Source organism: Acipenser ruthenus, chromosome 5 (genome assembly GCF_902713425.1).
Source record: "Acipenser ruthenus chromosome 5, fAciRut3.2 maternal haplotype, whole genome shotgun sequence".
NCBI classification, from domain to species: Eukaryota; Metazoa; Chordata; class Actinopteri; order Acipenseriformes; family Acipenseridae; genus Acipenser; species Acipenser ruthenus.
The window spans coordinates 41,050,056-41,105,071 of record NC_081193.1 but is presented as its reverse complement, the minus strand read 5'-3'; the positions used below and the strand labels follow the sequence as shown (position 1 = coordinate 41,105,071).

General features: G+C 36.5%; 1 protein-coding gene across 1 annotated transcript; it reads left to right on the top strand.

The window, feature by feature from the left end:
* Nucleotides 1–8,699: 8,699 nt before the first annotated feature.
* Nucleotides 8,700–54,783, top strand: LOC117402508 (vacuolar protein sorting-associated protein VTA1 homolog). The gene is made up of 8 exons (XM_034003725.3): nt 8,700–8,984; nt 24,996–25,090; nt 36,997–37,124; nt 38,202–38,277; nt 40,808–40,919; nt 45,672–45,839; nt 49,109–49,189; nt 54,038–54,783. The coding sequence occupies exons 1-8, from the start codon at nt 8,888–8,890 to the stop codon at nt 54,181–54,183; spliced, it is 903 nt and encodes a 300-aa protein (XP_033859616.1). The 5' UTR covers nt 8,700–8,887; the 3' UTR covers nt 54,184–54,783.
* Nucleotides 54,784–55,016: the final 233 nt, after the last annotated feature.

Sequence of the window (55,016 nt, the reverse complement as noted above, 5' to 3'; positions counted from 1 at the left end):
GAGTTTAAAAGGAGAGCAGGCAGTCTGCTTGGGGCTGCTGAGGAGAAGGAGGCAGACGAGGTGCTCTGCTTCCCAGCAGTCAGAGAGTACGAGCAAGAAAAGTTGAAAAGTAAGTGCGGTACTAAACTGTTGTTTTGTTTTGTTTGTTTTATTAAAAGTGCGCGTAAGCGCTGAACCGCCTATTTCTGTGTCTGGGTCAATTTTTAAAGGGGCAACGAACCCGAGAAGGTGAAGTCTTTCACAATATATATATATATATATATATATATATATATATATATATATATATATATATATACAGTACTCTGCAAAAGTTTTAGGCAGGTGTGAAAAAATGCTGTAAAGTAAGAATGCTTTCAAAAATAGACATGTTAATAGATTATATTTATCAATTAACTAAATGCAAAGTGAGTGAACAGAAGAAAAATCTAAATCAAATCCATATTTGGTGTGGCCACCCTTTGCCTTCAAAACAGCATCAATTCTTCTAGGTACACTTGCACAAAGTCAGGGATTTTGTAGGCTTATAGTCAGGTGTATGATTAAACAATTATACCAAACAGGTGCAAATGATCATCAATTCAATATGTAGGTTGAAACACAATCATTAACTGAAACAGAAACAGCTGTGTAGGAGGAATAAAACTGGGTGAGGAACAGCCAAAATCAGCTAACAAGGTGAGGTTGCTGAAGACAGTTTACTGTCAAAAGTCATACACCATGGCAAGACTGAGCACAGCAACAAGACACAAGGTAGTTATACTGCATCAGCAAGGTCTCTCCCAGGCAGAAATTTCAAGGCAGACAGGGGTTTCCAGATGTGCTGTCCAAGCTCTTTTGAAGAAGCACAAAGAAACGGGCAACGTTGAGGACCGTAGACGCAGTGGTTGGCCAAGGAAACTTACTGCAGCAGATGAAAGACACATCATGCTTACTTCCCTTCGCAATCGGAAGATGTCCAGCAGTGCCATCAGCTCGGAATTGGCAGAAAACAGTGGGACCCTGGTACACCCATCTACTGTCCGGAGAAGTCTGGTCAGAAGTGGCCTTCATGGAAGACTTGCGGCCAAAAAGCCATACCTCCGACGTGGAAACAAGGACAAGCGACTCAACTATGCACGAAAACACAGGAACTGGGGTGCAGAAAAATGGCAGCAGGTGCTCTGGACTGATGAGTCAAAATTTGAAATATTTGGCTGTAACAGAAGGTAGTTTGTTCGCCGAAGGGCTGGAGAGCGGTACACGAATGAGTGTCTGCAGGCAACAGTGAAGCATGGTGGAGGTTCCTTGCAAGTTTGGGGCTGCATTTCTGCAAATGGAGTTGGGGATTTGGTCAGAATTAATGGTCTCCTCAATGCTGAGAAGTACAGGCAGACACTTATCCATCATGCAATACCATCAGGGAGGCATCTGATTGGCCCCAAATTTATTCTGCAGCATGACAACGACCCCAAACATACAGCGAAAGTCATTAAGAACTATCTTCAGCGTAAAGAAGAACAAGGAGTCCTGGAAGTGATGATATGGCCTCCACAGAGCCCTGATCTCAGCATCATCGAGTCTGTCTGGGATTACATGAAGAGAGAGAAGCAACTGAGGCTGCCTAAATCCACAGAAGAACTGTGGTTAGTTCTCCAAGATGTTTGGGCCAACCTACCTGCCGAGTTCCTTCAAAAACTGTGTGCAAGTGTACCTAGAAGAATTGATGCTGTTTTGAAGGCAAAGGGTGGTCACACCAAATATTGATTTGATGTAGATTTTTCTTCTGTTCACTCACTTTGCATTTTGTTAATTGATAAATATAAACTATTAACATGTCTATTTTTGAAAGCATTCTTACTTTACAGCATTTTTTCACACCTGCCTAAAACTTTTGCACAGTACTGTATATATATATATATATATATATATATATATATATATATATATATATATATATTACACACACACACACACACAGTTGTAGTCAAAAGTTTACATACCCCAATGGAAATCTGTAATTTCTAGAAATTTCTCGAAAACAAATAATTCTAGGAAAAATCTTTTGTAACAAAAGTTTTACAAGAAACAATGATTTATTTCAGCTTTTTCTTTGCAAAACTCCAAAAATGCTAATTCAAAAGTATTCATACCCTGGTGTGGCGGAGTGTCCCGCCCCTATTTATTATTATTTGTATTTTTGTTTGCGGCGCGGGTAAAAGCGCCGCGTCTTTTATTGTTATATTTAAAAATCCTGTGAGGATGCATGGCTGATCAGCTACTGATTATTTAACTAGCTGACAGTCATGCATACTTACCAAACGCGTGCAGACTCTGGCCGAGGGATAATAAGATATTTACCAACTAGTTAATCCCTCGGCCAGAGTATATAAACCTGCAGCTCTCTGCACTTGTTGTTGGGTGTACAGAGGAGAGTACGGGGAGCGGAGAGAGCGAGTCACATTTGAAAAAAACAATTGCTAAAACGTGCTGGATTCTCCAGCACGACACTTACTTGTTTGTTTGTTGATTCGTTTGGCCCTCGTGCCCTTTTGTTTTGTGTTTTGTGTTTTGTTTAAATATTTTGTTTGTTACTAAATACGCTGAGTGCTATGTTAAAACTTCATGCTGATTTGAACTTGGCTCTCGCCAAAATAAGCACCAACTAAGACGTAGCTTTACAGTAAACTAATGTGATCCATCTGCATCTCCATCCATTTGTGTTTCTTCTGCCTGGTGTTGATAGCTGAAGTGTAATTCTGGCTCCACGAATCAGCTTATTTTGCCTCCCCAGCGCATCAGCATGACAACCGTCTGGATTGAGCTAAGTAGGGTACATGTCTGGGGTCTTCAAGTGGGCACCTTCCATCCTCAGTGTTTTGTCGACTAGAGGGCTTCTCAGCATCACACCCCTCCATCCCCACTCAACTGAGCCCAGCTTACTTACCCGTACATCAGCGTTGCTTTCTTTCTATTGTGCTTGAGATCCCCAGCCAGAATCTTTCTGTCTCAACCACAGCCAGTTGCTGCTCCTTTCTGCTGCTTCAGGTAAGTTCTTCACTGTGCAACGCAACTGTTGACCACTGAACCCGACATCTGAGAAACAGGGTTGTAGAGTGTGCCACAAATCTTCGACAACCCACCTCCACTGGGTAAACCTGGACTCTCCATCCTCGCTGTTCCGCTTCAGAGGCTAGTTGAGCATACCAGTTTCTTCCTCTCATTCGCCTCATCTACAGCATCCTCCCATGGCACTGTTAACTCTACCAGGTGAACAAGGAGTGCTGATCCAGACCACAAGACAATGTCTGGTCGAAGGTTAGTGGTGGCAATCTCAAGTGGAAAAATAAGCCGTTGACCAACATCTGCCAGCATTTACCAGTCTCTAGCAGCTTCCAGTTGTCCTGGGTGAGGCTTGGTTCAACCTGGGGTTCACAGGTAAAAAAATGGTTGTGAAATAATTCACAATTAGTCTTCTTTAAGACAGTTGCTTTGAAAGCTCTATAGTGGCTGAAAATAAGGTAAACAAGCCTTTTTTCCGCATGCCGGGTCTGTATGTGCTAAAAGCGACAAAGGGAAATTGTAAGCGACTGCCTGCATGGGCAAGCCCAATTCCGCTAGTTTTAAGCAGAACTGGCAACCCTGCTTGCATCACGGCCCAGTCTTCTTTCCCGTTACTAACCATAGCAACTGGAAAGAAGATCACTGATTGGCTACAGAGGATGACAAGCCATATTGTTTCCTTTTCTGTTTCAGTTTATTTTCAAGCATTATTTTGCAACGAAATTACATATACAAAATTGAAACATTGTAGTCAAATTAAAAGTTTCAGCAACTATAAAAAGTTGTGTTTTGTGTTAAAAGTTGCGGTTTCCACCACACATTCACGCGATTTTTAGTCATTTAAATTTCTACCTTTTTTTTTTTTTTTTTGGAAGACGCTGTTGACACCAGGTGTCAATAGGCAAAAATGCTATTGACACCTGTTTCAAAAGACAAGCATACACAAATCTTGACAATAGCCATTTTAATTTTTAAATGCATTGCTTTTTGAAGGTGTGTGTACATCTGGTGCAAAGTCTTCTGCATTATACACCAAATAAAATGTTTTGTTATGATTTCCATTACACGAGAGTAGATGTTAAAACTTCATGCTGATTTGAACTCGGCTCTCGCCAAGATAAGCACCAACTAAGACGTAGCTTTACAGTAAACTAATGTGATCCATATGCATCTCCATCCATTTACGTTTCCTTCCATATGATGATGTAGATATCCTTCTGTCTGGTGTTAATGGCTGAAGTGTAATGCTGGCTCCAGGGATCAGCTTATTTTGCCTCCCTGGCGCATCAGCACACACAACGGCTGCGATGCTGGCTCCGGGGATCAACCAAAGTGCGGCCTCCCCAGCGCATCAGCATGACAACCGTCTGGATTGAGCTAAGTAGGGTACATCTCTGGGGTTTTCAAGTGGGCACCTTCCATCCTCAGTGTTTCGTCGACTAGCCCACGACACCTCAAGAGGGCTCGACGGTGATTCTGGCGTCCCAGAATCACCCCCCTCCGTCCCCCACTCAACTCAGCCCAGCTTACTTACCTGTCCCCAGCCAGAATCTTTCCGTCTCAACCACAGCCAGTTGCTGCTCCTCTCTGCTGCTTCAGATAAGTTCTTCACTGTACGACGCAACTCTTGGCCACTGAATCCGACGTCTCTGAGAAACCGGGTTGTAGAGTGTGCCACAAATCCTCGACAACCCACTTCCACTGGGTAAACCCGAACTCTCCATCCTCGCTGTTCCGCTTCAGTGGCTAGTTGAGCATACCGCAGTTTCTTCCTCTCATACGCCTCATCTACAGCGTCCTCCCATGGCACTGTTAACTCTACTAGGTGAACAAGGCGTGCTGATCTAGACCACAAGACAATATCTGGTCGAAGGTTAGTGGTGGCAATCTCAGGTGGAAAAATAAGCCGTTGACCAACATCTGCCAGCATATTCCAGTCTCTAGCAGCTTCCAGTTGTCCTGGGCGAGGATTGGTTTTAACACCTTTTCTTGGTGGTTGCTCTCCTGGGCGGAGGAATGTTGTCTTTTGTGTGTAATGTTTTGATGGAACAGGTGGCAACTTATTGGTCATGTTACGCTTGTCTTCCAATGCTAAGGCCAAACATCGCAGCACCTGGTCATGGCGCCAAGTAAACCGTCCTTGGCTAAGAGCCACCTTACATCCTGTCAAAATGTGCCTTAATGTTGCAGGTGATGAACACAAAGGACATGAGGGATCCTCTCCAACCCAGAGGTTTAGGTTCTGTGGTGATGGGAGAACATCATATGTTGACCTGATGAGGAAACTGATCCTGCTCTGTTCCATTGACCATAGGTCTTGCCAGCCAATCTTGCGTTGTTCCACACTCTCCCATCTCATCCATTCTCCCTGTTTGGCCTGGGAAATGGCCTTTATACACCTCATCCTCTCCTCCTGCTTTTGCACCTCGTTGACTACCAGCTTCCTTCTTTGAGCTGGGGCCGCCTTGTGCCATGTAGGAGGAGTTGAACTGAAACCAAGACCCCCTCTTCCATGCTGAACTTGTCCCATGATATCACCAATTCGAAGGGCAGCCTTTGCATCTTCCACAGCTTTCTTTGCCGCCCACTTTCTTCCAGTTTTCAACACAGGTGCTGCCTCCCTTACGCATTTATCGCGTGACTCTACTAATGTCATTTCCAATCTGACCTTGGCGCACTTAAACTCCTCGGTTAGAGCAGAGACTGGTAGCTGCAGTATTCCTTTACCATAAAGTGACATAGTTGGATATGTAATTTTTTAATATTTTTTAAACCATTTTGGTTTTGTTATTCAACTGCTATCTTTAGATGTTTACTACACTTGTACTTCATCAGATTCATTCAATCCTCTATGTCAATGTATAATATGTATATATACCTACCTATCTATCTATCAGAGGTATTGGCACCCTTCATTTTCTGATCGAGTTTATTTTTAACTGAATCATTTTTTTTCAGAAAATGCTGCTGCTAAATGTAATCCAGCAACATACCAAAAAGATAAGAACCCACTGCGGGCCATGGTCAGTGCATTTAATAAGTTATTAGCTTATTAGGAGTTGACTGATCAAATTTCAGATTTTTCCATAAAATTGCTTTTGTTAACTTTGTGCCGATTTTCATCCAAATCTGACACGTATGGTGACATTGGCTGGTTGAATGGACACAGAATGTCCCAGAAGGAAAGAAAAAAAAAAAAAAAAACTGTTCTGGCTTGAAGCCTAATTATGGACCACATTTTGGACAGCAGAATACATCTGAAGCAACTTCAAGTCCTACGCAGAAATAATGAATCCAGGATTTACATTTATCGCAACAAATCCATAACGTCTTTTCTCGTTTCCTGTTCTTTGGAAGGCTGCAGTATGACAAATTGCACACAGTCTCCCAGTTAATTCTGCAAGAACTGATCAGAAGGTCTTGAATGTACTTTCTGTAGGCAGGTACATATTGTTGCACAATATCAGAAGGTGCAGCTCCATTTAGCAAGGCCTCAGCATTCTAAGGGGGTGGGATACAAAACAAAGCACAATAAATAAGATATGGTTGGTGTTGCAAGTTTCTCTTATTGTTGTACTGGACATGGGGGAAATTTGTATTTTTGTTTTCTTTGATGGAGCCAGTCTTAAGTAAATTACTCATTGTTAAGTAATTGTCTTCCACTAGTGGATATGTCATGTTTGCTATCTTTATAATATAGTCTCATTACTAAGCTTTTATAATTATTTCTGGCAATTTAGATTATAATTCAAAGTAACCCAATTGGAGATTGTAAGAAAGCAGGAACTTGCCATCAGAATAAACGTGCCACAGCTATTTCCATCCTCTTGCATGCTGACATCTATTCAGTCTGCTGTCCACTCTTCAAGACTCTCACATGTGACCTGACTGCCATGCCTCAAACATCCTACCAAAAGAAAAGGTTACATTTCACTTAACTAATAATTGGATTCAATCTTTACATATCTTTTTACCCTGTGCCAATCTAAATTTCAGTCAAACTAGACTTACAGTGCATTACAATGCTGTAAAACCATTAAATACCTCCAATGTAACAGGCACTACTCTCTCCTTGATGAATTTGACTATTTCTTTGTAGGCTTTCTTTTTAAGATTTATTTCTGTCAGGGTATATGTATACACACACACATATATATATATATATATATATATATATATATATATATATATATATAAATTATATTTTGGGTCAGCTGCTAAGGAATTCCAGAGGTTTCAGGTAAGTTCGTCATTTTTTCTTTATTTGTTTTCTTTTCCACAGTGCAACAGAAACAGCGGCAGTTTAAAACAAACAGAACATAACAAAATAAAATGACTCGCTGCTCAAAACAAAAGGAAAGGCGATACAATGTAACATTTCACTACATTTAAATAAATGAATAACCAAACATTATGCATCATCATCATCTTCATGTTTCATGATAAAAACTAGACTAGGTGTTTTTATTAAGGTACTAAAAAAAAAAAAAAAAATCAGCTTCTTGATTGGCACAATGCCTACCTTACTGATATTATTATTATTTATTTCTTAGCAGATGCCCTTATCCAGGGCGACTTACAATTATTACAAGATATCACATTATTTTTACATACAATTACCCATTTATACAATTGGGTTTTTACAGGAGCAATCTAGGTAAAGTACCTTGCTCAAGAGTACAGCAGCAGTGTCCCCCACCTGGGATTGAACCCACAACCCTCTGGTCAAGAGTCCAGAGCCCTAACCACTACTCCACACTGCTGCCTTCTTGTTGTTGTAGACTGCATATTAAAAATATGTTTTAGTACAAGATTAATTGTATTTGTATTTACTGCTCTTTCCTTAGAGAAGAAAGAGAACAAATGTATTTTCATAGGGTATTCAGTTTCAGAAAGGTTCACTTTGTATACAGAAATTACTGGCATAATTAGGAATTGTGTGTTCACCTTTTTCAGTCTGTGTTAATAACTTGACATTATTCGCTGTGTACTGTTTAGTATTGTAATGACTAGAACCTCCAGTTTTTCGCGGTCATGTTGTTTACCTATGTGCCTTTTGAAACGATGTCAGCCTATGTGGTTTCTTAATTACTCGCATAAAAGATATTGTCGTCAAATTCAGAGCTTAAACAAGTTTAATAAACGTAACACGTATTATAATACATTAATTAAACGGATTGTTGGGGCACAATAACCTTGTTAATAACACTTGGATGTCGTTGGTTGCTCTGTTATCTGTACATCACCATCAACAAATAGGATTGAACGCATATTGAACTCGACTAAGGATAGCTTTCACGGGTCTTATTAAGAAACTATGTCGGCTGAAAACCTTTTAAAAGGTAAGTAAAGTAGGTAAACAAAAAAAATGACCGCGGAAAATTGAAAGCTCTGGAAAAACATACCAGCCTGGCAAAAAGAAGGTGTTTAATTCAGCGGGAGCTGCCGGTTAGAGGCGGGGCTACAGGATGACGCTAAATTCTTTTAGTGGATTGCAACTTTTCAAGGCTGATCCCTTCATAAAAAAGGGGACGTGTGTTTATAAAACATAATAATTATTATAATTATGTATTGCCAAAATCCCGCTGAAGGTTTCAAGCAGCTATATGTATGGAATTCGTAAGAAGAACGATGCTGATTCTAACTTCGCCTGCTGTCCGGAAGCTCAGTCTTGCTCACTAAGTCCGCCTCACCAACAGATGTCGACATCTGCTGTTACGTTCTAAGTGAAATTGTTCAGGAAGCGGAAGAAGCTCTGCAATATTGTTTGGGGAGTTGTTCATACAGTTAGTGTACATTTTTTTATTTAGTTGTACAGTGTTTAATCGGGGTTTCATAAGAGAGGATGGCAGAAGCCCTTCCACCTCAGTTAAGACAAATCCAACATCATTTACGGACTGGGCAGGAACATGAGAAACGGGACCCCGTTGTGGCATATTACTGTGAGTCTAAATTTCTATTTCGACATCCATTACAGACAATGACCCTATCTCACACAACAGCGTGAAACTATCTGCACCCAGTTGGATGTGTTAGTTTACACAACACACAAGACAGTACACGATTAATACCTTGACATCAAGGTAAATGTTTAATACATACGTGGGATATATCGGTTGTTGTGGGATACCAAACCGTATCGTGTGTGTATGTGTGTATATATATCCTCTCACACACACACACACACACCCTACGTTTAAACTCAGTAGCTCCTAAAGTTTGGAAAATCATACTTTATCCACAACTAGATAAGAAGAAACAAAATGTCATCACAGACTGGGTAATTTCTGGTGCTGGTGGTACAAAAATAATTCAGTCAGGTGAGGTGACACAAAGCTACTCCCTGATACTGCCCTGGATGTTTTGAGCCAGACGCGAATATTGTAAGAACTGTGATTTTTTGGGGTAATTTTTCTCCTGTTACATCAATTGAAAGCACTGTACTGTACTGTACTGTACTGTAGCCCACAACCAAGATCTTAATACATTAATGCAGAGAGACAGCCAAATTTGCTGCTGCCAGTAGCTGCACAAAACAAGTTCTTAATAGCTACCCATTTCTCGTTAACTAAACGAAACGACAATTATATATATATATATATATATATATATATATATATATATATATATATATATATATATATATATATATAATCATAATCTGCTGGTTGTAGAATACTGGTAGCAAGTAACCAAAAATGCTGCTGCCTGATTCTACATTTATAACCATTCTGTATTTAAAATGTCACTCCTATTGGCTTTTTAAAAACTATTTTTAAAACTATTTAATAAGTATTATTTTGTTTTTTCAAATATAATACTGTGGTACAAATAACCCCTTTTTAAATTTACATCATGTTATTGCAAATCTAATGCATCTACCAGCATATTGTTTTGTCAGCATTTATTACAAGTCTAGGCTAATTGGAATAACATTATCCACTGTGCCCACTGGCTGTAAAAATACAGGATAATTCTTGTTTTATGAATATTATTTATTGCTATTTTTAGACCATTTCATGCTGTTAATAAGTCATTTAACCTTTCTTACAGAAATCAAATATTTTTTACAGTAAGTACTGTGCTGAGCCCGGGTTATACACCCATCACAAATAATGGAGCCTGGCTGTTCAATGTCCTATAGGTTTGGTTCAGATTTCTCTTTAGTGAAGGCATACTAGCCTGAAAGCAGGAGTACATAATTAATACACGGATTGCATAGGTGCATGTCAGTGTTTCATAATGATGAAAGTGCTTGGGCAAATCCAGTCTGTCTAGTAGGTGTCACTTGACACACCATACTGCATGATACTGGCTTTTTATCTGCCAAGTTGAATTAGTACCTCATTACATGTATTATTAATTTTAAAGTCTTGGTAACTTTCCTTTCATCCAACATTAAACACTCAATCATAAGTCCTGCAGTAATAAAAACTTGACATACAGGTGGACATGTTTATAGGGATATGAGGTCTGCATTACATCCAGGCAACCATGCATTGTATCTAGTGGATCTAGACCAGCGTATTGTCGATTAAACACGTGTCTTCCCAGCAGTCGTGCATACTTTGGTGGCATGGATGTCCTTCAGTTTTGCCATAATATTGTTTCTCCCATGAACTCAAAAACATGCTCAGTCTGTTATCTTGTTTTCCGTGAGGGTTCTGCCAGACTAAAGTCCTTTGATTAATGTAATGATGGCAAGCTGTTCTGTTTTGTACTTAATCAGCACTGAAATTGAACACCAGCATGGTGTTTTGAATCTTTGATTGTTTCTACGGTCACTCACTAGAGGTGTTTTATCTGGTATTGCCACTGGAATTGTCTTCAAACAGGTCATCACGATGGCTTCTTAGGCTAGCAGCATTAGTACTGTTGTGTGAACAGTCATGGTGCCATTATTGGCATATTGTAGGACCAGGATGAAACTATGCAAATATTTTTATTTGAGTATCATGTATTATGTTTAGCATTGCCCAATCATACACTGTATTTATTTAAGGATGTGAGCAACAGTAGTTGTCACCAAATAACAGTGCACATATTGCAGAGACTGAACATGACATGCATTGATTTAACCAGTAGTGGTTTAATGATGCAGAGGCCCCCCCATCACTGGTAGAGATGTTGCTTAAACGTTTTAACTGTAGGATTACTTATACATAGTGGGTATCTTTGGAACCAATCAGAAAAAAAATATGAGAACAGACATTGTATATGTCGACAGTCTCCTCGGGGAATTTTATGCCAGTTCTGTAAGGAATAACGATGGAGAGCAGTACATCATATCAAGCTATAAGTCTGCTATCTGGTAGCAATAACTTTTCTGAATGACCCATTATTTTGCAGAAAAGTGAATTCAGTGAACTTCAGCATTTAACAATGCTAATAATGTATTCATAGCAATAATGAAGAGCTAAGACAAAGTGGGAAATACAAAACAACTTGCTATCCCCCAATAACACCCTCAGTACAGCAGTCAATACAAGTAATTCAGAGCAAACTTGTACAGTAATATTTTTATTCATGTCACTTGACTTGAATTTCATGAATGCCAAATAAATGTAAACACATGTTGAACTATTACATTTCATCTTATAACTACGAACTCCCGCAATGAGGTACAGTCGCATGCAGGGCGTGCTATACATCCCATAATAGTACTACATGTGGCTGCCTGAAACAGCAATTTGATTGGTGAAACACAAGGGGTATTTTGCTGTTCACATTGCTGAAGGGGTGTTTGCTAGTTTCCTGCGTCTGTATAGGTGCCAGCACACACTGATGCAGGAAGCGTCAGCGGTCTTACAAAATATTTATGACTTTCATTATACAATACATTGTTAAAATATATTTATGAAGTACTTGGCCTACATACCACTGAGTAGACTGGTAGTACTTGTCCGTCAGCATTTTTTACTATCCTGGGCAAACGGATAAGCCTTAAAATCAAGCCCTGAATTGCATACCAGTTTGATCCATTCTTGGTTTTACTATGAGTTTAATAAGACACACCTGATCTTGTTACCTGTACATAGTAAAACTTGGAATGAGGGAGACTGTTATGCAATAGGAGTCTTATTTCCATGTCCTGCCTGTACACATACTGCTTTGTATTGGGAAGATACCAAGTAGTATGATATCTGCACTCTATTTGACAAGTGTTTTTTTTTTTTTTTTTTTGGCAATGGTAGCAGTAGTATTTAGGAAATATTCTAAGTGTTTACAAATTGTAATGTTTAAACGTCTAAACTCACTATTAACATCCCTGCTGGTATAGAGACACTAGGGTCAATTGCAACATTGCACGTACTGTAAACTGGTTTAAAATAAGTTTTAACTTCTTTTAAACTTCTTTAATTTTTTTTTTTAATCATTGATTTTAGCGTCTGTTTTGGTGTTTTTTTTTAATTTTTAATTACGACTGAACTATTGATTTAAAAAAAATCAATACCTTAACTAGTGCTGGGACGAACACAGGATTTTCATGTTCGGATATTCACTCATAATTTAAATATTCGTTTTTCAAAAAGTAATAAAAGCCATTATATTGCTCTGAACGCAGACAGGGACAGCTTAGCAGCAGTTGCAGGGGGTGTGGCTGTGGCCCCTGTGTGTGTGCCTTTATTTTACAGCAAGCCCTTACAATATGTGACACGTTAAAGTAGAAAAATATCCCAGGAGTGAAGAATACATTGTGTAGGCCTTACTTTACCCCAGTGAATTAACTATAAAACAAAGGATGCCAAATAGCAGGTCGAGTTAAATGTTTTGTTTATTCCCGATATGAATAGTATATAAAGATGACAATGCATTTTATTTGATTTTTTTCATTCCTTGGCATTGCCGTTTCTTCACAGTAAACAGTGGCCATCAACACGTTTTCATAGAGTAATAACACAAGGTTTACTTGTGCCTTTTTGTAGCTGAACAAGCAAGTGAAAACTGAAATTTAACTTTAAACGCTTCAAATAAAACAAACGTGGAAATGGCCTTGTAAAGTGAAGGGGAAAAAAAACTCATTGTTTTGGTTCTCATTCATTCCACATAACAGAAAGTCGCAAATATATATATATATATATATATATATATATATATATACACAAAATAATTTACCATTGTGATGGAATGTAGTGTACAACCAACTGAACATACTTGTCCGGTTAACTTGTTTTGAATGGAGTATCGCCCCCCCCAAAGACACAAGGTACTGACCACAAGGGGTCAGTATTGGCATTGGTTTAAAGCAGGGGTCTCCAGTCCTGGTCCTGGAGAGCTGGTGTGCCTGGTTTTTGTTCTAACTGTACCATAAATTATTTAATTGGATCAATTAAGCTTCTAATAAGCACTTTAGGGTACAGTTGGAACAAAAACCAGGAGGGACACTGGCCCTCCAGTACCAGGATTGGAGACCCCTGGTTTAAAGGATGTTAATCATATGGTAGTAGGCTAATGTACAGTATATCCAATCAGTATCAAACACTTTTTATATCATTGCTAGACAGAAAATGTTATGGATTGCAAATTGTATATTATAATGATATGTTAAAATCAACATGTAATTGATGTCTAATTATCCATTCAGTGATGCAAAAAACTTTTTTTTTTTTACATGAGAATACAAAATAAAATTGATTTTAAGGCACCTGGGGTCATAAGAAATAGATTTAGACAAATGTTTAAACTAGAAGTCTTAATCACTGTCTTTACATTTTACTGTGTGTGCACTTGAATGCCTAAACTGAAAATACTCACCATTTAAGAATTTAAAGTTGCGGACTTACCGAACAGTGTCTCGATGTGTTGTTGTTGTTGAAAGATGCTGAGCTCCAGTTGAGCTGACAGGCTGATGCAGCAGTATTGGATACTGGGTTTGTTGCTTTCGCAGTTACAAAGTATTGGTGGATATTAAAATGAATTTGGACCAGTTGTCATATTTAGCATTTGTTGACCAATACTGTGTGAACTGAGGTTTCATTACGGCAAAATGAAAACTTGGCCAGATTGATTTTTAAATTTGATTCAACGTTGGTGCTGTGACGTAGCAGCAGGCATCTACCGTCTGATAGAAACCTGCTACAGGTGGAAGCTGATTGGCTGATGGTACTGCAAAAAGTATTGTAACATGCAGTATCAAATGGCATTACAGATGATGTGTTTTAGTCAATTCCTATTATGTTGATTGTGCCATAGAAAGTACAAGCTTCCAATTTTGTCTCCACTGCACTTCCAATGTGGAAAGGTAAAAAAAAAACATCTAAATACTTAAATATACATTGTTTAAAGAAAGAAAAACACAAGCGATTCAGATACTGTGTTAGATGTTTGATTATTCATAACCTAGGTACGTAAAGGGCCCTATCTTAAGGATCTAAAAGTAATAAATAATTTAATGTTTTTTTGTTGTTTTTTTTTTAAACGGTGAATTGGCAATCAGTGTATGTTAATATACAGTAAGCAATTCACTTTTCTTTTATTCAGAACTTGTCCTTTAGTTAAGACCTTTTTTTAATTATTCAATGTGATGCAAATAAATGTGAATTAACCCTCTGCACCTGTAGTAATAGAATAAGTAGTTCAAGCATACTTTTATATCTCTTTGTGGAGTTAAAAAATTCATATCATGGCTAAAATGTTTCCTTCATAAATCAAACTTTAGCAGTCTTACCCAAAATTGTAAATGTATGAAAAAGCCACTATTTGACCTTGTATTTTCCCTCTCAAGCCTGGACTGAATCCAGTCTAAAAATTAAACTTTTGCTACATAATGGCATCCTTGTATTTAGGAAGGCAGGCTGAAATTCCTGAATACAGTATTCTGCTCTCATTACAGATGTCAGCGGGTCCATGTTAATGAAGGGGCCATCCTGATGTGTATCATGTACGCAAAAGGGGTTTAAATGTAAAAAGTGTTGAGCGGTTGTTTACAACAAAATGTCACTAAATCAGTAATGGTCAAGCAGGCCTGCAGCTCTGATTTAAATACACAATACTTGCGTTGGTTTCCCTGCAGCTCTTTGTTATTAAACCTTAATGTTATTAAACTTAGAGCCTAAAAAAAGGGACATGCGGTCTAAGTATTTGGCTGTAAAGAACATTGAAGTCCAGGTACTGTACAATTTCTGAAGGACCAGATACACCCCAATACCCTAACACTGTAGGTTTCGGAGTATAACGTTCACCCAGTTATGTATTGATGACAATGATGAAGAAGGGTGCGTGGAATGCATCGAGGTGTCATTATTATTATTATTATTATTATTATTATTACTTATTTCTTAGCAGACGCCCTTATCCAGGGCGACTTACAATCGTAAGCAAATACATTTGCTTACGATCTTATCTATGGTTTGTGCAACAAACATGGCAGCGTATTCAGATGCCACATGCATAGTTTTGTACCCGCGTGTATGTTGCCAGAGCACAGCAGAGATGAAAGTAGGTGGAGACGTCATTAAAACTTGTATGATATTGAAATAAAACCTTGTATTTAATCAGTGAGACCGTATAAGGATTACTGTAACCAATGACATGAAGTAAACAAATGTATTTTTGCTAATACCATAGGGATTGTAATTTGTTCTGTTGCTGAGATTAAGGTTCATCCATTTTGTTCCAAACTATAGGTATTTAAATTAACCCGTGTTCATATCTGCATTTCTTAGAGCTGTCAAAGTGGAAAATAATTCATATTACTGTACACAGAATGTAAAAGGAACTTCATTCTAGTGCAGAGTGGGTGAACCATTGCTTTCAGAAATATTCTGTTGGAGATGTTAAGATTCTTGGTATCTGTTAAATGACCTTGAGAGAAGTTGTGTTTTATATGGTAGCAATGAATGATTCGCGCAAAATATTGTGACATCCAGTAATTAAATGCAAGCTATTAGTTTACAATATTTTTATGCATCCCCTGAAAGGAGTTTTTTGCCCTTTTTAAAATATATCTCTGGTATTTTACTTGGTTTGAAATGCGATAACAAAATTAACAGTATACAGCTCCATTTAACCAGATTTCTATTTTTCATGAAATACTAAATAAAAAATAAAAAATTCACGTTCAACCAAAAGTCACATTTAATGTTACTGGTACCTGAAGCCATGCAGGGAGAGAGATGACAAAGGTAGGGAGGCGTTGCATTCAAGTTGCATTCAATTTAAATCTAGCCTTACTATTAATTTCAAATATATAAGCTAAATATTTTTCTAACATATTTTACTGAACAAAATCTAAAAATCAAAGTGATTCATAGTGTGTTGCAGACTTACAACACAATCTGCTTTTTCTTGCGCTGAGGCAGAGTTAGTGGCCTTTTATACACTGCTTGTTGCTAGGTGAAGTATGCCAAGGAATGTAGTGTTAGGAACCGATACCAGGGTCACTAATAGTGTGCATTGTTTATAGAAGCGTCTAATACCACAAACTCATTTCAGGAATGACAAAAAATGTGTGGACTGCATCGGAGCGCGTTCCACACCGGTGTGTGGCTAAATCAGAAAATTACAGTACAGATTAAGCAAGTGTCAGTTCCAAAGCATTTCGACGTGTTTCTTCTTCCCATGGCCATTTACAGTATCCAGATTCTGTAGCATTTGTATCGTTCTTAACAAAGACTGCACCTCATCTGTCCCAAACGCATTGTGCTGGTAGCCAAAATGGTTTTCCTTAATTGTAGTTGATTGCGACAGTTACTTTCATGATTATGTAGTCTGAATGGTTTTAGTGTTGCTTTGCTTTGAAAGAGGAAAATCTGAAACCGAGAAGCAGCAGTATTATTGCCAAGACCACATTACAAAAGCCATCATTGTAGAAGGATACTCTCTGGTCTCCTGTTGATGGGGTAAAATCAAGTGCAGAAAGAAAAAGAAAAAAAGTACCACTGTTTGGCAGTTCATCATAAAATGATGTTATGCATATTCTTGCGGTTAATCCACATTTAGAACAATTACTTATTACGTCAAGTTTAAAAAAAATAAAATAAAAAGTGATCCACTTTTTTTCTGAAGAATAAAAGGGTGTGGTGATAGTAAATCAGGTAATTTTATCTGGTATCCTGGGAAAACTTTTAATCCACTGATCAAAAACTATTTCAAGTGTTTTGATAAACTGTCTGAAATACACTGTTTGTTTTGGCAAAAGTCCTAAGTTTCTGGAAAGCTTTCCCAAAAAAGCCATTACCCCCTGCATTTAAGTATAAACTTATGTAGTTTGGAATCTCAACACAATATGTCAGTTATAAGTGGTACACTTCTGACACTGTCCTGGTTGACCTGTTTTTAGGTATATGGAATGTAACTATAAATATGTGTGACATTAGGATTAACATTTGTAAGTGCTTAAGGGAAGATGTTGTATTGTAGAACCCAGAAATGTATATTGTAGGTCCCAGAAATGTGTATTAACCATAGCAACGGTAACCTTGATACCTTAGTGATGTGTTCAATGTGAAATTCCAGTTTCCACCTCATTTTCCCTAAAGATATGTTTTCATAAGCAAGAACATGTGTGCTTGTTTACTGTAAATACCCCACAAAACACACACCTTTTATTTTTTTTTCAAGCGTACAGGAGATTGATCAAATCAGCAAGAATTTGAAATTATCTGCAGTGTATATATATGAGGGGTGCACTGAAAGATTTCCTTGGCCGATACCAATAACAACAGATAGTGCTGGTAAGCTATTGTAAACTACTAGAACATGACATAGGACTTAAAACTGTTTTATAATTATAAATGTTAAATGAACAGAAATTGTTTACTTGTATTTATGACGAAAACGAACAGGTATTTTTTACCTGTTGCATTTACTTCAGAAAATGAATACAAAGAATAACGTAGTATTATATTGTGTGCTTGACAGCAATTTATACATTTGTTTTACAACAGTCACACAATAACATTTGCATTTGTACTAGTAAAAACACTTCTGTAGAAAGATATATAATGTGACATTAACTTTGAAAGCCACTTGCTGTCAAACATTGCGTAAATAACTTCTACCTATACAGTACAGTAGAAAAGAAAAATGTAGCCTCACGCAATGTCAACTACAAAAACTTTTGTTAAATTCTTATTGTAAGCATACACTGCTAAAAAAAAAAAAAAAAAATGACATTGCAAAATTCAATCAAATTTGAATTTGTTACTTAACAAAAGATGGCACACTAATCAATTTCTGCTTCAAAATGCCACCGAATACAACCGCAACCAATGCAGATTAAGCAAGATAAACAAAAATGACAAAAGGCAATTTTGAAGTACATTGTGTAATAATAATAATAACAACAACAACAACTTAAACCATCAATCATGGGGTTTCTATGCAGGGCTATTTACACGTGAAATGTCGATGCATTTAAAGTATAAAGTAGGACAGTCAGACAAACAAAAATGCTACTCAACAGATATATCGTTCTCCAAAAAAGCAGATGCATTGATTCATCAATGTTATGATAGGGTAACAAAAAAACCAGTAATACATGTGGAGCTGTGGATTATTGTGTAACATTGCAAGTAACACTTTAAAAAACTATTCTGCATATTACATTGATTACATCAGTTTATGCATCTACAGTAGTAATTAAATATATTTATTTGTATTTTTTTTTTTACCTCCTTTGCATTGATTTGTACCTGTTGGGGGTCAAAGCAAAATCCAAAAAGTTTTTTTAAATCCATAACCAGTCAGAGTAACAACCAATCAAGAGAATAAAAACAAATTTTAAAAAAGTTTAGTAACAAGAGTGTTGTCCATTGCTTATATTTGAATTGTGTTAAGGAACATGATAGTGCCCACATTTTGTTTTAATTAAGCAGTGACTGGCAATTGCTCACACTACGGATCCACAGCGAAGCCACCAGACCTATAGTGCCGGAGGACAACCCAGATTTTGAATGGCTCCACTGCAGACCCACAGGCGCCCTATCAGCCACAGGGGTCGCTGGTGCGCGGTGAACCGTGGATTCCCCTGCCACCCTAAGCACTCCCTACCCTGGCGGCGATTGGCCAATTGTGCGCTGCCCCCCTGGGAACTCCCGGTCATGGTCAGCTGTGGCATAGCCTGGATTCGAACCTGCGCTCTCCAGGCTGTATTCCATATTCCATAGTCCAATAATCCTATTTTAGCCTGTGAGAGGGATGGCTTTGTGGTGATGTCAGGCCAGCAGCAGGAAGAAAAGCAAACAAGCAAGTACTGCGGAGCAAAGGTGCTGCGGCGCCGTTTATTTAAACAAAAAGAAAATATTTTAACAAAAAAAATCACTTTGCTCATAGAGCGAAAGTAAAAGTTCAAACAAAACAAATCACGAACACAAAACAAAATAGCCAATGCAGGTCAGGCTGGGCAAATGCTGTCACTGATCCTGTATGATTTTTATGATTTTTTTAAAACGTACTTTCTCCTCTCGCTCTCCCGTACTCTCCTCTGTACACCCACGCCGAGTGCAGCGAGCTGCAGGCTTTCATGCAGGTGACTATCTCCCGATTAGCAATAAATTAAACAATTAATTAATAGTAAGATGGCCACCTTCTGCAGAAGGTTTTTAATTGTGGATGGGGCTTCCCATCCACACTACCAAACAAAAGCTATGGCTTCTCGCCATCGTATTTAATAAAACAATAACAAAATGCATGGCTTTCGCCCTCATTTAAAAATACACAAATACAATAAATAAATCCTAATACAAAATAAGAAACTGCACAGGGGCGGAGGGGGAACCCGTTCTGAAAATAAACAAATACATTTGTTTTTAAGTAACAAAACTAAACTAAACAAATACATTTATGGCAGGGCTTTGCCCTGCCCCCTTTTCATGTGCAGGACTTCTTGGTTCTTTTTTTTTGCGTCTTTTTGATGATGTCGGACAGGGTCCGACATTGGACTGGATAGGAATAATTGCAATGTCGGACCAGGTCCGACATAGGACCGCAAAGGGTTAAATGCAAGTTATTTAATCATCAGTAAAATCTGGAAAAAAAAAAAAAAAAACAGAACAAATATGTTACTCTGCCGTTTTTTATGGAAATCAGAAGAAAAAAACACATACATAAAGCAAAGAAAGTTCACTTACTTTTTAAAAACTGAACAGCACTGACTTTTTTAAATATACATAAAACGTAACAATTCTTAAACTAAATTAAATACAGTTGTGGCCAAAACATATGATTCTATTTAATCACATTAGTAATAATAACATTTGCCTAGCAGAATAAGATTTTAGTGGTGCACTGGGATTAACATTATAATTAGTACATTTTACAAAAACAGTGTTTTACAAATGTGTACTAGGCTTGGAGCATTTTTGTACAGATGTACAGGGTATTTTTAGAAACATTTCTTCACCAAAATGTTGTAATTTTAAAACGTATCCATCAAGACAGCACGTAGAAATAGTTTGGAAACAGTGACAGGCAACCCTGAATGGCTGATTAACTAGCTGCAACATAGGGAGAACAAGCAAGGTCTTAATTGTTTTTTCTCTGACCTTTCACATAGGGGTAACTGAACAAAGCTTTGCTTTGAACTTGCGACCAAATCGAAATCTTACCTTGTTTCGTTCTTCAGCCACTGTTTGTCTATCTGTGGTTGTTGTCACGCTATTTGTATACTTCTCACTATACAAATAACGTGTATGCGCTACTCTAGTGAAAATTCTGCAAGAGCACATTCCGTGATTTTTTTTCTGTGATCGGGTAAACCTGAAGTGACTAGTTATATATTGGTAGAGGTGGTAAAAATCCAAACGTACAACTTTTCTCTTTCAAAATAGATAGCTATTTTATTTAGCAAATAGAGTGAACGTGTGGGGCTGATCTTAACCCCAGGAGAACCCCCTCAACACCTGCCAATGGGGCACCGGTTGGTTGGTTTGTTTTTATGATAAATAACGTTTTGTTCACAGTGTTCTGTGGCACAAATCCGTAGCAAGAAGGTCTTTACATATGCATAAAGTGAAGTTTTGTGGAGATTCACCAAACAAACAAAAATATTATGAAATTCCTACTATTCTATACGTTGTAAAACAAAGACAGCAATCTGTTTGTATTCTATGTAACACATCCCAACATTACCAAGCTCATAGTTTTGAAGACTGAGCCATATCTGTTCACCGGACTGTTTTAAAAGGAAAAACTAAATGAGTCTTGCATCTTGCCGTGGTACACAACCTTGTTCTGTGTATAATTATTCATAAGTAAATTAAGTCAGAGACAGCACAAACACTCACCCATGATCTGATGCGTCAGTCTTGAATAGTGTTTATGGTAAAGTAAAAAAATAGATTTGCAGAACGACATTGGTAGTAATACAAGGTAAGTGGTGACCTGCGCATAATAACATGGATTATAATTATTATAATAATGAAGACGGAGATTATGTATGCATAATAATAATAATAATAATAATAATAATAATAATAATAATAATAATAATAATGTTGCACTTTAAAATATTTAACGTTAATAAACAAAAAGGATCAAAGAAGGAATTTGTAAAGAAACACAATTGAGATTGCACTAAATTGTATATATATAAATGTATAACAATAAAAAAATTTTTACTGGGCTTCAAATCGGACTACTACTACTAATGATACAGGATAGGACAAGGCCAGACAGTCCTACTGTGCTTTCAGGACGATTCAGTAGGATGGACTGGTCTGCAGTATCAAAGGCTGCATTTTTCAAAGTGGCCTGGTGTCAGTCTACAGCAAATTTACACATAGGCATAGGCACATCCAGCAGCTTAAAAGTTTATAGTGTTTACAATAGCTGTATTTTGTGGTCACATGACCAAAACCACAAAAACTTGGTACCAATGAAAAGTTCAGTCTGACCAAAAAAAACCCAATTTGTAGATGCATGACTGTCTTAATAATAATAGTACTGTATTACTTTGAATAAGTGCCACACTTGAATAAGCACCACCCTCAGATATCAGATTTGTAATAGACGCCGCCCTTGAATAAATGTCGTTCTCAGTAATGAAAAATGTAGATTAGCTCCTCTTCAATATCGGGATGAGCATGGCGACGCCTGCCACCACATAGCCTTTTCTTTTTACCCTGTGAAAATGTCAGCTCTTCTTGTAGCTGAGGTACTTACTTTCTCCATTCCCTGATGCGACGCTCATCATCTCCCAAGTTCGATTGCCTTTCTCATCTGCGAGCTCAACAGCTTTGTTTAAAGCTTTGATCGCTGTCCTGATCAAGTTTTATCCTCAGGAATAAACTTCAATATAGGGATCCCTCAAATACCGTAAAAACCTCAATAAAAAAATGTCCCCTTTCAAAAACCGTAGTGCTTTCTAATTACCGCCACCCTTGAATAAGCACTGCAGCTGTTTTTAGCTATTTAAAATAAACTCTGTGGCATTAATTCATAGTAGTACGGTAATAATATATATATATATATTTTAAATGCATCTACTGTACTATATTTCATTGTGACACCAGCTGATGGAACACTGTATTTCATTAGTAATCTGTAAATACTTCTGTGTATTTGTTATCCTTCGTTACAGAAGTTTCTAATTTAGGTAATGATGTTACAGGACATCTAGTGTCATGCCACTTGTGAATTCAGTCTAAGAAAAATACTGTATGGTGAGGATGTCTCATTACAGAAAATGTCCTGTGGGAATTTCTCCCAACTTTCCTTTTAACAATGACTTAAATATAAGTGAGCAGTGGGTGGTAATGAGTGACACTGTGCTCATTAAAGTAGGGAACTCTTGGAACGGCATCTTCCCTGCGGAACTTTTCATTGTGTTTGTACAGTGCGATAACGTCTTGTTTTGTTTAGTTGAATGACAGATTAATAATTGACCCAGAGTGGTTTTTTTTTTTTTTTTTTTTTTTTTTTTTTTGTGCAGCAATGAATGCTAATTCTAGGGCTACTGTAAAATAGTCTCAGACCTGTTTGATTAAAGGTGTCTGCAATTACTGTAGATTTATGTTCAAACATTTTTTTTATATACAGTTAAGTTTATTAGGAATTGCTTATTAATGGAGCAAATACACGTGTTTGGATACAAGTAATGAAAGAAAACAGAAAATAATAATTGATAGTACTGCAAGTTTGATATAGTCTGTTTTTAAAACTACAGTAATGTACATTAAGCGCACACCCGTTAATTAGCCTACTGTGTGTTCGGGACATTTCAATTTGATGATACTAAACAGTGGTTGAGTTGTCAGTGATATTAAGCAACAGGGTTGATTTTTTTCTTGTTTGTTTATGTATGTAAAGTATTTGTTGCATTTTTTTTGCTAAGAAATATATGTAGTTAGTTACCTGGGAGATTAAGCCATTTGAGATAAAGGCACCTTTCACAAGAGGGTCCTGGACAAGGTGGCAGAAGCCCTTTACCCCCACCCCCCAAACAAAACCTGGCATTTCTGGCATAAAATTGAATTTCCAGCACAAATTCTTACTTTCGTCAGACTCTTTCTTTTATGCAGCTGCAGTTTTTTTTTTAATATCACCACCGCTTTCTCTGATGTCGCCATCCTGTTTCTGTCCCCTGGTTGCTGCTACATCTCTGTGTAGTTTTGCTACCTCTTTACACTTCTCGGCAACCGTAGATATCAATATCTTCTGTAACAAAAAAAATAAAATAAATAATAATAATAAAAATCTTTCAGGTTGGTAAGCATTCTTGATTATGTAGAGAGATTTAGTATACTCTCTGGTAATTTGTGCGCTTTGAAGTCATGGTATTCAGTAATCGAATCCATGTTAATGAAATGCTGCAACCTCACTACTCTCATGCTACTCCTCTGCTTCACACCCTCCACTGGCTACCGATCTGCTCACATTCAATTCAAGACCCTTGTTTTTGCATACTGCTCTCTTCACCGACTGGTCATGCCTTCCCTTCGCTCTCCATCCTCTCGTGCCTGCTCCTTCTCTTCCCTAGACCCTCTGTGGTGGAACCAGCTACCGGTGAACTTCAGGACTGCTCTCCCTCTTACTGCCTTCCGCCACCTCCTCAAGACCCACATATTTAGACTGCCCTTGTACAGTAGATCTCTTGATCTAGCCTGCCTTCTATGCACTGGACTTGCCTGACCTAAGCACCATGTTACTGGACACTCGGCAGATGCACTATGCTTGACCTATTGCACTGCTTTCATCATCGTCGATACAAATTGTCTTAATCATAAGTTGTTATCTCATATTGTTGTAACACCTGTAAGTCGCCTTGGATAAAGGTGTCTGCCAAATATAATAAGAATTCTTCCAATCTACCTCCCTCTCTCCCTTCCTTCCTTCCTTCCTTCCTATCTTCCTTCCTTCCTTCATATTGTAATCTAAGATTTAACACCTTCACGTAATGTAAAAAAAACAAAAAACAATTCGGTTTGATTTTCTTTTTAAATGTATTTTCTGCTGGAATACAAAGTTTTTCTTAAAAAAAAAAAAAACAAGATATGTACATCAGAAAAAAAAAGAAAATAATTTTAGTGTACATTTTGCATTCAAAATACAAGACGTTATATAAGTTAAGTATTGAGAAGTCTATCATATACTATAAGTATTTAAAACATATTTTTGGTTTTTGAGTGTATTTATGCTTGGTAAAAATGCGTGTCGATCAGCTTGTGAGGGGGAAGAAAGGTTGCTACAAATGAATAATATTTTAAATTATGGATTTACTTTACACTCTGTAATGGCTATTTATGCTGAAAAGAAAATTTGTCAGGGCATCTGTTAAACTGGTGGGGAAAGTAACAAAAACACACAGTACAGACATTGTAAGACTACTAGGACTAATGTACGTGCTTCCTTACCAATGAAAACCAACCCCCACCCCAAACCCCCCTAAGTTTTTTTTTTCTGTGTTAATGTTCTGTGTTTCTTTGAAGAGTACTGTATTTAAAAATGTTTTGCACCAAATGCAGTAACATAAAGTTTAATTTCTACATTTACTGTTCTATTTCAATTTGTAGGTCGTCTCTACGCCATGCAGACAGGAATGAAATTGGACAGTAAAACCCCTGAGTGCCGCAAGTTTCTCGTGAAATTAATGGATCAGTTGGAGACGGTAGGGCTGTGTTATGAAACTCATCCTTTGCTAAATGAAGTATATGAATTGTGTGCAATGTGGGCAGTTAGCCTAAACCAGGGGAAGGTAATTGCCTGCTGTGATGATTTTATGAGTTATTTAATGGAAGCTGAATTTATACTCCAAATGTGAAATGCTTTATAATTTTGTTTTGAGAACTAACTATTTTTTTATTTTTATTTTTTTTAAACAAGTGAAAACCCAAACGTAAAAGGTATAGGTGTTTCATTTAATGCACTGTAGAAAATAATCTCTCCATGAATACTACATTTTTAACATTTTGGCAATGACTAGCTTTCTGTACGCAGTAGTTGCTGTGTGTGCTGTAAAAGTCCTGACATTTGGTTATTTTAGGAGGTGGGGACGTATCAATCTCAATCCTGGGGCATGGTACTATTTTATAAACGCCTCATTTTCAACAGTGGAAACCTTGAATGATGTTACATTTTGTATTTTATTTTATTTTTTATTTTCCATTGATTTACAATTCGGTACTGCACAAAGAGTAATATATGTATTCATACTTTGAACATCTACACTATTTTTTGCACCTTTAATAGCACTGTTTTCTGTGCATGAAGGAGTATTTGTTTTCATCCCTGTGACCTGTACAGTACTGAACTGTACAGCAGCAAAATGTCAGGGATCAACATCTGGTTAAATGACAACAACACAAACATATTGCAAACAGCAGGAGGTGTTTGTAAAACCCAAGTTCAGTTAATCAAGGTTTCGTCTTGAATGTGTAAAAAACACATTATTTATTTTTACGTTTTCCCTGTTATTATTTTGTGTTTTTCCATGTATCAATAAAAAATGCCTTGTTGTCATCTACTTCCAAGACTCTGTTGAAAGCAGTTTGAAACAGGAACAGTAAGTTTCCATTGGCAGGGGACCAAGAACAAACCAGTTTTATTTGGTCAGTTCATCAAGCTTAAATGGTGGAAGTTGCTTAATGTGTTGAATGTAAAAATAAACATTAGAGGCAGGCACTGCCACTTCTACAACTGCTAATAACTCCTTAAAGCATTTCAGCTTGCAACTTCATATTTTCAGTGTCATGGAAATCCTCGATCAAAATCAAACAGTACCATTCACTTTGACCTGACCTGTGATGGCTGCCATATTGGGATTTGTAACTTTTTTTAGATTTCCAGATGATTAATACCTAATGCTTTGAGATACTGGCTTTTTATACTTTGATATTCTGTATACAGTTATATATTAGAAAACATTTGAGGTATTAACTTCATATTTGCATATGTCTTGGTGACAATGTGATTGACATTGACCTCTGACCTAATATGGGTGTTTGTTCTGTATAGAGACGGTACACTTTGAATTATTGTGTTAATGGTTGCTACACAGATTATTTTTCTTATTTTTTTTTTTTTTAACTTTCATTACCTGTGTTGTCCCTAAAAAAATAAAAAAAATGTAAATATGGTCTTCATAGCTGACACGTTGTTGGTATGATTCTCTCAGTAAAGTTAAATTACAGATGGAGTCCAATGAAAATTAACTGTAAATTTTGTTGGTAGGCGAATGGATTCTGTACAATTACAGATTAATTACCCATGACTAATTTCATTGCTGGTAAGAAACTAAGGTCCTTGGTACTATAATATAGTTGCACATTTAATATTGATTCCTTTGTATAATCAATGGTGATTCCAAGTTTTGTTTTTGGTTGATTTATCAAACTTTTTAATTAGTCCATAACTGAGATCTGCCAAACATGATTTAATTGTTCTCTTGAAGCGGGTGTTCTTACTTTATCTGTCTATTTTTATTTTATTTGTATGTAGAATTTGCATATAGTAGTTATTTTTCTTTTCTTAATGTTACACCTCTTTGAGCAGATAAAGGATTGCAAGACAGCAAGCAGAGCCTATAGGAAAATTAACTTTTAAAGAAAATAACATAATGTCCTGTCCTCTGGGTTTCTTTAGAACATGGTATAATTTATAATTAGAGGACAATGAACCATAAAATGACAATAGATACAGCATATGACTGGCTTTACACATCCCACATAAAATAAATAAATAAATAAATAACCTGCCGACCTTTCTTACATGGCTTTTTTTTATTTAACAGTGTATCACTCTGCATTTATTTATTTATGTCTGCATATACAGTATAGGGTGGTTATACCATTTATTTTGCATTGCTAGATACTTTATATATAAAAAAAATCATGCAGATGTCAAACTTCTTGGACAACAACATATTCTCACATAATCCTATGCAATGTTGGAAAAAAGCATACTTTCTGTAAACGATGCAGGACTGATTTTAACATGGGAGCAAGAATGATGTTTGCGGTAAGCACAAGTGTTAATTAATAACATTAATAACATGTTTCATTTTCAAATGAAAAATGGAGATCAAGAAAGTTACAAATGCAGAGACCTTTATATGTTGTGACTAGTTAAGCAAATCTGCAGTGGACATGTTCCCAGACTCTCACATTGCAAAGTATTCTGCAGAAAAGTCTAACAGTCACTCAAATAGTGAAAGGCATTTCTATTATAATTTCAGCATCAACATTGCTTTGGAAATTCAGATTGACTGATAACATGATGTTTATATAAAGCAATAGTGTAAAGACAGTTGACAATGAAATGTTCCTTAGTGATCCGCCACATATGTGCAGTGTAATGAATAAAGATGCAATACCACGTTGTTGTGTATTTTAGGTTTTTTTAATGTTTTTTTTATGATGGACTTATTGAATATAGAGGTTTTTTTCTTGTTTTAAAGTAGGTGCCATAGTTCACCCTTTAGATTTGTTGTGTGATGAAAGTCAACTGTGTATGTATGTTTTGCTGCCGTGCAAAGTCAACTAGAGTGGACCTGTTTACAAAGTATGGCTGCTGCCAAATCAGCCACCTGACCAAAAGAGAATTTCATTGTGAAGCATGTCATGTTTGTTTTTCTGTTTTGATAGTTTTCCTTTTTAAAAGCAATTAGAAGGAGCACCATATCACAGTCTATCGTTCTAGTAAGTAATAAAGTGGAATAGTTTTATGCCTTTGTCTTATGTAGGTATTCACTTCACTTCAGGCCACTAAGATTTCAGTTTACAAAAGCTCCCTTATTTTGAAAACATTGACAGGTATGCACATAAATGCACTTGAAATTTGCAATCCATGTAGTTTGGTCACATTGCAGCCCGTGGTACCACAGTAGCCTTGCTATGCGGGCCTCTGCTCTGTAAACTTTGGGCACCCCTAGTGTTGAGTATTCAAGATTTTCCAGTTAAAAATCACTCTCAATTAATCATATCTCATTTATTTCCTTTCCTAATTATTATTATTATTATTTATTTCTTAGCAGACGCCCTTATCCAGGGCAACTTACAATTGTTACAAGATATCACATTATACAGATATCACATTATTTTTTTTTTTTTTTTTACATACAACTACCCATTTATACAATTGGGTTTTTACTGGAGCAATCTAGGTAAAGTACCTTGCTCAAGGGTACAACAGCAGTGTCCCCCACTGGGGATTGAACCCACAACCCTCTGGTCAAGAGTCCAGAGCCCTAACCACTACTCCACACTGCTGTGTTAATAATCTAACACGGTATGATTTTAAAATAAGACAACAGGCTTCTTCAAAACGTTGTTACCATAAATAGACACACATTAAGATGCTCTTGCAAATTCGCATTTTTGCATCATCAACTTACAAAACTGGATAATAACTCCTTGTAGAGTGCAGATAGGGCCATGGTTACTATGGAACACATATTGACCTCTCCTATAGGTCAAATGTAAAACTGGCTTATAACTCCTGAGAGAGTGCACATAGGGTCATGGTTACTATGTAATAATGGCATTCTGCACTATTTGCTAAAGTGTTTGTGACTGGTACTGGCAGCCGTAAAGTTGCTGGCAACTCATTATTATTATTATTATTATTATTATTATTATTATTATTATTATTATTATTATTATTATTATTATTATATATTTTTTTTTTAAAGATGAGCACTTTATATCATGATTGCTGTGCAGGCATACTTTGTGATAGAAAGCGGGTCATGATATAAACCGTGTTTGCATATGACAGCACATTACGAGTGTGAAAAAAAAGAAGAAAACTAACAGTGAATTAAATAGCAGTGTTTTAATACTGTGCATATAGTTTACTACAGGACAAATACATTTTGTAACATTAACTGGAACGAAACAGTTTGTGTCATTATCTAAAACAGGCATGAATTGCCGACTGATGAGAGCTATCTATTAGCTCTTGGTGTTTTTTTTTTTTTGTTTTTTTTTTTGTGCATTTGTATAAGACCGACTTAACATTTTGTGACATTGGTGTTTTGTAACTAAACTGTATCCCGTTAAGACCGCCCACGCAGCATTTGTCAGGCTGCACAAAATGTCAGTTTATATCAGCCGACATGATAATTGGTTGTTACTTGCATTAGACATTTAATTATATCCTGTGGTTACTTAGTAAAGCCCGGCAATGCAGCATTTGACAGGCTGCACAAAATGTGACAAGCGGATTTATGAGATGATATTAAGAGAGGTAATTTCTCAAAGAACTTATGGTGCATGGTGAGTGGTTTCATGATAATAAACAGGTTATGATATTAAGCGAGGTGATATAAAATGGGTTAATCTGTATTTAATGTAACAAATCCTCTCTTTCGTACACATTTGCACGCTAGAAGTCCTCACCACTCACGGCAGTGCTTCACTCACGCAAGATATTTTTAGGCAAAAAAAGGAAGTAGGAAGCACTTGCACAGTGCTTTATTTTTTAAACTTAAAACTACAGTATATAAAACAAGTACAGAATTATTATTATTTTTAAATTGACTTTTTGACGCACCATAATAGAAACTAAATTCAGATTTTTGTATGGTGGAGGTTTGCTGCAGCGGTTTTTCATGATACCCATACTATAGTCCTAATTTTGTATGCTGTATAATATTTGATGGTACTCCATTATTCTTGAATAAAATCATCAGAAAGGACTGTGATATTCCTTAGTTTTTTGTATACGCTTATTTTTACTTGGTAGGTACTCTACATACGGAAACTTTTAGTTTTTATAGTGAAGCTATTGATCTCCATTCTATGTTTTTCTTACATATTCAATTACAAGGAAAACTTGTTTTTATTTTAACTGGCTTGTCCCTACTGTACTTTCAACATTTGTTGTAATACCAGCCAAAAAAACTAAAAAAATACAGCTGTCTGGTTTTATTGCACTAAGATCCTGCTGTTCAGTTCAAAGTGCAAACTTGACCCTTTAGAGTTAAGGGATTCTGGCAGTACATAATGCTACCCCATCAGGTAGGATTCACAAGATTTTAACTGTGCAAAGTACAGAGTTACACCCAACCAGCTTTATAGTTATGTTCTGTTTGAAGTAAAGCAAGAAACAATACTGTCCGTATGGAATGCTTTCTGTTACAGGAGAGAGAATATACAGACATCCAGGAACCAATTAGGAATGGCTCGGGATTATCTAAATACCTTAGCCAAGGTTTTACTGTAGTCCCAGCAACATTAATAAAATGACACAGTAACACGATCAAGTACCTTGTGTATACATTGACAAAACTGACAAAAGATATAACAAGGTTAAAATGGTCTGTGCCAATTTCTCTCCCCTGTCACCCCTAAAATCAGAAAGTATCTAGAACACTACCCGCAGGCAAAAAAGCTTACTGTTCATTACTCTGATCATTCGGTAAAAGAGTACTCACCACCTCACCTCTGCTCCACCTGTGACAGTTGCACCATTATGTCTTGAAAAATGCAAGTGTTTACTTTGTATTTGTATCAATATTGTCTGTTGTGCCAGCTACAGTGTTGTTTTTATTTTTTTTATAAAACATCACATCTTTATGTTCTAACTGTGCTTATTTTGATCTAGTTTTGAGTTTTATGTAAATTTCATTTTTTTCGTGGCTTTTGCTTTTTATATACTGTATGAAGTTTACTTTCCAAAATTCGTAGGCTTTTTTTTCTGTCGCAATATTAACTTGACAGTACTTGCACACTTCAATTGTGCCTTCTTTCCTTTACTATCCTCCACAACTAAATGCTTATGGTCATGGGCATATTCTTCTGTGGTTTCTGTGTGTTTAGGCATTTTTTACATTTCGCCACAATTTGCAGTTCTGTTTTAAATTCTAGGAGCGTGTAAATACAATCGAACTGTAATATAGCTTTAAATCTCGCGAGCAAGAACAACCCTCCACTTAAAGTAATTGTAATGTTGTTTTAAATCTCACACGCGTGGTACAATCCTCCAATAGAAATGTAGGAATTTTCCGCCACTCAGTAGTATTCAGAACGAATCACTGTGAGATACAAGTCAGGAAGGAGGGACGTTGCCGAACTGCACTGGGGAGGTTTTTTCTGTTTTTGTAGGTTACTGTTTGTGATTTTTTTTATTATTAATTTAATTAATTAATTGATTTAATTAAATTAATTAAATTAATTAAATAAACTTTATTTATTTATTTATTTATTTATTTTCACAGGGAAAGGGGTCAAATCAGCGAATTGAGTAACCATACAGTGTTACAGGGGGGGGGGGGGTTGGCTCTTGATTTATATATATATATATATATATATATATATATATATATATATATATATATATATATATATATATATATATATAATGTTCTGCCAACTTTATAAGTCTACCAGGCATTGACATAAATAAACAGTTAAAAGCCTTCATTTAGGTACTGTAAATTTGCCAGGTTGTATCTGTGCCCATTTCATGAAGCATATAGTTGTGAGCCCCCAGTGTACAGATGATTAAATTGGGGTTTCAAAATGTTCCCACCATGTATTTCCAGTAATGAATCATTGTTTGTTTTGATTGGAAATAAAAAGTGCTGTTTAACAGGCAGCTGATAAATGGTTTAATTCGGGATAGGATTTGATCTAAATAAGTTCTTTGTACCCTTGTGTGCTAAAGTCATGCATAAAGTAATGCATACTGAGGATAATATACCCTTTGCCTAATATCCTCTTCACCTAATATCCCCTTCGCCTAATGCAAAATTAAATTAAATTAAATTGAAAAGTACATGTACAGTACATTGGTTACAACATTTAAAGAATAATTTATTTCCTCAATGTGATATTAATAATGTTCTCAGCAATATCAATTTGATTCTTGGTTTTACACTGTAGTTTTAGGGAAGAGTAGTTAAAACGTTCTTAATGTAGCCAAATATATCTGTATTTGTTGCTCTCTCAAACCCTCTTTCCAGCCATTTATAGAGCGAGTTTATCATTTATTCTGTGAAAGTGCTGTCGTAAATATATCTAGTGTGCTCCAAAAGTAAGATTCAGAGATGTGCAAGAGCAGTTTTGAAACTTTTTTAAATAAATCCCCATCAAGGTAACTTGTTGTTTGTTTATTTTTATTTTCAGTCATATGCCCAGTTTTGTCACAGCAATTGCTACTGTCCAACAAGTATTTGCGTGAAAAACTTACCAGCACCAGTGCAAAATAAATACATTAATACAAACATTAGTAGGCTTGCTACTTTTCGATATTAATTGGTAAAGCTTGTTAAACATCAAATTCCCAAAAAAATGAGTTCGACTGAAATAAATTTATATACGATAAACGTCAGTAAAACCTCTCGCTAGTTTTTATTTTCTTACAAAAAATAATAACTTAAGTCCTCTCGAGTTTCTGTAGTTTTTATACTTGCTGTCTGTCCCGTCTCCGTTCCGCTCTGAAGGGCTGGGGGTCACTGTCAGTCATCTCAGTGGTCCGTTAGTACTGTAGTTTCACCCTGTTCTGACAGATCTCATTGACTGAAGCAGTGCTAGAATGCTTTCATTTGTTTAATTGACTGTCAATCATCAAGACCTGCACCGACTGTGCACTTTCATTTGCCAGCTACAGCACCTGTCATTCAAAGCGCCTACTTTGAAATTTAGCGGGTTAAGGTGTACGTAAGCTTTTGCTTTTAGGTATACGGTGACAGTTACTGGTTTGATTTGAAAATAGGGCGCAAGAGGAAAACAATGAATATTGTGCAGAATACCCTGCCCGACGGCTGAAGTCTCCGCGGCAGGATGAAGCTGGCCCGTCTGCCTTGCCTTCCAATGATTTCTATGCAAGTTAGTTCTGTTCAGCTATCTAATGTTTTGTGCTGTGCATATTATTTTTACTCCAATTTATGCTATAAAAGTCTGTTTAATACACTTTTATATGCTGTGTTTTCTACGGTTTATTTGAGGCAATGTTTTAAATTTCTGTAGGATCTTTATCTTTACAAGGTATACAATAGCTGCTGTGACCAAATGTTGTTTCAGTTAGAATGTTGGTAACCATGGTTTTGTTGCATGTTGAATATGATAAAGGGGTTTTGCTAAATGAGACGTTTTTCAACGGCATAAAGATTGATTTCACCCATTCTCTGCTTGAATTGAAAAATAGATTTAAAAAAAACCCAGTCAATTCTTTGAAAAATAAACATCGATATTAATTATCGATTTGGCAAAAAAATAAAAATCAAATAGTAGCAAGCCTACACATTAGTATTGGAGTGTTTTTTTTTTTGTTGTTGTTGTTTATTTTTTTACTTGGTGTTATTGATGCTACCTTTTGTCAGAACATGTTAAAAAGTTGGATGGAAAAAGGGTTTAATAAAGACTAAAGTCCAGTCACAGTGCCGGATGTATTTATGTTGGTCTCTTGGTCATGTTTGTTTGTTTGTTTGTTTGTTTGTTTGTGGGCACCATGGAGGAAAAACTAACCCTTTCGTTCCAGTAATAAAGCAGCTGCCACCACAGTGTCAAAGCCGTCTTATTTTTATTTGTTATAACCTCCCCCCCCCCTTACCAAGTCTGATGTATTCAACTACTGTATTCCCGAGAGAAATTTAATGAACGTATGCATTTATGCTGGCTCAATCCAATGATGGCAGGTGCTGATTAACTAAGTGGTTTTATATTTAAGATATTTCCTAATTCTCTAGCTGAAAAGGTTTAGTCATTAGAAAAGTGTGAGGAATGTGTCTGATCCCCCGCTTGTAACATCTCGATATATTAATCTGTGCAACTTTTTGAATAGTCCAAAGTTTTTGCATTCATTTGTTACTGCTAAACACAAATACTGCAGTGTGTCCTGTATTGGTTTTCTACATTTCATTAAACAGGAAACAGTGGTTCTATTCAGGAGCTTCCAATACACCTGTTGAAATGTAACCAGTATTATTTGCTTAACTGATTTTACAAGGAAACCTGATGCGTTCTGGTAGACTGTAACATCTTTGAAAGAGTCCTTTTCTTATACTGTTATTTTACTGAAGCACCTTTATGGAATCCAGCCATTTTAAGCCATTAGACAGAATATGTGATCCCCATTAAAGTGTTAAGAGTTAGAAGTCCCTTATGAGAAGTGACACGTCTAGATGGACTGTACTGGAGGAGACCAAACATTGCACAAAAAAAAAATTCTCTAGCCTACAGTAAAAGTATATTACGCTGCTCTCTACCACCTCCTAAACCAAAATGATGAATGCTTTCTAAATGCATGCACATGTTGAATAGGCAAATATTCTTCAAAGAGAAGTCCATAAACATATGCACCCTCACAGATCCGAGTGGAGTAATTTAGTTCAGCATCTGTTGGCTGTTTGCCTTCATGTGGTGACCATACAGCTTACAGTATGTCTTGCTTAACCTTTAGACTGCCACACAAAGAGAATGCTATATAAACACACAAGATCAAATTGTTAATATAATCTAGGGGTAAACACCCTGTTACAGTGATATCATACATGTAGGATAAATATCGTACATGTATTTCGTACAGGAAATCGGAAAGCTGTAGCAACTGAGGAGTTTCAGTGCGGTTGTTATCAGATAAAAAAAGCACCGCTGTCAAATCCCGATTTTTATGACAAGACCTATTGACAAAGACATTGAAAATGGAGTGTCACACTTGTTAAATAATCAAATAAATTGGAACAAGAAAGATAACTCTGTGATAATAGGGTTTTGCATTTTGCCTACTGATATTTAAAACTAGAAATATCACAGTCAGCATTATTTTATTATTTTGTTTTTCTTTAATTTGCTCTTGGGTACTTTCTTAATGTCATATATATATATATATATTGCTGTCACATTTTCTGGATAAAAACCCCACTGTTGAAGGATCATTGGTCAGGCTTTGAATCTGAAGGAAAATGAAGACCAAAGAGCATTCTACAGAAGTTAGAGATAAAGTAATACAAATGCATAGATTAGGGAAAGGGTACAAAATAATATCCAAGTGTTTGGATATCCCAGTGAGCACAGTTGGATCAATAATCAGGAAGTGGAAGCTGCATCACACCACCCAGACACTGCCAAGAAAAGGCCATCCCTCAAAACTCAGCGCTCAGACAAGAAGGAGACTTGTGAGAGAAGCCACAGAGAGGCCAACAATCACTTTGAAGGAGCTACAGAGTTCAGTGGCTGGGAGTGGAGTAATGGTGCACCAGTCAACCATATCAAGAGCTCTGCATAACACTGGCCTGTATGGGAAGGTGGCAAGAAATAAGCCGTTACTCAAAAAGTACCATCTGAAAGCACGTCTGGAGTTTGCCATAAAGCATGAGAGTGACCCAGCTGCGATGTGGGAAAAGGTTTTGTGGTCAGATGAGACCAAGATGGAGCTTTTTGGCCAAAACTCAAAGCGCTATGTGTGGCGCAAACCTAACACTGCCCATGCCTCAAGACACACCATCCCTACAGTGAAGTATGGTGGTGGCAGCATCATGCTGTGGGGATGCTTCTCATCAGCAGGGACTGGGCATCTTGTTAAAATTGAAGGAAGAATGGATGGAGCAAAATACAGGGAAATACTGCAAGAGAACCTGCTTCAGTCCGCTAAAAAACTGAAGCTTGGGAGGAAATTCACCTTTCAGCAGGACAGTGATCCCAAGCACAAGGCCAAAGCAACAGTGGATTGGCTCAAGAACGAAAAGGTGAATGTCCTACAGTGGCACGGTCAAAGTCCTGATCTCAATCCCATTGAGAATCTGTGGCACTATTTGAAAATTGCGGTCCACAAGCGTCGTCCAACCAACCTGAACAACCTGGAGAAAATCTGCCAAGAAGAATGGGCCAAAATCACTCTGACACTGTGTGCAAAGCTGGTACATACTTACCCCAAAAGACTTAAAGCTGTTATTGCAGCGAAAGGTGGCTCTACCAAATATTAATGTGTGGTGGTTGAATACTTATGCAAGCAAGATATTTCAGTTTTTTATTTTTCTTAAATATTTCCCAACATAAAACCAGTGTCACCTTTACAATAATTGATTTTGAGTTTCAGTGTTTTAAAATAAAATATCAAACGGAACGAAATTTCAATGTACCATTTGTAATTCAGTAATATGAGAGAATTGGTCAGGGGTCTGAATACTTTTGCAAGGCACTGTATAATATATATATATATATATATATATATATATATATATATATATATATATATATATATATATATATATATATATAATTAATTAATTACCAAAAAAACCAAAAAACTGTTAAAATAGTTCTGATTTAAGATTGAAGCCACAAAAGTCACGAAATTCCATACCACTCATTACAGCTGCATCCATATTAGGCTTTTAGACTAGATATTGAGATGTGATTGGTACGGTAGCATTCAATGATAAGGGGAGCAGTGGAAATGGCAGAGGTAACATAATTCATTTTAAAACCTAGCAGCAACACCTTTTAACAAGGAAAAGGTCCACCAAACAATGATAAGGGGGATCAGTGAGAGTCCATTTTCAGTTAGCCTACATATTCACCTTGTTTCCTACAGTTTGTTTTCTAATTATTTCCCTCCTGATTTTTGTTTCAGATGAAGAAAGAGTTGGGTGACAATGAGTCGATTTCTCAGGAGCTGGTTGGCCATGCTCACATTGAAAATTATGCTTTAAAAATGTTCCTCTACGCAGATAATGAAGATCGCTCAGGACGGTTTCACAAGTAAGATTACAACATTTATAAAACAAATACCTGCTAGCACAGAACCTGGTTTGAATAGGAGTTATGTGTCACATTTTTGTTTTTTTCTTTGTAAATTCTTCCCTGCTGAAACAGTTTATGACCTTTAAACCCCGAACTAGTGCAGTTTATTTTCAAAAACTTTTCCTGATGGCTTCCAACCTATTTACAAATCAACAGTATTAAAAATGAGATTGCAATTTTTTTTTTTTTTTTTTAATATCTTGGTTTTTTAGCTCTGTTCGGAGTCCCTGTGTAGTTTTGTAGTTTGTATCTAGATTTTTGTAAAGATACAGCTCTGTATGAGAGGAGGCTGCTGCTTTTGTGAATTGTGCTTACACTATAGATAAAAAGCTGAATACAAACGGGAACACAGAGGACCTGTGTCAAACTGGGGAAATTAAATGGGGTCCCCTGAGGGGTCAGTGTTCAGACTCTTGTTCTTAATCTATGTAAATAGCCTGAAGGACAAAATATGAGCTTGTTAAATTTGCTGACCCTGCAATACTGAGGATAGTAATTGACACATACAATGTAAAGGAAAAAAAGAAGACAATTCAAAGAGATTTGGCTCTGCTATGACATAATGGCAAAGAAATGTAATATCAGCAAATATACCAAGAGAAGTAAAAATAAATAAATAAATATGATTTGAGTTAACTTTTTACACAACTTTTTGACATACTATTCCGAAAGTATCACCACCTGGTCCCAATTATGCATTTATATACGGAAGGCTATTGGGGTTTTAAGGCAATAAAGGTTCATAAATGTCAGCATTGTATTTTTAAGGCATGCAAAACTATAGCCACTTACAGTAGTTTTCAGTCTTGCAATGTTTCCTTGTAAATATCAGGATGTGGCTCAGTTATTTATTTATTTGAAACCTTTGGTTGTACGTGAAAGACACTAAGAATGTATTACATTGTATTTTAATGTATTGTCATCGTCAGCAGTTAAAACATCTTCCACTTTAAGACACAAAGTAATTTATTGTAAACTAATGGATTTTGTACTTTTACTGTCTTGTTCTATTTAATTATTACATTTTCCATTTAGGAACATGATTAAGTCATTCTACACGGCAAGTCTCCTGTTAGATGTCCTGTCTGTGTTTGGAGAGCTCTCTGAAGAGGTAAGCGGGGTCATAACGATTTGCAAGTGCATGTTTCATGCCACCACTATTCTGAAGGTCTAAACGTTTTTTTAAATCAATCCAACAAGTCATTCCCAAGCTACATGAATGTAACATAAAAATAGTGTTTGCACAGTGAGCTCAAACCCATAATGAATTAAGTACATGGTAAGTGTGTAATGTGCCACCCATAAACAATAAACAGAAGTTACAGATAACTAATGATTATATTTTGCATTAACCTGACCACAGAGCAATTATTTTACTATTTGATCCGAGTGTATTTCAAGGGATTTTGGACTAGTTCTGTTTCAAAATGATAGCATACCCCTGTTTTGCATCAAGTTTAGAATAGAACGTAATGTAAAACTTTTTATTAAAACAACCTGCAGCTATGATTGTGCAGAAAGATGATACACAACATCTTGCAGTTTGATTAGGTACACAAAAAGCTGTGGTCTATGCTTTTTCTAACTAGGGTTCAAAGGGCTTTGGACACCTTGTTTTGTTTTGAACCCATGCTTAGTAAATTTACAGCAAAAGAAAGAATAAAGAAACCTAAATGCAGTTGTCATGTCTTTTTTCAATGAAAAATTATTACTGAGTACTTTTATATTGAAACTTTTGGAATGGTGTAGAGTCTTGACAAGTGTTCTCTAAAGGCCAAGCTTCAGGGAAATGTATTAGAAGTTTATCTTGCTGATCGGAGAAGTACCGGGTCCAATACAGGTCAGAATGGAGAGGGGAGTTAAGATGGAGAGATATCACTGTGTTTACTTGACTTGTGCAGTTGTCAATTCTTTCTGTATTCCTTGCAAAGTAAAATGATCAAATATTCATCGATCAATCTTTCATTGCTTTTGGTTAAAATCTGATTTAAAACAATGTTGTGAGACGTGTGCAGACTGTGACGTACACACCATATGGCCTTTTTATAACAATTAAAAGTAGTCTATTACAACCAAAGCTTGCTAAGGGTGTTTAAAAAAAGAAACACAAGGCGGATATCACAACAGTAAAAGAACTAAAAACATTTCTTTAAAAAAATGTGTAAGAAAACCTATATTTTTTAGTACACCGGTGTCCCCTGTAACGAAGTAACAAATTCTAAATGGTTTAAGCTTTTTTGTATTGCTTATTTATCAAATTCCACATCTATCTACATTATCTTATTTGTAAAAAAAGGAGTATTGTATGTCTTTTAATATTTTAGAATGCAGATATAAAGCAACATATTAATTTAGTTTAGTTTCAGTTCATGTTTGAGGGGTTCAGTTCATGTTTGGGGGGGGAGGGGGGGGGTATAAATTACTTAAAAACACTGCTAGTAAAATATACTTTTCAGGAGCTCCAGTATCCATATTTAAAAGAATACATTTGTTTCTTTTATATGTTCTTGTAAGGCAAGAGGTGACCAGTGTCAGAACACAAACAATGTTCCATTGAGCACCTCTCTGGAGGGAGAAGCATTTTCTTGCTGTACAAAGCTCATTTGGGTTTTAACACTGTGCCTTCATACTGTAACACTAGTGTAGCACAATGAGCCCATAGAATCTTCCCCGATTACATTGATATTTAAAAGACCTTCATGATGAATGACTGGAAATTAGATTGGTTGCAGAAAGAGAACTTTCAGCACTTGGCTTTCAAGAGTTTCATTTTTTTTTCTCAATCAGAAATTAGTTGGTTTATAATTAAAACACTCTGCCAGAAATGATACAAGCTTTCAGCAAGCATTAATTTTGATTCCTATGAGGACTGTACAGTAAAGGTAGCATTCCTCAAACCTTTACTCGTAATCCCTCATACCGTTGAACACTGTGGATTGTGTAACACTGGCTTTTTTCTCATGCTCTAAAACTCCTCAGCTGTGGGTGTAACAGCATTAGGAAAACATACCTGATTATATTTCCTATTCAGAGACGCCTTGAATCTAAATTTGTAAAGAACTGAGCTTTAGAATTGATGTGAGTTCACATACAGTACTAAACGTTACACGGAAATCTAAAAATGCTGTCATAGTATTTTTAGAGGTGGTAATGGCATGTTTATCTCTGGGGTCACAAGTTTGAACTAAATGTACTTAAATTTGTATAATTTTAAAACTGTTCACTATCCGTTGTACAAAAGACAACTAAGGCAAAGGCAACAGGATACAGTTTTTGATGAGTGTTTCATAGTTCATTATTATTGTGAAATGTAAGACAAGCCTTTTTCTTTTTTTTTTTTTTTTTTTTTTAAACATATAATTACTTAAACATAAACTATATTGTTTAAAGACCATGGACCAGTTATGTTATAGTGTGTATTTGTAATATGTTAATACATCCTTTAAACCTTTATTTGTTAAATAAAGCATTATTAAGCCAGTCATCATGTGTTATAGATGGTTTCATGTCACTACCATCATATTCTAAAATAAACATGAAAGTTTATAACAGACACACATTCACTTATTTAACGACTGAATTTAATTTAGTGTGATGGTTAAGCACATTACCTAACATGATATTTTTCTTCTCCTATTCAGAACTTCCAGCACAGGAAGTATGCTAAATGGAAGGCAACATACATCCACAACTGTCTGAAGAATGGAGAGGTGCCGCAGTCAGGGCCAATTGGAATGGAAGGGGAAGAATATGGTGAGAGCTGGTATTTGGAATAAGTGGTACAAACAAACCATGGCTTCCGTTATCAAAATACATTTTGTTGTGAATTTCTCAAGTGGCATTGAAACCTGTTTCCTTGCTGGATAACCTTGTACATTCCTGGTAGATTAGAGGCTTTCCCATCCATACACGCATATTTTAATATTTTGAGGGTGGTTTAAGAAAACCTGGTCCCATTTCCATAACCATTACCATGAATGAATATAAGAAATATCTGTTGGGTGTACTCTTTTCGAATTGACCTTGGACAGGACACTCCTCAAGGCCAAATCTCTGTTGCTTTTTTAGGTCTACATCAGCACCAAGCTATTATAACAAATAACTTGAGTTATCTTTCCAGGGGAGTAGGAAATTATTTGGGATTAAAAACTTTACACAAAGACTTATTTTTATAATGTAGTTTTAACTACTGTCATTTTACACGCAGAACAGCTGGGCATTTATTCTGCTATACACCCATTTTTTGGGCCATTTTCCATTACATATTACAAAGAAAAAACAAAACAAAACTATGGCTTGAATTCAAAATTACATCATAACATGTCGTTATCCCAAGTGATATTTCAGATTCCCGGGGATATTTGCAAATAGTCTTTCCCTTAGTACCTCACCATCAGGACCTGATTTACAGTATATTACAACCTTATCTTGCATGTAATCCTGTGTTTTATTGTTATGTCTGCTGTATCAATACAGCTATATTATTATTATTATTATTATTATTATTATTATTATTATTATTATTATTATTATTATTATTATTATTATTTATTTTAACAGCGATGGTATATGATATTTTATCTTAGCATGATCCAGCTATTGTAAAAATATATATTTTTAGGCTACCAGATATTGTTTATCGCTCAGTTATAGAGTAATATATTAAGATGTTTTACGCATAAAAGATTGAATATTAGATAAAGGGGCATTCAGAACAGAATAGGAGCTGACACCCTGGGATCCCTCAAGAAGCTGGTTGATGAGATTCTGGGATCAATAAGCTACTAACAACCAAACGAGCAAGATGGGCCGAATGGCCTCCCCTCGTTTGTAAACTTTCTTATGTGTACTGTACTTGTAGCCAAGTGTTTCTGAAATAAACTTTTTTTTTTAGATCCACCAGTAACATGATTTAGTTGATCACCATGACCTATGTCCACTGTATGCACAGGTAAAAATGTTTAACATACAGACAGGCGGATGTGCAATGGGGGGGGTCCTGCAAGTCGCCAATGATTTGCAGGGCCAACTAAAACGGATTTGGTGTTGAGACACTGGAGAACCAAAAAGAACATGTAGAAGTGTTCTTCGTTGGCCTTTGGCTTGTTTGATTAAGAAGCTGTTATTTAAATAATACATCTGTCTTTTGTTTTTAAACATTAAATCCCTACTCCCTACATACAAAATCAGCCTACTCCTAAAGATGCTGTAGAAAAGCTGTGTCATAATTCCTGCTTTGTTCATGCCAGTAATAAAAGTGCCATTGTTTCAGACACATATTTGCTTGACTTTTCCATTTGCAAGTGGAGGAAGCTAATGAGCAAGGACAATGGAATCATTATGTGATGAAAAAATAATTTATGACACATTTGTAGTTAAAAATCCTTTCATAAAAAATTAGATACCTTTTCATAAAAAAACATTTTTTCACAAAGATCTGCATTTACACTTTAAAACAGAAAAAAGGCTTACATACCAGTAAAGAGACATCAGTTTCAAATGGAACAGACATTTTTACTTGAGTGAGCCGCACACTCACACCATCATTGGTAAGGGAGAGACGTGACGAGATGTTTATCTTGTCATAAATGTTGCATCTCCAATGCTACGCTGACTCGGACGAGAAACATTAATTTAGAAGTAAACATCTTTTGATGGGGACATGCCATTGTTTCAATTCAGTGGCTGGGCACAACAAAAAATATGCCCTATATTTTCAAAAAAGCAACAATAACAACATGTTTATTTCCTCCCACCTCCTGCTGGTAGTAAGTCATGTATTTTCTGAAGAGGAGTGTGGATCTTGAAGTTTCCATGCAGGATTCTAAAAGTTCACTGTTTTCTGTCTGCATTGCCACGGTAATAAACACCACTAGTTTGAAACTAACCTGCTAAAAACGTTTTGTTAAAACCAGGAGAAATAGACTTTTGCAGTGCAACTAAGGCATGGCTTCTTTACGGCAAGCACCTTGTATCTGCGTGTATCTGTGGTGAACCGATAAAATCCCTGGACATAAAATATAATTAATACATTTTCCTCACGGGGGGGGGGGGCTTAGGAGGCTGTTTAAACAAAGTTGCTAGGTTGAGTATTAAAACCAAAAGTGTAATTTAACTTTGTTATTCTTAGATTTGTATCTTTTAGTACATTCCAGAAACTTCTGGGCTTGATGGCAGCAGCTTCTCAAACCCTAACTTTGGTTTTCCTGGATATGCACCCTCTGCAGGCCTGGTTCAAGAGCAGGCCTTTATTTTAGCCCTTGCATTCAGCTGAGCTGAATTTAATGCTCAAAGCAGCTTTCTTGCTTACAGTCACCTCCGCAAAGTGGGTGAGTCAGATGCAGGCATTCTCAACTTTGAAAGCCTGCTCAATTTTTGTAGAAGCCAGGACAAAGGTTACGCTCCGTACCAACCCTACATTTTTGCAGAAGACATCTCGACATTTCATGTCAACCAGTCTGTGGAATTGAAGGCTTTCCATCCACCTTCCAGTCTAACAGAGAGCAGCAGCTCCTAGCGTATAATGTTGACAGGGAGACAAGATGGAGACAGTCCGAACAGTTTTTTGTCTGCTGTGGGGCCAAGTCCCATGGTCAAGCCCTGTCTAAGCAGAGGCTGTCCAAATGGATAGCAGACAGATGTATTATTTAAAACACAGGCATAGAGGTTAGTTTCTTCCTCAATGTTTTAGTCCTAGTTACTGGTTACTGGGGTTCCGAATGGTAACGCACAAGGCAGCTTCGGCTTAGCCTTGTAGCATTCCGGTCGTGCAGCAATTCTGCACATGCGAAGGCTTGGGTATACTGACCCATTCAGTAGTGGTTGCATTTCATAATTGAAAGGGAACGTTAGGTTATTATCATAACCGTGGTTCCCTGAAATAGCAATGTAACCATTAACTTTCAAGGTCGCTGTGCCCATAATTGCAGCAGGCTCGAAGGAAAAATGACGCTACGTTCGGCAGCGGGGCAGCTTTGTTATATCTTCAGGTTTCAGGTCTTTAGGAAGTAAATACCCATTCGGTAATGGTCACATTTGTATTTCAGGGAACCAGAGTTATGATAATAACCTAACATTTTATATACATTTTTAGTTTGCATATTGGTGTTTCTTTTTTTTTTTTTTTAGATAATTCATCATGCATATTTTATTTTGACCATGAATGTCGGCTGTTTTACATTTTTAACAGAGATTTATAGGCATAGACTCGACAGACTTTAATTGTTTTTCTTTATTTTAAGATACACATTTTAATAACTTAGTCTGTTTAGGCATGTGTTTTTGCCATCTGATTAAAAGCCCAGTTCTGTGTCTCTCTTTTTTAGTTTAAAAAGGCAGGAGTTTTCACTTTGTCCTTCTGGTCTAGCATGGCTGATAGAGAGGAAAAGCTTCTCATTAAAACTGTCTGTAAGAGACTGGTCTGAGTCAAACACCCTATAGAGAATATGACTCATCAGGACTCTAGAGTAATGGACGATTACCAATTATTTTTCAGATTGTGTTCCTTCCCTTCATGCAGTAGTAATAGTTGATATGGCTTGGGAGAAGTTAATTACTGTATAGAAAATAATCTGTAGCATTACGGTGGTAGACCCATACAAATGTTTGCATCTATGTAGTGACTGAGTGGTCAAAGATGAAAAAGAGAATTCTTTCTTACTATTCACAATTCCACAAGAAAAATCCCTGTTACTGTTCCAGACAGCTGCATGGAACTGAAATTGAGAATTTGTCTATGTAAGGAGAACTGAAGATTAGTAAGCACATTACTTGTGTTCAGCTTCCCATACAGATTTTGCTAACTGTGTATGTATTTTGGATGTCATTGACACAAATAACACATTTAATGTATACAACTGTAATGCATTTTAAAATATATGATTGTAGAAAAGCTATTGCGGGATAAACAGAAATGTTGTTGATCATGAAGAAAAAAATGTTTTACTGCATATGGATAAGTCAGACTAGGTGTCTTGAACTGACTTTTTAAACCGGGCACACTTTCCTGGAATTGTATCCCACTAATAACTGGTAACAGTTTGCTTCATTTTTGCATTTATACAAAAAATAGGCAAGGTTGCACTTAGCCATGATTAATACTTGGTCTTCTGCAGCAAGTACTTTAAATGCTCTGCTTTCTGAGGAGGCACCGCCCATGTCATAACTTTTGTTTAACTGATGCTTTTGCTATTATTGTTGTTATTTTCTACCGTTCCACCTATGTTTGATGTCTATTTGTGTACTTATGTTAGTGTTATTGTCATATTCATTGTATGTATTTGATTTATTATATAATTGTGTTTTTTTTTACTATTTATTTTATGTTTCCACACAAATAATAAATTATTCACAAAAAAACCAAAAAACTACCCTTTTAATGCATTTTCTTTCTTTTTTTCAGCATGCATTTTCTGAATATAGTGGTAAAGTTATTGATGTAGGTTATTAAGTTGATGTTAGTAAAATACGAAATAGCAATTTTTTTTTTTTTTCTATTATATATAGATGATGAATATGATGTAGAACATGGTGCAGCCTCTCAGCCTTCTCAGCCTTCACCGCATGTGCTTCCCAGAGATGGTCCAGGTGCCAACACTAACTTCTCAAACATACAGATCCCACCTGGAGCACATGCACCTGCCAACACCCCAGCTGAGGTACCTCATTTCACAGGTATGTACAATCAAGTTTTAATTCCAGTACTGAGTAGCTAAGGTACATTTTAAGTAACATCATTGCTTACCGTTTAGTGCTGCCTTTTATATCTTTCTCTTCATTTCTATATTCCTTATGGAATATTTTTAAAGTGCTTACTCCAGTCTGTAATGTAATCCTGAAAAAAAAGCACCATCCACCATTTCTCATTTTTCAAATATTAAACACTTTGCCCAATTTTAATGTTGCCTCACAGATGCACCCTACTTACCAATCTTAAGAACTGAAGATCAAGAGGGAAAGCTCTGTTCCGTTTGCAAACCAGTTGTTTGTTTTCATCAAGAAAATCTAAGAAATGGGTGTGAACAGGCAAGAGCCAAGTGGTCGTGTCTGGCACCTGACTAATAAGGGTAGTTGAATTGTGATTAGGCAAACTATTTTCCATTATTTTTCCACATTATTTCTGAATTTCGTGGGAGCACAGAAAGGCCAGTGTAGCGCTCCCTACAGGTCCCTACCAAGACTGCAGCTTGACACAAGCGGGATTTGAACAGAGCTTGCATGACTCGCCCTACAAGTGGATGTGTGTTTCTATTTTTGTAAAAATAACTGGTGCTTCTTACCTCGTATAATGAACTCTACACAACGTGAACTCCCAGTCTCCATATTGCTTGGGTCAGGAGAAAGAAAGAACCAGATCTCTTTCCCAGAGATCATTGTTATAATCCTCCTCCATAAAACCCCCACGTAACCAAGCCCAGTTGTCCAAATTTCTCCTACCGCATGCTTGGGTAAGGACTAGTTTGCGTTCTGCTTTGTTATTTTTGTTCGAAAACAAAAAAATAAGCTACTACTTTTTCTTCATTTTTTTTCCTGTGTCTATGCCTTCTGTTGTTCTAAGTGTGGTCCCCACTTTCACCATCTTCTAACACAGATTTATGTTTATGTGTGTAGATATGTCAGTCACTCCAACTCACAAGGGAGTTTCTTTCCCACAGTCAGTTCACTGTTCTGATAAAAGCTGTTCTACACCCTATACTTCTAAAAAAGCGTGCAGCCCCAGAGAACAACGTAGTTCAGGTTTTTCTCCTCCAAGGAAAAGAATGAGAAAACACACTCCCGCAGCAGCAGTATATATGTTTAACAGCCTGTTGTGTCTGTTGCTCGCTTTGTTTCCTCGGCATTCTCGAAGTCCCCCGATCACATTAACTGATTTGCGCAGGGTCTGTGCCCCCAAATTCTACTGCACAGTTCAAAGTGCCGCATCTACGTTTAGTAGCTGCCACTATTTAAAGTTAACAATTCCTTAACATCTTCCTGTCTTCAATTACTATATGTCATTCTTGATCAGCCATTGTATTTGAAAAAAATGTGTAACACTGATGACAAAAATACCCAACACGTCCAGTATACAGTCACGTGGGATGTTGACTTTCAATCCACTGCCACTATAGTGCTTCAGTGCCGACATAGCCTTTCACACAGGAGTTAAGACGCTCGCGAGGTGGTTTAGAGACAGCATAAAATATGATGTTTCTGTGGCGGTATAGGCAATTCATACAGACCAAAATGCCGCATAAGTGCAGGTTCTGAGCCATCATAACTCATCTGTGTGAAAGGGATAATAGTCACAAAATTAACACTTTGAATTTTGTACTAGTAAAAACACTTCTGTGGAAAAAAATATATAATGTGACACTTTTATTGCCACTTACTGTCAAACATTGCGTATTATAACTTCGACGTATACTGTACAGTAGAAAAAAAATGTAGCCTACGCAATCTCAACTTCAACAACGTTAGTTAAATTATTTTAAGCATACACTGCTTAATAAATGCAGCACAACTTAAATTGTTCACTTTCAATCAAAAACAAAAACATGCGTGTGTGTGTATATATGTATATATGTGTATATATATAATGTGTGTGTGTATATATATATATATATATATATTGTGTGTGTGTATATATATATATATATATATATATATATATATATATATATATATACTTTTGTCATTCAATACATGGGTACATGGAACATGTTATGTATATAGTTATTTTTTTCAACAAAAACTTTTTTTTTTTTTTTTCCATATGGTTCATCATGATCATATGGTTTCATTTTCGCCTCTCGGACAAAAAGATACCAGATCTGGGAGCCGTTGCAATCTGCTACAAATTAACCACTGACTGTATCCAACTATGAGTATACTGTATGGTAATCAAAAGGGTAACTTGACAATAATTTTGGTGCCACTGTATAGAATATAGAGTATGTATGATCGGTTCTGCACAGTCCAGAAAAGCTGGTATACAGTACTACAATGAGCGGGAAGAATGACTGCCCACTTGCTTTGCGAGGAGTAGGCTTTTTAGATGCTCCGTTTTTATTTGGCAGACCCCTTTTTTCAAGACGACTTACAGGTGTTAAAGGGCAGTACAGGGTTACAACGCCAGGTGAATATTTAAATATAGTATAGTTTACAGTAAGTGCAAATTATACTACTAAAGTACAATATGAAATAAGATGCAACAAGTTAGGGTTACAACAATTTATCTACAAAAACATAGTAGTAGTGCAAGGATAGTGCATCAGCTGAGGATCCAGTAATGTGGTGCTTAGGTCAGATGAATACAGTACATAGGAGGAGGGGTAGATCAAGAAGAGATCTACAAGTGCAGTCTAAACAGGTGAGTCTTGAGGAGGCAGCGGAAGGCAGTGAGAGACAGGGCAGTCCTGAAGTTTTCCAGTAGCTGGTTCCACCACAGAGAGGGGCTAGGGAAGAAAAGGAGTGGGCATGGGAGGATGGAGAGTGGAGGGAAGGCATGATCAGTCGGCCAGTAGTGTAGGGAGACAAGAGGGATTGGAGGTAGGAGAGGGCAGTGTGGTGTAGAGAGTGGCAGGCAAGAACAAGGGTCTTGAATTGAATGCAAGCAGAGGTAGGTAGCCAGTGGAGGGTACGAAGCAGAGGGCTAGCATAAGAGTAGCAAGGTTGTGAGATGAGCAGCTGAATTTTGAATTAGCAAGGAAAGAGTTACAGTAGTCCAATCTGGAGAGCACAAGAGCTTGGACCAGGAGTGGAGGAGTAAGTGGAAAGAAAAGGTTCGATTCAGTTGCTAAGAAATAAGCAGCATGTGTGTGTCAGGAAAGAGATGTGTTGAGAGGGAGGGGTCAACACCTAGGTTTTTAGCAGAAGGAGATGGAGAGAGAGTTTCTCTAAATAATATATTTTTAAAAGGGTATTTTCCTTTTGTCTCAACAATTTGTATTTTTATTTTACAGGTGAGCCTTGTAATCCAGTTCAGCCTGTTCCACGAAACATCCCTGTGGTAGATCCCTCATTGCTCAATGCAAGTCAACAGGGTAAGATTAAGGACTAGATTTGTGAGACATATGACCTACTTGCATTATCTTGTGCTAGCGCACCCAACAATGTTCTGTTTTTGCTTTTGATTATTCATAACATACTTATCACCAAAGCAAGTTGGTGCATTTTAAATGTATCAATATGTTACCAGGATTTAAAATATAATTTTACATATCTTAAAAATACAATCTGAGTGAAGTGTTTAACATGGTCCTTCACTTCCCCATGTACCAGTACTGTGATGATATTGTTCATATTTGTTTGAAAACTGTAAGAATGTTCTAGTGTAAATTCTGAAATCAAAATGCATTAATTATATAATTCTATAAACACATCATATTGGATTGAAGAACAAAACTGTCATTTTGGATTCACTTCCCCATAAGAATTGCTTTGCATCCAAACCCTTGAAACAGTTTTTCCATTATTTATTCAAAATTGTTTGACTCTGAATTGTTTGAATGATTAAATTGCAAAAGTAATTGCTGAGCTCTTTGCCAACATCTGCATTTATTTAAAGTTGGTGTTCAGATTCCACCCTAGATTTTGATATACCTATCATTTAGATGACTGGTGGCAAGTAGGAGTTTCTCGTGGTTCCCCACAAAATCTTCAAGTGAAGTCCCTTTTCTAAAATGCATTCATTGTATCACTTCAGTTCAGAATTATTTAAGGAAGACTTTGCTATACACACTACTGTGGCCTTGTATTTTTTTATATATATATGGTTTTAATTTAAATGTGGGCTTAACCACTAGTAATTTAGCAGTAAATTAAACCGAAATGGGGTCATGCCACCTTTTTCACTGCAACCATTTGTTTTTACGAGGTACCAAAACCAAAAGGTGGAAGATACATGGCAAGCCCAGCCCCATAAAAAGCTGCCGATTAGTCAAATTAAAATCATGCGAGGCAAAGCTGTTGTGAAATCTGTTATTTTGTCTACAAAATAAGTTACACATAAACATTTCTTTACATCATCATAACCAAAATGATATGAATCAAATATGGTGTTATATTTATATGTCTAGTCAAAAAAATTCCAAGCCACTGGGTAGGATACCTTTTTTATGGGAAATATGCCATGAAACCAAGTATAGATGCTTTATTTATATATTTTTTCAAATCTTGTAATTCTAGTCTTAATCTACAGAAATGTGTTGCAATCAACATCAAACTGTGAAAAATAAATTTCCATATGTTGGCTAGTTTATTACAGTCCTGAATAGAAAGTGCAAATGTAGTTTTACATGGTGGTACATTATTATTTGTATATTGGTTAACTCTAGTCCCTTATAAAATAGGCTATAAATGTATCTGATACGGCATATAAATATAATTATAGTCTACTTATAGTCTACTTCTCCTGATTTGCCACCTTCCTGGAAATTGTGTCTATAAACTAAATGAAAGATCTAACTGTATACTAGTAATGTAGTAGTAATATGGTATCATTCCTAAATGCTATATTCATTGTTTTTCCAAACATACTTTAATGCATTTTATTATTTTTACTGTGGTTTAATATACCAAAATACCATTTCCAATAAAAAAAGCTTATATTACCCTACTGACATAACATACACTGCTTTATAACAGAAATAAAGTACTTTAAGATACTTTTTACAGTAGATGCTACATTGTTTCAACCTTAGACCATATCAATTATACGCTGCACACTTTGAGATTCTGTCTTTACAGTAGGTGCAGTAGTCAGCTGTTTGATTTATATTAGTCAAGTTCCAGTACTGATGTTGTCCAGTTAAAAAACAGAAAGAAAATGTCACTGCCATATTTAAACCATGTGCTATATCAATGATATATACTTTTGTCACTAATATCCATTTTACTTAATCCATTTAACTAGTCTATCAGAAATGTCAGTTTCACAAAAGTTGCATTTAAAATATATGACAATGTACAATTTCCTCTTCTATACATGAACAGGAATGCACTTCCCAACAGCCCCGAGCACAACGGGGGCCTTTGATAGTGACCCCAGCTGTGCAACACACTCAATCACTGATCACGTTACCTTACCTGGTTACTAAAGAAGACTTAAATATAGATTGTTTGATACATTTGATAAATGTCTTGTTGCGATATGAAACCATTTAGGTTAAAAATAACAAGAGTTTTCAGAAGTAAATGTTAAACGTACCTGGTGGGGGAAGTGCTGGTGTTGTACCAAATTCAGCCCCTTGTTGAATTTTGCACTACTTTGAGATATGCGCATACATGAGTGTTTCGTTGAAGTTTGTCCATATGAGTACTTAAGCTCTTAATTTATTCATCGCCTTGGTTAATCGTGAACTTTCGATATTGCAAATTAAATGTAGATATTTTAGACAGCAAAACACTATAAAAACATCAAAACAAAAGCCATTTCCTCACCTTACGTTTCTTTAAAACGGACCAGATGACATTTTAATTTAAATATTTTACAGTAAATCATGTAAGTAAGCTGGGCTGAGTTGAGTGGGGGACGGAGGGGGGTGATGCTGGGACGCCAGAATCACCGTCGAGCCCTCTTGAAGTGTCGTGGGCTAGTCGACGAAACACTGAGGATGGAAGGTGCCCACTTGAAAACCCCAGAGATGTACCCTACTTAGCTCAATCCAGACGGTTGTCATGCTGATGCGCTGGGGAGGCCGCACTTTGATTGATCCCCGGAGCCAGCATCGGAGCCGTCGTGTGTGCTGATGCGCCAGGGAGGCAAAATAAGCTGATCCCTGGAGCCAGCATTACACTTCAGCCATTAACACCAGACAGAAGGATATCTACATCATCATATGGAAGGAAACGTAAATGGATGGAAACACATATGGATCACATTAGTTTACTGTAAAGCTACGTCTTAGTTGGTGCTTATCTTGGCGAGAGCCGAGTTCAAATCAGCATGAAGTTTTAACATCTACTCTCGTGTAATGGAAATCATGTAATATAAATACATTGGTAATAAGACATAGTTAAGTAATCATCTGTTTAATCTATATAGCGTATTCATCGCCATGGTTTGCTGTTAACTTTCGGTATTACACATTGAATGTACATTTTAGACATCAATTGTCTATATACATAATTTTGTACACAGCAGAAGGGCTTTTGTCTAAAATGTCCTGAATATATATATATATATATATATATTTTTAACCCTTATGTGTACATCCAAAAAAACTTTTCATTTTTTCTATATCTTTTATTTTTTGTACGCTGCAGTTGTACCTCCTTCAAACCTATAAATACCTCCTTCAAATTACGTTGTCCAAATATATGTAGCTTTTATTTTGCATTATTGGCATTTGTGTACGTGTCTGCATTTGCATTACCATGTTTCATTACTATATTTATTATGCTAAACTGTGCTTCACTATATTGTATAATTCTTGCTTACGTTTTGGTTTACTGAAACTTGCATTTAGCATTTAATACTACGCTAACATTGTTTAGATGATGCATCAAACTTTTCATACTGCTATTCGCAATTCAGTTACTGTGGTGCAATATTTCACTGCTAATAAAGACTACGACTTACCTGTATTATGCATGTAGTGTGTGGAAAAGGGTGAATGATTTATATACGTTTAGATGATTTTAAATGCGTCTACCTTTTAATTTTGATCTTTAAATACACCACGTTGGTGGATACATTAATAGCTTAAGTAATCACATGGACAAACTTCAACGAAACACTCACGCATGCGCATATCTCAAAGTAGTTCACAATTTAGCAAGGGGCAGATTTTGGCACGAAACTGGATCGCTGTTCTGCCGGTACTGTGTGTCGTTTTGAGTCCATGTAACCATTTGTGTGTATTGTAAGAAATAGGTGCACATGTTCTTTATAATGGCATGAAGGCGTTGTCAGCGTGTTTGTTAAAGTAAGCACTCCAAAATTGTTTGCTAAGCCATTATAATAAAATGCTTGTAATATTTTAAGTTAACTTTCTCACTGTGTTGAAGCTGCAAGCCGGTGGGACCATGGGGGCGGCCATGTTGGGAGGTGCATACGCTGAAGTAATGCGCTGTAATAGCTGGGGGTGTGCCTAATGGTAGTCTATGGGGGAACCAGATTTTATTGTTGTTTTGATTTTATTGTTTATATGTATACTTGCATTTGTGGCTTAAAACAGGTGTCTGCATGTTATATGTTAAGGCCAAATAGGGCTCTATGTATATTTAAATGTAATTAAATGACAATTTATATTGTATTGGTTTAGTCCAGGGGAGGGGATAATGGAAACCGGTATAAGTACCTGGGTTTGGGTCATTTGAGGAGAGAAAGGAGAGTAAGATGCACTCTGACTATACTGACTTTGTGAGTAGATAAGTGCTCTGTTGGGAGATCTGTGTGAAACAGCTCGGTATTCTTGTTTAAAAGTTTTCTTTTGTATTTTCTTTGCTTTATTGAATATTGAGAATATTTTATTTAATATTTTTAATTTTCTTTTTCTTTTATTGTTTTAATTTGTTATTCCACTGGAGGCCTCTACTAAAAACCACTTTTGGGCATTTCAGAACTTGACTTCCGATTGTCTCGTGCACCCTGCATAACCATGTGACCAAGCTACATTACGGGGTCATTTTAAAGACAATTGTTTTGGTGTTAGGTTGTAGATGTGATGTGAAATGTAATTTCTATAATAATGTAGAACACTGTGATGATATTTTCACAATGAAAGCTGTTGATTAAAAATAGAAGGGAATTCATAACTCTGATTCTTTGTCTGTAGAAGATACCGTATCAGGCACTGCTACCTGGTTTATCAGGTGACTGCTGGAGTGTTCTAGTTCAAGAAGAGCCCAATCTGAAACTGATTACTATTTCCAATTTGTGTCTACAGGGGAAGTCCGTCTGACACCAGAAGATTATACTAGAGCTCAGAAGTACTGCAAATATGCCGGAAGTGCTCTGCAGTATGAAGATGTAGGCGAGGCTATACAGAATCTTCAGAAGGCACTCAAGTTACTCACTACAGGCAGAGAATGAAGCCTTTGTCTTCAGTGTCAGTATCTGCCCAAAAGAACTAAGAGCCCATTACTCCACCCTCAGCTATATTAGAAGAATGCAATTCTGTTAAAGCCCTCAAATTGAAAACAACAATGAAATCTGTGTTTCCATATCAGATTCCTACTGTAGTATTAATCAGCAGCTTAGGTTACTTTTCTACAGAATGGAAAGAGAGCAGGTTGGAAGCCATGTATTAAAACTTTTAGGTTCCTTATGTTAACAGCCAAGGTTAAGGATCTTATATACAGAATAATAAACTACATAGGAAAGACAAAAGTGTAACAGAAAATCCATGTATTCTGCTTGTATGTATTTGCTGATTGCTGTGTCTTTAACTTTAGTGTGCTCTTACAAAAGATATTAGATTAGTTAACTTCCTGTTTAGTAATACTGACACATTTTTTTGTTATTATTATTTTTTAAATATCACAGTGACCTTAGGTAAATATAATGCATTTCTGTTTGCAGAATTTCATTTTTTGAAATGTGATCATTTCTGTGGTGGTTGGCTTCAGTTACATCCCTATCATATGTTTTGTGTTTATGAACATATTTCTATTAAACACATGTTATCTACAATTTGGTTCTTAATTTAGAAAATTCCTTAATTTTCTTTTGGTTAAGCAATTACCTTTTTGGGGGGTCATAACTTAATGCTTTAACTTATCAGTACACAGGCACAATCTGAGTTGACTCAGCTTACTGTATGCTGCTGACATAAATGCAGACAGTTCATAGCATTTTATCTGGCTTGGCTGGAACAGCCACAGGATCTGTGGAGGTAAGGTAAGAAGGGTTAGGAGGAGATCCTT

What these genes read in the sequence shown, in the direction of transcription:
- LOC117402508 (XM_034003725.3), top strand. Translation starts at nt 8,888, where the DNA reads ATGGCAGAAGCCCTTCCACCTCAGTTAAGACAAATCCAACATCATTTA. An exon ending in TAATGGATCAGTTGGAGACG is followed by an intron (nt 25,091 to 36,996) that starts GTAGGGCTGTGT and finishes TTTTTGTTTCAG; the next exon opens with ATGAAGAAAGAGTTGGGTGA. An exon ending in GCTCAATGCAAGTCAACAGG is followed by an intron (nt 49,190 to 54,037) that starts GTAAGATTAAGG and finishes TTGTGTCTACAG; the next exon opens with GGGAAGTCCGTCTGACACCA.